The sequence below is a fragment of the Syngnathus typhle genome, linkage group LG17 (assembly GCF_033458585.1).
Source record: "Syngnathus typhle isolate RoL2023-S1 ecotype Sweden linkage group LG17, RoL_Styp_1.0, whole genome shotgun sequence".
Lineage (NCBI taxonomy): Eukaryota > Metazoa > Chordata > Actinopteri > Syngnathiformes > Syngnathidae > Syngnathus > Syngnathus typhle.
The window spans coordinates 10593299-10663813 of record NC_083754.1 but is presented as its reverse complement, the minus strand read 5'-3'; the positions used below and the strand labels follow the sequence as shown (position 1 = coordinate 10663813).

At 45.8% G+C, this 70515-nt stretch overlaps 3 protein-coding genes and 1 long non-coding RNA gene across 14 annotated transcripts; 2 read left to right on the top strand and 2 right to left on the bottom strand.

Moving 5' to 3' along the window:
* Positions 1-3237: 3237 nt before the first annotated feature.
* iqck (IQ motif containing K) lies at positions 3238-15469 on the top strand. Of its 3 annotated transcripts, none has more exons than XM_061304175.1 (9): positions 3238-3762; positions 4251-4339; positions 4816-4978; positions 5061-5158; positions 5407-5459; positions 5548-5625; positions 7052-7136; positions 14112-14223; positions 14608-15469. In XM_061304175.1, exons 1-9 carry the CDS (start codon positions 3678-3680, stop codon positions 14832-14834), a joined length of 990 nt encoding a protein of 329 aa, XP_061160159.1. In that variant the 5' UTR covers positions 3238-3677; the 3' UTR covers positions 14835-15469. The 3 variants fall into 3 exon arrangements, with proteins under 3 accessions (XP_061160159.1, XP_061160161.1, XP_061160160.1); XM_061304177.1 differs by having other exon boundaries at positions 3745-3762; positions 4811-4978; XM_061304176.1 differs by lacking the exon at positions 3238-3762 and adding an exon at positions 3850-3906.
* A 2694-nt stretch (positions 15470-18163) lies between these two features.
* On the bottom strand, positions 18164-32585 carry gprc5ba (G protein-coupled receptor, class C, group 5, member Ba). 4 transcript variants are annotated; one of them, XM_061304172.1, is made up of 7 exons: positions 32125-32585; positions 29837-29969; positions 29336-29421; positions 20687-21747; positions 19714-19832; positions 19542-19582; positions 18164-19442 (listed from the first exon to the last, which is right to left on the bottom strand). In XM_061304172.1, coding segments are annotated over exons 2-7 (1311 nt in total). In that variant the 5' UTR covers positions 29840-29969; positions 32125-32585; the 3' UTR covers positions 18164-19441. The 4 variants fall into 4 exon arrangements, with proteins under 4 accessions (XP_061160156.1, XP_061160155.1, XP_061160158.1 ...); XM_061304171.1 differs by having other exon boundaries at positions 18164-19582; XM_061304174.1 differs by lacking the exon at positions 29336-29421 and having other exon boundaries at positions 18164-19582.
* A 6712-nt stretch (positions 32586-39297) lies between these two features.
* Positions 39298-47608, bottom strand: proza (protein Z, vitamin K-dependent plasma glycoprotein a). 6 transcript variants are annotated; one of them, XM_061303411.1, is made up of 9 exons: positions 47406-47608; positions 46815-46947; positions 46502-46659; positions 46410-46434; positions 46201-46314; positions 43335-43469; positions 43138-43253; positions 40188-40305; positions 39298-40098 (listed from the first exon to the last, which is right to left on the bottom strand). In XM_061303411.1, exons 2-9 carry the CDS (start codon positions 46894-46896, stop codon positions 39560-39562), a joined length of 1287 nt encoding a protein of 428 aa, XP_061159395.1. In that variant the 5' UTR covers positions 46897-46947; positions 47406-47608; the 3' UTR covers positions 39298-39559. The 6 variants fall into 6 exon arrangements, with proteins under 6 accessions (XP_061159395.1, XP_061159390.1, XP_061159393.1 ...); XM_061303406.1 differs by having other exon boundaries at positions 47433-47590; XM_061303409.1 differs by having other exon boundaries at positions 46815-46944; positions 47433-47589.
* On the top strand, positions 40192-43143 carry LOC133170455 (uncharacterized). Its single transcript, XR_009718584.1, has 3 exons — positions 40192-40332; positions 41964-42077; positions 42963-43143. It is a non-coding gene; the product is annotated as an uncharacterized LOC133170455 (long non-coding RNA).
* Positions 47609-70515: the final 22907 nt, after the last annotated feature.

The following is a 70515-nucleotide window of genomic DNA, read 5'->3' as shown; positions in this document are numbered from 1 at the left end:
ACAGCTCTGCGGCGCGGGCTTGTAATCCGTGATGGTCTGAATGCCCTGCCAAAGGCTCCGTGCGTCCCTGCTGTCCTTGAAGTGGGCGGTAATTTTGCACGAGAACGCCCTCTTTGCATCTTTGATGCCCCGGGACAGGTCAGCCCTCAAGCCAGCCTCATCCCCCGCTCTAAAGGCTTTGTCCCTGGCCCTCAGCAGCCTGAAGACAGCCCCCGTCAGCCATGGCTTCCGGTTAGCCCGAGTGACAATGGATTTTGAGTGAGTCACATCATCAATGCACTTCCTGATGTAGAAGGAAACAGAGTCAGTATACTCCTCAATGTCTGTCCGATCGTCGCAAGTGGCAGCCCTCCTAAACATGTACCAGTCAGAAGAGCCAAAGCAGAGGCACCCTCAGGCCACACTCGTACCTGCTTGCGAACTGGCCTGGACCCTCTCACTATTTGTCTGTATGCGGGCAAAAGCATAACAGTGATATTGTCAGAAAGTCCAAGATGGGGGAGGGGGGCGGCTTTGAAAGCTCCTTTATGCAAAGAGTAGACCAGGTCCAGGAAGCTGTCGCCACGCGTAGGAAAATTAACATGCTGGTGAAGCCTCGGAAAAACAGACTTCAGGTTAGCATTAGGGGTGTAACGATTCATCGATACACATCGATTAATCGATATAATGCTCTACGATTTATTGGCATCGATGCTAATCGTAAACATCGATTTATATCGCCGTGTTTGACCTCTGACATTAGACGCGACTTTATTTTGAAATCCAGTTCATTGTTGCTCGCTTCCTCTTTCCGGGAGCAGTGCGCGCGGCGTTGTGTTGTGAGCAGAGCAGGCACGTGAAAGTGGTGTCGACAACTAGTACGCGGCTCCTGGGCTGGTGCTATGGCTAGTGTCCAAAAAGACGAGGAAATTTGCTCCCCTTTAGGCTTCAAGTCATTCGTTTGGAAGCACTTTGGATTGCAAAGAAAAGATGGCTCAACGGACAAGACGTGCAGTTTGTAAATCCTGCCTTGCGGTGATCAAATATTCAGGGACCACAAATCTCGCCGCACATTTAAAGAAAAAACACGACATCAAAGTTCAGTGTTAAAATAAGCACTTTGTATACTACAATACTCTTGTAATTTCCTAAATAAAGCGTTTGCAGTACCTTGTTGATTTTGCGTATGAATTGTTATAAATCAGGATATTGTTCTATATTTTTTATTAAACAAACAAAAAAAAAAAAAAAAAAAAAAAAAAAAAAAAAAAAAATCGATCGTAGACCACTATATCGCCATATATCGTGAATGAATCGCAGCAGGCTTTAAGATATCGGCAAATATCGTATCGTAGTTCTTTGTATCGATATGATATCGTATCGTGACAAAACCCGCGATTTACACCCCTAGTTAGCATGATTAACATCCCCAGCGAAGATGGTGAAACCGTCAGGGTGCGCTGTCTCTTGTTCACTGACAGCCTGGTACAGTTCACTAAGAGCCCCAATCCTGTCGCCTTCGATGTTGGAAGGCGGGATGTAAACCGCGACGAGCAGAATCGCGGTAAATTCCCTTGGCAGGTAAAAAGGACGGCACTTAATGATCACGAACTCCGCCAGTGGCGAGCAGTGCTTGCATACCACTACAGAGTCCCGGCACCATTCTTCACGGATGTAGACGCATATTCCACCTCCTCGAGATTTCCCCCCTTGTACAATGGCCCGGTCCGCCCGATAGCACGCTAGCCGCTCCAGATGTACAGCAGAGTCCGGAATGTTGACAGTCAACCAAGTCTCCGTGAACACGAGCACACAGCCGTCCCGCACTGTCCGGTTTGTAGATCGCAGCAAGCGAATGTAATCCATTTCGTTGTCCAGCGATCGAACATTCGCCAGAAGAATGGAAGGCACGGCCGGGCGAGCAGGGTTGGCCGCCAGCCTGGCCCGGACGCCCCCGCGTTTGCCCCTCTTCAGCCTCCTCGCACACCGCTTTCGACGCTTCCCAACCGGGGGAGGAATAGCAGACGAGCCCGGCGACGCTTCAAGACGTAGCAGGCCGAGCTCCTTTAATGTTCCCGCATCAAAATCCAGAACTCGACAAAACTCGCTTTGGCCGATGACAAGCAGAACCTGCCTGCCGTACTTGTAGTACGACTCAGTACGACGAGACGAACAAAAAAAACTGCCGGACAAACACTCATTAGACGGACAAAACACCGTTTTCAAAATTTTGGAAAAAAGGCGCGGCTTATAGTCCGGAATTTACGGTAAGTGCTTTTCATTTATCTAAATAGGTGTGTATATATATAGCTTTAATGCAGGGGTGTCAAACTCCTTTCCTCGGGGGCCGGATCCCTACATGTTTTTTAAGTTTCCCTTGTTAAACACACCTGATTCAAATGTCCAGTTCGTCCTCACTTTCAGCAGGAGCCTGATTAATTAATCAGGTGTGTTTAACGAGGGAAACTTGGAAAACAAGCCCCCGAGGACTGGATCCTGACACCCCTGCTAATGCAACGAATATGATGATGAAACTGAATTAAGTAAATATGATTTAATATGGAGCAAGTTAATAAATAAAAACTACAGTTAACTTGACTTGGACTTGACCTATTTAAGGACTTGACTTGGACTTGACCTATTTAAGGACTTGACTTGCCCAAGAAAAAAATGACTTGGGACTTACTTGAGACTTGAAGGTTAAGACTTGAGACTTACTTGAGACTTGCAGATGTGTGACTTGGTCGCATCTCTGCCATCCGGAAAACGCTCAGTGGGACGCGGGCATGAGGATAACATGCAAAGTCCACACAGGGAGGGCCGGAAGTGGAATTCAATCCGCGCACTCGTATTTGTGAGACGGACGTGCTAACCAGTGCAGCACTGTGTTACCTGGTGCCTGAAATAAGATGATTTAAATAGTCACAAAATCAAGTGGAATCACGTGTCTTTTAAAGTAAAAAGCTTTTGTATCACTTTATTTTTTCCCTACCGTTGTCCTTCCCGAATATTGCACTCCAAACTATCAATTGTCCTTGGGAGCCTCCGAGTGGTCACATGAACAAGGTGCCCCCTTCGTTCGCTCATTTCCTCGTTACAAGGCACATATTAAGACGTGCTTGAGACGTGCCCATACACGAGTGAGCATCTTTACAAAAACCTGAGACACAAGTCGATTCTAGTCTATACCTTAGCGACCGGACCTGACGGGGGAACCAAATCAAGCACAACACCGGCGGCTGCTTACCAACCGCGAGCCGACAACATTCACAAAAGTGATGTGCATTCCATTTTTTTAAGTGAACTGAATCTTTAGAATCAGTTCACTCAAAATTCACGACTCTTTTTGTGAACGGGAAGTTACGTCATTTTTTCTTCGTTTTGTTTTACGGCAGGGTGGCACCAGCTTCAATGGGCATTACCGACACCTACTGGTTGAAGTCATATGAACTGAAAAAAGAACGAATCACTTTAGGAAGTGAATTGTTCACTTTCGTTCACTGAAAGGATTCGTTCGTTTGAACGAATTGTTCACTCACGAGCCAACATTAATTCACAACAGGCTACGATGAAAGCGATGACGGGCAGGTTTGAGTTCGTGTTCCCAATTAACAACGCTCAATGGATACTTGAGTAGTGAGTTTGAAGGCTAATATATGCCAGGCCTCTGTTGCAACTGAGCAATTTGCAACGAAATCATGTTCAGCCACCAACCCGACGAGTCCCCACGAATTCCAAACCCAGCCGGTGCCAAAAGGTCCCTTTGGGAAGAGGTTTGTGCCGGTAAGATCACGCGCTTTCAATTCATTAATAACGGAGTCGTGATTGTGGCTTGCGTGCATAACCTTCAGGTTGAAACGTTGCTCTTGTTTACACTCAGCAACGACTCGACTCGAGTGAGCGTTGAAAACGTATCCGCGCAAATGTGTGAGTTGTGGCGCATTCAAATGGCGTGAACATTTTTATATGCCTTTCATAATATTGAGGTGCCTGCCTTTTGCATGATAGTGCGATTACGTGATGAGATTTTACAAAAACTTTCTCCCTTTGATCTTAATGTTCGTATCCTGGAATAGTGTGTGCACAGTTTCGTTATGTGGTGTAAGCTATAAAACAGAACAAATCAGAGTGTCTGGATTTTTTTTTCCTATTCAAATGAAGTGGATGATTCGAGGCAATGTTTAGCGCGCTAAACTAAGACTATTTTAATCAGGAAGCCACAAAAGGATTTTTCGAGATTAACGTTTTTGTCTTCATGTGTTTCTTTCCAGACTTTGAAGCAGCACTGCCATGTCCTCTTTGTCCTGTTGGGACCGGTTCAGAACCCAAAGACAGCAGCACCTCACACACCTCTGCCAATGTAAGCCAGACCAAAGCCATTTTTCTGCATCTTTTCAAATAGTTAAATACTAGTCAACATCTTACTCTGGGGGATCACCGTAAGCTTGTGCATAGCAAACACCAAACGGACATCATTTTTATATTTATTACCTAAAAGAGGAAGTCCGCGTACCACAAGTGCTACTAACTACAACAGCTAGAGGCTCAAATTTGATTGGACAAAATAAATAAAAAAGGTAACATTGGAAGAAGTTCATTCAGTTTCATGGAACACATAGCAGACTTGTGATGCCCTGTTTAAAACTGGCAGCTCCTGCTTTCCCTGAACATGAACTTTCTTAAGTGTAGATATTGATGGAGGATGACGACAAAATAAAAAAAAGGTAACATTGGAAGAAGTTCATTCAGTTTCATGGAACACATAGCAGACTTGTGATGCCCTGTTTAAAACTGGCAGCTCCTGCTTTCCCTGAACATGAACTTTCTTAAGTGTAGATATTGATGGAGGATGACGAGGAGGAGGAGAACGCGCTACTGCTCGATTTGGACCCGCTTCTGCACCACCCCGCCCACGCCGGTTTCTCCGTGTTTGGAGTGGATCCTCCTCTGAGCCACAAAAAGCGAGCCCACCCTCCGTTTTGCGCGCAATCGTTCCAACGTAAGACTGCCGCGTCATTTGTTTGCTTGAATGGAATAATTAAGGTGCTGATGGCCACGGCGGTGGTGGCGGCATGCGTCAGATCCCGTCACGCAGTACATCGAAGAGAAAGTGTTCCCTGTGCTGGTTCCCGCACTTGCGGCTGTGCTGAAAGAAGCAGAAAAGCAAGGCTGTCTGCAGGTGCGCTTTTCCGACACCAAAAGTCACACCAAACAGACACCATTGATTTGGTCTTACTTTTGATTTTGCCACTCCTCTTCCTGTTTGCAACTCTTTCGAATCAGCCACTTGCCAATGACATCACCAACTTGTTTCTCTCCATTGCCTCTCTAAGCTTACAATCTTGAAAGTCATTTTGAAATCTGTTTTGCAAATGGTTGTAGTGCTTGGGCAGCATAGCGCCGTCTTGTATCTCTGTTGCGTTTCAGAAGAAAGTCATCTCATTTAACCCCATCGACTTCCTGGTGGAGTTGCTGTATAAGTGAGTCTCATGTCTTCTCGTTTGCTATATTTTTGGGGGAGGAAGCCAGAGGTGATGCCTTTCTGTCCTTGCTCTCTCTCTCTGTCAGTCACAATCCCCGCCGACAAGGACAGCCCCCTCGTCAGTTCAACAACATCCCATTTGTCAGAGCCTGGTTCAGCATGCAGTGAGTGCAATTTATAATGAAGGCATTTGCAAAACATTAAGACGATTGCTCCTGTCTGAAGCACATTGTGCGTCTAGTGCAGGGGTGGGCAAACCTTTTGACTCGCGGGCCGAACTGGGTTCTAAATTTGGACCGGAGGGCCGAACCAGGAGCAGATGGACGTAGTGTTTGTGTGAAGTAATATAAGCGACCTGTAAAGGTCATTGCATAAAAGATTTTGGCCTTTAGTAGGTAGTAAAGCATTGATATTCCAAACAGGTTTTTTGAAAACAAATGCATTTATTACCAGCATTAAAAAAAAAAATCACTAAAAAACTGCTATCAGTGATTCTCATAAAATACGACACTGTTATTATGAATAACAGTCTCCATCACTTCAGTGCCTGCAGGTCAGATTAATGAAAGATGTTTAGCTGATGAGATCACATCAAACGGCAAACATTCTGACCAAATATATCATCTTGAAGAATCGGTGAAAGCATACATCCAAATAAAGTAATCAGAACGGCAACACGGTGAGGGGTATCTGAAAATCAGAGCAGAGTTTTAACTCCCAAACACCTGGTAACAGAAATGAGGAAACGGGAAACACTTCCTTAAAGTAAGCCTTAAGAACTTTACAGGTTAAGATTAGTCGCAAACAGGTGGTGCATCAATGTCCTTGAGCATCCTGCATTGTTTGAAAATAAGAATGGTCGCTAGTTTCAATCCCTGTACAAATCATATTCAAAATGCCTCCCCTTCATTTTCAGTGGAAACAGTGTTGTTGGTCTCCCTTTTTTGCTAGTGCGTCATAGTCTGGAGTAAAATTTGTTGTGGCAATTCTTAGGACAGATCCGAGGTGTTGGTCCGTTTACCTCGATCTGTGACGGGTTGATGTTGACGTTCATGTGGCTGAACGTCACGTCGCGTAGGTCGAGCCAAATTGGCCACTCTCTTTTAAACACTCGGCACTGTGTCCACCTTGCTTTTCCTTGGGCGACTCATTTTAATGGAAGGATTCCAGGGGAAGGTTTGTGGGTGGCTTTAGCGCAAAACTGCATCTGAAAGCTCAGCGCGCAAATTACAAGAATGCTGTCATCACAGCCCACGCTCTAAATTCGGGACTGATACAAATAGAGCGCGAGTGCGCCATGTCCGTACTACTGAGTACGTACACGCACTTGTGAGTGTGCACCGAGCTTTTAGACACAGCTTCCGGTAGTAAATGCGCAGGCGCACGGTTCCCCATCTACTGGGGAAACGCAGTCATTGCAGGCAAAATGACCAAAAAAAAAGTTGAATAATACAATTTATTCAGGGTTGGCGGGCCGGATTAAACGGTCCCGTGGGCCGGATGTGGCCCGCGGGCCGTAGTTTGCCCATCCCTGGTCTAGTGGCAAGTCATATGATACGCTTGTTTTTGTTTTTTTCCCCACGTTGCCAGTCCAAGGCCGCCCATCCCGCTCTTCCTGCAGCTGAGTGACAGGCAGGCTGCGTTGATCATCCAGTCCTTCTGGAGGGGCTACAAGGTGCGCTTGACCAAAACACATCACACAGCCGAGATTTTAAACCACATGTGCGGTACCCGTGGCTGACCAATAGAGGGCGCAATGAGTCTGGGACGGGGAGGGGGGGGGGAGGATCAAATTCAGCATCTCCTGGCTTCTGGTCGCCGCTTGGCTGCACTACGCTAGTTGAGCACACGGCCACAGTCCCAAGGTAGGCATTGCCATCTGCAAACACGCTGATGTGGCGCTAGCATCTTGGCGTCTGTTTCTTCTCTTTCCTCTTCTCGCCTGGATGTCACGTGCTCAAAAGCAAAGTCAGCTGAGCCACGCTGGCTATTGTTCTATTTCTCGTTCAACTGCTGTTTGAGCATTTCTTAGACCATGGTGAGACCTCGTTCAAGGTGCAAGTCCTGCTATGCTCGCCGCCCTCCCGATAAGACACACTAGTAGAAGGACGAATGTCTCAGCACTAACACTATGCTCTGACTTTTCTGCATGTGACGGTCCCAGTGAGGGCACGAGCTCACACATACACACGACCAGCACGACAAGTTGAAACTGCGTATCTACTCAGATGCTCAAAGCTAAGGCACGAGCAGAGCAACCCTCTTCCTCCCAAAGTGCTGCGTGTCGAGGAACAAGCAACAACCAATCACCCTAATTCCCTCCAAACGCAGCACTTGGGGCATCTTGGAGGACACAAGACCCTCATTACTTATTGAAGCTGCCCAGGATATTTTGGGCATGCGGCGACTCTGTGCCTGTTTGTGTGCGTGTCATCATTTTGGCAGTTGCGTTGTGCCTATGCAAAAGCTGCATAATGGTTTCTGGGTGGAAGCGATTATTCACTGATGAGCTCAATTGGTCTTGTGCTCACAAAATTAGGTTTACTGAGTTTTGAGCGATACCGGCGAGGAGGCATTTATCATCGAGAGCCATTCCCAAGCTTGTGCTTACTAAGGGGCGCAAAGGATTGGATTGGTCGCGCTACTAAACATTAGGGGTGTAGATCGCGGGTGTTGTAATGATACGATATCATATCGATACAAAGAACCACGATACGATATTTGCCAATATCTTAAAGCCTGCTGTGATTCATTCACGATACATCACGATATAGTGCTCTACGATCGATTATAGAACAATATCCTGATTTATAACAATTCATACGCAAAATCAACAAGGTACTGCAAACTCTTTATTTAGGAAATTACAGTGCTTCCAAACGAATGACTTGAAGCCCAAAGGGAAGCGAATTTCCTCGTCTTCTTGGACACTAGCCATAGCAGCAGCCCAGGAGCCGCGTACTAGTTGTCGACTCCCCTTTCACGTGCCTGCTCTGCTCACAACACAACAACGCCGCACACTGCTCCCGGAAAGAGGAAGCAAGCAACAATGAACTGGATTTCAAAATAAAGTCGCGTCTAATGTCCGAGGTCAAACACGGCGATATAAATCGATGTTTACGTTTAGCATCGATGCCAATAAATCGTGGAGCATTATATAGATAAAGTCAAAGTCTGCTTTATTGTCAACATCTTCACATGCCGAGACACACAAAGACATCGAAATTACGTTTTCCCTATCCCACGGTGACAAGACATATTACACGATAGACACACAAGTAAACAACGCAATACAAAAAACAAGAAGGCACAAACAATCGATGTGTATCGATGAATCGTTACACCCCTAGTTTCTAGTCATCCAAATGTTCTGCTCTTGTCAGCCCTTCGCTGCTGCTCTTCGCAACACGCGCTCACACACGCTTACACTATCATTATATAACCTGCGTGATGCATCTTTGACTGCAGTGTAACAGAAGTTGGAAAAAGAGCGTGTGTGTGTGTGTGTGTGTGTGTGTGTTTGTTATTCCGCATCCGCAACAAAACATTGTGGAGACGAGTGGGAAACAAGCTCACGTTTAATACCGTAATTTTTGGACTATAAGTCGTGGTTTCTTTCATAGTTTGAGTGGGGGGGGCGACTTATAATAAGGAGCAACTTGTATATGTGGTTTTTTTCAAAAATTGTCACAAAAAAAAAGGGTGAAACCGCGATAAACGAACCGCAATGTAGCAAGGGATTACTGTAATTTGAATTTCAAGTGACGTCCGCAGCGCGACGACGCGCCGTGACGCGGCGGTTGTTTACATAAAGGACAAAGATTGACTCGACGGAGCTCTCTTTCACTTTCGTGGATTGAAGTCGGGGGCCGGCGCTCGGCCGGGTGACTGTCCAAGGACGGTGGATGGGGCTCGGACAATGATTTTACGCACTCTCGGTCCTACTCTACTGAGCTGTCTTTCACCTTCGTGGATGGAAGTCGAGGGCCGGCGCTCGGCCGGGTGGCTGTCCGGGGACGGTGGATGGGGCTCGGTCATGGCTTTTACGGACGCCCGGTCCTATTCTATGGAGCTCTCTTCCACTTCCGTGGCTGGAAGTCCACGCCGCCACACGCCTGGAAGTTTGTTTTGTTAAATAAAGAGCCGTTTACCAAACCCACGTCTTTCCTTGAACTTTGTTAACGCTACAATATAGTTATATAGTAGATCTGTGGAATAATGACGAGGGTGACGTCAGGGCGCACGCGCGGCGTTGTTCAGAGACAAAGGACGAGGAATTTGATCGATGAATTTAATGATTTAGAGTGCACCGATGGTTTAACATTATTGCTTATATAATAGTTATTTGATATATAATTTATATATCGTTATATGGGCCTGTGGAATATTTTGAAGTGCAAGAGCCGTCAGCGGCGCGCACGCATTGTTGACAAAGGACGATTGATGGATTTAATGAATCGGAGTGACACAGAGGTTTTATTATTGTGTAATTTATGTAATAGTTTTTTTTAAAAAACTGAATGTTACGTCAGGCCCGTTCTCAGCTCCTCGTTTGTGTTTGTCACGTTAGCATACCGTATCGTTTAGCCCAGGGGTGGGCAAACTACGGGCCACATCCGGCCCACGGGACCGTTTAATCCGGCCCGCCAACCCTGAATAAATTCTATTATTGAAAAATGTTTTGGGTCATTTTGCCTGCAATGACTGCGTTTCCCCAGTAGATGGGGAACCGCTCGCCTGCGCATTTACTACCGGAAGCCGTGTCAGAAAGCTCGGTGCACACTCACAAGTGCGTGTACGTACTCAGTAGTACGGACATGGCGCACTCGCGCTCTATTTGTATCAGTCCCGAATTTAGAGCGTGGGTTGTGACGACAGCATTCTTGTAATTCGCGCGCTGAGCTTTCAGATACAGTTTTACGCTAAAGCCACCCACAAACCTTCCCCTGGAATCCTTCTATTAAAATGAGTTGCCCAAGGAAAAGCAAGGTGGACACAGCGCCGAGTGTTTGAAAAAGAGTGGGCAATTTAGCTCGACGTACGCGACGTGACGTTCAGCCACATCAACATCAACCCGTCACAGATCGAGGTAAACGGACCAACACCTCGGCTCTCTCCTAAGAATTGCCACAACAAATTTTACTCCAGACTATGACGCACTAGCAAAAAAGGGAGACCAACAACACTGTTCCCACTGAAAAGGAAGGGGAGGCTCTCAAGTTTGTTGTAAAAAAATGCATTGAATATGATTTGTACACATAGCAGGGATTGAAACTAGCGACCATTCTCATTTTCAAACAATGCAGGATTGCTCAAGGACATTGATGCACCACCTGTTTGCGACTAATCTTAACCTGTAAAGTTCTTAAGGCTTACTTTAAGGAAGTGTTTCCCGTTTCTTCACCTCTGTTACCAGGTGTTTGTGAGTTCAAACTCTGCTCTGATTTTCAGATACCCCTCACCGTGTTGCCGTTTTGATTACTTTATTTGGATGTATGCTTTCACCGATTCTTCAAGATGATATATTTGGTCAGAATGTTTGCCGTTTGATGTGATCTCATAAGATAAACATCTTTCATTAATCTGACCTGCAGGCACTGAAGTGATGGAGACTGTTATTCATAATAACAGTGTCGTATTTTATGAGAATCACTGATAGCAGTTTTTTTGTTTTTTTTTAATGTTGTTAATAAATGCATTTGTTTTCAAAAAACGTTTTTGGAATATCCATGCTTTACTACCTACTATAGGCCAAAATCTTTTATGCAATGACCTTTACAGGTCGCTTATATTACCGTATTTTGCGCCCTATTAGGCGCACCGGGGTATAAGGCCCACCTTCAATGAACGGCCCATTTTAAAACTTTGTCCATATATAAGGCGCACCGGACTATAAGGCGCATAAAATAGAAGCTTTACTGCAACAAACTGAGGTTGACTAGGGTTGCGGTATGCACCCACTAGCCAATAACCAACGAGCCCTCTGTAAACAATCGCATTTCTCAAACAATCTCCTATAAAATGATTGTGTTTTGATATGTTTCCCTTCCATACCGATTCGTAGATTTACTCGAAACATTAACAGAGCAGCCTATTTTGACATGAAATAGCCTTGCGCGTATAGCAGCTATCGTTATAGCATTAGCCATCCGCAATTTCCTATGAGCCTCAGCTCGCAATCTCCCATGAGCCTCAGCAAAGTGTAAACAATCGCGTTTCTCAAACAATCTCCTATAAAATGATCAGAACAGACTAAAGTTCGATCTAACGCAGGGGTGGGCAAACTACGGCCCGCGGGCCACATCCGGCCCACGGGACCGTTTAATCCGGCCCGCCAACCCTGAACAAATTGTATTATTAAACTTTTTTTTTTTGGTCATTTTGCCTGCAATGACTGCGTTTTCCCAGTAGATGGCGAAGCACTCGCCTGCGCATTTACTACCGGAAGCCGTGTCAGAAAGCTCGGTGCACACTCACAAGTGCGTGTACGTACTCAGTAGTACGGACTTGGTGCACTCTCGCTCTATTCGTATCAGTCCCGAATTTAGAGCGTGGGCTTTGACGACAGCATTCTTATAATTCGCGCGCTGAGCTTTCAGATGCAGTTTTGCGCTAAAGCCACCCACAAACCTTCCCCTGGAATCCTTCCATTAAAATGAGTGGCCCGAAAAAAAGAAGCGAGTGCCGAATGTTAAAAAAGAGTGGCCAATTTGGCTCGACGTACGCGACGTGACGTTCAGCCACATCAACATCAACCCGTCACAGATCAAGGTAAACGGACCAACACCTCGGATCTCGCCTAAGAATTGCCACAACAAATTTTACTCCAGACTATGACGCACTAGCAAAAACGGGAGACCAACAACACTGTTCCCACTGAAAATGAACGGGAGGCTCTCAAGTTTATTGTAAAAAAAATGCATTTTGAATATGATTTGTACACATAGCAGGGATTGAAATTAGCGACCATTCTCATTTTCAAACAATGCAGGATGCTCAAGGACATTGATGCACCACCTATTTGCGACTAATCTTAACCTGTAAAGTTCTTAAGGCTTACTTTAAGGAGGTGTTTCCCGTTTCCTCACCTCTGTTACCAGGTGTTTGCGAGTTAAATACCCCTCACCGTGTTGCTGTTTTGATGACTTTATTTGGATGTATGCTTTCACCGATTCTTCAAGATGATATATTTGGTCAGAATGTTTGCCGTTTGATGTGATCTCACAAGATAAACATATTTCATTCATCTGACCTGCAGGCACTGAAGTGATGGAGATTGTTATTCATAATAACAGTGTCGTATTTTATGAGAATCACTGATAGCAGTTTTTTAGTGAATTTTTTTTTTTTTTAATGCTGTTAATAAATGAATTTGTTTTCAAAAAAATTGTTTGGACTATCCATGCTTTACTACCTACTAAAGGCCAAGGTCTTTTATGCAATGACCTTTACAGGTCTATGACTTCACACAACGCCCACGTCCATCTGCTCCTGGTCCGGCCCTCCGGTCCAAATTTAGAACCCAGTTCGGCCCGCGAGTCAAAAAGTTTGCCCACCCCTGATCTAACGCATTGGTACTACTACCTATGTTTCCCTTCCATATCGATCCGTAGATTTACTCGAAATATTAACGGAGCAGCCTATTTTGAAATGAAATAGCCTCGCGGGTACAACAGCTATTCGGTGACGCCCCCTGACTACAGTTACCGTAATGTTGGGAAGCGATGCGACCTTGTAATTTACTAGTCGTACTAAAACGTACTAAAATATTTTGGCAGAGCACTGTGTACAACCAGTATGGATCAACAAATTCATCACTTGATCCATATATAAGGCGCACCGGACTATAAGGCGCACTGTTGACTTTTGATAAAAATTTAGGTTTTTAGGTGCGCCTTATAGGGCGGAAAATACGGTACTTCACACAAACACTACGTCCATCTGCTCCTGGTTCGGCCCTCTGGTCCAAATTTAGAACCCAGTTCGCCCCGCGAGTCAAAAAGTTTGCCCACCCCTGGTTTAGCCTGTTGTTGCTCGTTCATGACTGTTCTTGTTGTTGGATTTTGTCGAATAAATTGCCCCCCAAATTGCGGAGCGACTTATGTTTTTTTTCACTTTTTTGGGCATTTTATGGCTGATGCGACTTATACTCCGGAGCGACTTATAGTCCGAAAATTACGGTACATGCGTCTGTTGTTCCTGCTCCTGTCAAGCTCTCCCGAAGGCTGCAGGGTCTCAACGTTATTATGTAATCGTCTTTACATTGTGTGCCTCAGCACTGCTCGCTAATCCATCCATTCATGCCTGTCTCACGCGCGCGCACACGCACGCGCGCACACACACACACACACACAGCTGATGGCTAAGACTTGTTGGGGGATATCAGCTGAGCCTGAGTTGTCGCTGTGCAAGAAACAGGCGTCTCATTGAATGCCATCTTTCCGGTGTGTCCAATTTTGAAGGCATTTTGAATAGCACGTTACAGGGATACGAGCAACGTCCACTTTTGTCAGGTGAGCCAACTCGGCCGAGTGTGCCTTTGTCGGGCTGGTGTGAGCGAGCGCTGATTTTGCTTGACAGAAGGGCCAAAAGTTGCACCCGTACAACATTGGAACCATGACGATGGTATGCGCTTGTGCTTTGTGTGCAGGTCAGGGCGCAGCCTCATGTGCAGGAGCTGCGCCAGTGGCAGAAGAACCTGAGGCTAACCCGAAACATTCCCAAGGCCGTCAATGAATTTTGGGCTAGACTGGAGAAGCGAGGTGAGACTGAATGACAACTGGCAGGCTAATTGGCGTTAGCCGACGAAGACGAGCGTCTCGGAACCTGGTTGCCTCTCGGCCTTCGTTCGCCAAATTGCCTCGTGTGCGCCTTGAGATGCTGACTCAGCAGCGTGCGTGGCAACTGGGCACACGTCCCCGCCTGCCTGAATGTGCTGTCGCTTTCAGCACACACACATTCCACACCACAGCAAGGCTGCTGACCTGACATTCTATCTGATTGGGGGGCGACTGTCTGATGGCCCCCTCCCCCACAATCCCAAACCCCCCTTTCCAAAGCCCAGCAACAGATGCATCAGCATGCCAGTCAAATCAGTTTGATTCTCATTGCGCACCACCACAGGCTACCTTTTGATGTGTCCACAGTGGGTGCAAGCATCAGAGAGACGACGGAAAGCACAGAGTCTGACAACTCCGACTTGTGTGTCAACATGCTCTCTCCCCTCCCGCTGAGCACGTCTTTCCTCACGCCCCTGATCACCCCGGACGGCGGCGGTGAGCGAGCAACGGGCAGCCCACCCGGCCTGGACGAGCAGGACCGCAGGTACATGGACTCTGCGCCCAGGTCCTCGGCCACATCGTCGCCAATTTAAAAGACTCGGCGTCACAAAAAGCAGGACCTTTTCTGATACATCTTGACAGAAACTGCTTCACATACCATATTTTCCGGACTATAAGTCGCAGTTTTTTTTCATAGTTTGGCCCGGGGTGCGACTTATAATCAGGAGTGACTTTTATGTGAAATTATTAACACATTATTACTTGATCATTAACACATTACTTACTTACTAGTATAGTTGATCACTTCACATGTTATTTCCACTTTAAACCGCATGAGGTCGCACTAAGCCTGTGGAATAATTGGAACCGCAACTGACAATAAGTCTGACTCCATTCACTGACTTCCGGAGTCAGGAGTTGTTTATAACAGAGGACAGAGATTGACACACAGGACGAAGATTTCGATGGATTTAATGATTTGGAGTGACACAGATGGTTCGATAAACTTATTTATGTTATAGTTACTTGGTATATAGTTTATTTAGTGTAGCAATTTGTATATCGTTAGAGTTCAGTAGTTTCTGATTGCTTAAGGAGGCCGTGAAGGCAGCGGGGGGGAGGAGACTGGAAGAGCGATCCGGGGCGCTTTGTGAGACTGAGGCTACACACACTGTGCTCGTATGTTGTTGAGCTCTTGTTTTGTGAAATAAAGAGCCGGTTGCTTTCCTTTTTTTTTTTTTTTTTTTTCATTTATTTTTTTAGTCATTGTCTCTTGCTAGTAGTAGGGGTGGTGGGGGAGGGGATGAACAAATGAAACTGTACATTTGCATGCTGCATGATTTCAGAGTTCAGCTGTGAAAAGCAAGATCACCTCGGCCTGTCGGTCTGAAGGCAGAACACACATTAGGACAGGACAGGCAAGGACTGGGGGAGTAGAACTGACATTGACCCCCCCCCAAAACGCCATTCAAACTTGGTCACCCGCCTCCATTGAACACAGAAATGTTGTGCAAATTCACCACAATCACGACACAGAGATGAGACCTCAGGTGCCCTCTCTTGATTGGGTCCAGTGATAACGGCATTTTCTTTTCCCTTCTGATGTGGAGAAAAGCACCTGCCAAAGAACCCACTGTCAACTATGAAAATGAAGATTTATGTCACCTAAAGAACAAGTATTGAAAAGGAGGTCTTGCACAGTGCTGATGAGCATGCACACGTACTGCAGGTAGTCAACAGTGCAAACGCTACAGTCACATCTTTTGTTTGAAATACTCCACACTGAGTCAAAAAGTGGGCGGTCGGCTAATCGGATGTCAAACGCTGCGTGTTCGCTTCTATTCCGGGGGGGTGTTAATGGGACGTCAAACGCTTTGTGTGGCGGGCTCCATCTGTAATGTTTCTCTATACCATGAGAAATAACTTGACAAGACGACCAGGTTTTAGGGAAGCAGTGAGTCAATCATGTATTGATGTTCGTTTCTTTTTAGCCGCAGTCTCTCCTAGCTACAACATGCCATCCGCCCGCCATACCTCTAGCTCCACCCCCCAGTACGGGTAACCACACAGTCCAAATACATTACACCATCTAGTGTGGAAACTGAGAAGCTGAGCTCAAGCTTCTTGTGCGGGCCATATTCAATTATGTTTTCAGAATTTGCTGCGGGCCAATAAAAACTGGACCGTTAGTTTGGACACCCCTAATTTAGAGCAAAGAACTGTGTAGTCTGCCTGATGCCATTGCCTTTGGTATTTTCTGTTCCACATGTAGAGTTATGTAGCTTGTTAAGTCAACCATAATATCGGATCGGTATCGGGTATCGACCGATACGCAAAGCAACGGCATCGGTATCGGTATCGGAACTGAAAAAGTCGGATCGGTGCATCTCTACTATGACTTCTAAGAAAAGGAAAGCGGCATTTAAAAGAACATTTTTGGAGTCCTACTTAAAATATGGCTTTATCGCCACAGGTGACTCTGACGCGCTAAGCCTACTCTGCATAATATGTGGTGACAGGCTAGCTAACAAGGCAATGAAGCCTTCAAAACTGCTTCGGCACATGGAGACCAAGCATCCTGCATTAAAAGACAAACCTTAACCACTTCGGGTGTCATTGTCTCCGATTATGCCTAGATGGGACCGGCTCAGTGCTCCCACTAATTCAACGTAATGATGAGTTTTATTAATAAAATTTTATAAAAAATAAATAATAAATCATTTTAAAAAATGTTGTTTATACTTGTTTTTATGCCAGTTGTATCATTTTATTTCATTGTATTTATATATTTATTATAAATGTACTATTTATTTATATAAAGGCCGGTCTGCGAAAATATTTCTGACACGTAACCGGTCCGTGGCGCAAAAAAGGTTGGGGACCACTGCTGTACAGTATAGTATTCCATGTTAGTCCTTGTTCCTGTTGCCCACAGTCCCATTTAATACAGTGGTTGACCCAACCGCGTGAACTTTCTCCTTTTTCTTGTAGCTGTGTCGGCAACCTTGCTCCCTGCTGTGTGTCATCCCATGCACACGTTGCCTGTGTCAAGCCTCGTTTCTGCCGTTCACGAGATTAATCTGTTTCCTACATGCTGTGCCGTGAACCTAACTTCTGTAGCCATGTTGGACCCTGTTCCGGAATGTTTACTCATGTTCCTGTCGCACATTAGTTCCCGTCAAGCGACGTGGCAGGACAAGCTGAGTCTGGGCCTGTTGTGTGACGGTTCCTGTTTTGGCACAGACAAATGCACGGCAGAGGGGGTTGTGTTGCTGAGAGGGCTCCACTGCGCCTGTTTTTTTTGGGGATAAACACTGATCAGTATTGAAATCTTGTCTAGCTTACTGCATGAAGTTGTGCTCATTTTTATTCATAGCTATTTATTTACCTCAGATGCACAAAAAATGTCAAATACGGCTGCCGCGACCTAAAATTATTTTCCTTACAAAAATGTCCAAAGAAAATGTTTGTGTATGCAAAGCAACCATGTAAAAAAGACTTCAACTAAAAATAGCAGTCGACAATGTGTGCACTGAAGCCAGTGATCCCCAAATGTGATCGATTGAATCCAAGATGTATGCTAGCAATTGTATAGAATGAATGTAGGACAGTTGAGTGTTTTTGGGCAAGATGGCTGAAGCTACAATGGGTAGTGTTCCAAATGAAGCCCACAAGTAGCGAGCAGACTCAGGGCTCGAAGCTTATTTTTTGCCCAAGTTGCCCTCGGGCAAGTTGGAGAAAATTTTACTTGCCCGAAACAAAATTTTACTTGCCCGAATTTTTTTGGAGTGGATTTTTACTTGCCCGACACATTTTTGCAATAAAAAAGACAACACTATAAGTTTTGCCTTCATATGCCTTCGTATCCGCCAACCGGAAACAAGCTCTGCTGGTGCGCAGGCGCAGAAGAGCCAGGGACGGGTGACGGAGCATGCATTTAATTACGAAGCGCTTTGCCGTTATCAATGTATTGCAGACTTACACGAGAAACTAACCGCTCCCTAGAAAACAAAATGTCGGACCAGAAGCGGCAGAAGTTGCGAGAAATTATGCACAAAATCGTCTTTTTACAGCTTGAAAACATGGTATTATGGCAGGGCAAGTGAGGAAAAATTCTACTTGCCCGTCTGCCATCGCTACTTGCCCCGGGCAATCGGGCAATCGTTAGTTTCGAGCCCTGAGACTGTACGTAGTAAATGTGTTTGAAAACAAAAGCCCTGTCTGCGATTGAGCCATAGATACGGTTGTCCGTTGTACGTCGTTGCGTCCGTGACCTTGAATGTGTACTCCCTTTCATGCCACGAGGACGTTAGCTAATGAAACTGTAGAGATGACTGGCCGCAAGCCGGCCGGCTAACGTACTGACTCCTCTTCTTCAATCCACGGTCTGGATGGCATCGCTCGCTCCATCTTCAATTTCCATGCACGCTTTACAGTTGGTTCGAGTACGTTAGTAGGATGTCGCAATAGGCAAGCCGCACGTCGGATGACCCCAAACTACGGTTTGTCTTTTGCACTCTCGTCTCTTTTTTCCATTTGGTGGTGTCTTGAGAGCTTTTTCTGATGCCTATTTGCCTGACTTGGCGCGCTAAAGGTTGGGAAACACCGGTCCCTTCATTCGTGACAGAGAAAAGTCAACAAGCAGCCTGGCCTTTTTGTGTCGTCTGTATATGTACTGCATCAGTGCCACAGTTTAAAGGAGGACAGAATGAAGAAGCAGCGTGGTGCAACATCCAGACGCTAGGACCAGGAGGAAGAGAGCAAGAGGAAGCAGCTCCCACTCAGAGGAAGGATGATTTCACTGTTGTACTCTCCCTCCTTCCGTTTTCCAACCTGCACTGCAAATGGCTCGAAACCTTGTCTTGTTTTCTTGCAGAAACGCTCTTTTCCTCCCCTGTTTCAAAGAGGCCTGGTGTATGGCCTCCATTCAGTGATGCGCCAGTTAGGATGCTTCCTTCCAGTGGTTGTATGCAGGTTGTGCTTTTTCATTGTCATATTTCATGTTCATGCAAAAAATAAAATAAAACGGGGGGGGGGGGGGGCTGTTGTCATTGACGCGGTGTTGGAAGACAGAGCCAAATGAAGGATGTTCACAGTTTGAAGGATGCTTACAGTGCTGCAGTCACGCCAAAGAAAAAGCCTCGCTTTATGAGACATATAGCTCTGTCCTCCATGGCCTCCTTATTTGATTGGCACGCCATCTGTACAAAGTAAAAGCGGCATCTGTGTATCTTTTTTTTTAAGTACGCTCGCCTCCCCAGGGAAACTGCGCTGGCCCCTCGTCCGTACGATCTGCTCACCACAGCTGCCTCCCCGTGTAAGTGGGAGGGGCTGAGGGTACCTACGCGATCGGGCAAAAAAAGAACATTGAGTCTGACAAGCAACATAATGTTAAAACGGGAAACGGTTTTGAATGACAAACAGTTTCCGTAGGCGTGATTGTGCCTGGGAAGGGAGGGAAAACGTACTCACCGCCCCCCCGTTGAGGATCATGGTCATCTCGGTGGGCTGGTAGACGTTGCTGCGGAAGGGCGCGCTGGGCCTGCTGGCGCCCGTGTTGCTGTTGTGCTGCCCACCACCACTTCTCAGGCCTGCATGCAAGCACGAGTCAAAGTCAGCGAGCACCATGACCCCAACGTGCGCAAACGGCTGTTTTCTTGAAATGTGTTGTTCATAATAACAATGCTTTAAAACAACAAATTAACCAGTTCAAGAAAAAGTCATGACTATTTATTATAATTAATATTTTGGCAGATTAAATCAGCGGTTATTTGCCCCTTTTCAAATGATCAAAAACATTTTTTCCCACATTACAAAATAAGACTATAAAATTGGTGGTGAAACTGGCAAATGTTCTTCCTGCAATTTATCTTTGTTGTTGTAAACTCTAAAGGATCCAAAAGATGAATTTGCAGATACATTATCTATTTTTTCAAATTAGTCTGTGAACAGAATTCTATCCTGCCGGATATCTGAATCTGCCTTAAAAAAAAACAGTGTCACGGTCGGGTCCATAATATTCTATGCTGTCTTGATTGCGTGGCCGGAGTTTTGCGAGCTGGTATGCTTCTGTGTGAGCGCCTCGGCATGAGTTTTGCCGACAGCAGTCAGCAGTCATTTCTCTTTTTCACTGTCTGTGGCGCTTGTGACTCTTCTTTTCCACATGCGAGGGCATTACCGTACGTTTTGTCATCGCTACAATTTGCAGAAACCAAGAGAGAAAGTTCACTAATGGGCAAAATGCTTTCTTTGCAATTCTGATATGTAGGAGGCAGTCCATCGCCATAGGAATTCCAAGATGGCCGCCGCCATTAAAGCTGGTTTGCCATCCACAAAAATTGCCAAGAACGTAAGCAAGTAAGTGTGTTAGCTCACTCATTGGTGAATTGTTGGGTGGTGTGCAGGCCGTGCCTTTTGCTTTGGTCTCGACCTGACGCGAGCGTACCTGCAGCGTTGTCGTCGTTGTATCCGAAGCCTTGGTTCTCCACAAATTGCCTGTGCGAAAGCGGGACGTCATCGTCGAAGCTGGTCTCCCTCATCCGGGTGGAGTTCTGCGACGTGTCAAAGTAGTCTGGCACGGTGGGCTGCGGCGGCGGCTTCAGGCACACGTGCGCCTCGGGAATGGCGTGGAAGACCAGCAGCAGCCAACCCTGGGCCACCAGGGCCACGGCCAGCGCTGGCTCGTCCCATTCCGGCGACTTGCTCAGCCAGGCGTTGCCGTAGAGGTAGAAGCCCACCCAGGCCGCCCACAGCAGCAGGGACAGGAGGCAGGTGACCAGCAGCCAGACAGCGTTGCAGCGCCAGCGCCGCATCTTGCCGCACAGGGCCAGCGCAGCGGCAGCAGCGGCGGCCAGCAGCAGCGCTAGCACGTAGCTGCAGGCCAACGAGAAGTCCATGGGCAGGTACTCACAGGCGGCCCGGCCCTCCCTCAGCACGGTCAGGAGAAGCCACTCGGCAGCAATGATGCCCTGCACGGCACTCAGGCCCAAGGCCAGGCCCGTCAGGGCGCAGCTGCCCGGGCCGCGGTGCTCGCGCCCCACGCGGCGCAGGCGCACCCCCTGCACCAGCAGGCAGGAGAAGCAAAGGGCGAACAGGAGCCCCCACAGGGCCCGTCGCAGCACGCATAGCAACTCATCACGCTCGATCAGATAGGCGAAGCTCAGGCCGAACAAGCCCGCCACGCCCAGGAGCAGTAGCAGGATGGGCCCAACGCCACTGCGCTTCTCTGCCTCGCCGATGCGCCGCAGGCGGCACAGCAGGACCGAGGTCAACAGGACGGTCACCAGAGTTCCGCACGCCGCCACACTCGCCACCACCACGCCCCAGCCAGTGTCCAGGTCGCACAGCAGGGTGTAGGGCCGCCCTAGGCCCCAGCTGCAACCCGCGGGGAGTGCTGCCGCCGGCGAGTCCTCGCCTTCTTGACCCTCTGCCGCAGCGGTCAGCAGCAGCAGGAACAGGACCCTGGCGAATGCCATCTCCTCCGGGAAAGCAGTCAAGACCAGACGTCTACGTGAGGGAGGGAAAAAACTTCAAAGGTGTGCAGGCGGAAAGAGGGGAGCAGAATTTGCGGCGACCACTTGTTTTCAGCTCAGAATTTTTAGGACCCTTTAAAAGGCCAACATTCGCGTTTGGCAAAATATAGAAGGCACTCATGTTGACCTCACTTATTGCCATGCTGGCAAAATACGTACAAGGCCACGTTATTTTGTTCTTGTCATTAACGGCGCTCGGTCTGCTCCGTCCTGAAGCGTCGGAAGCGGTGTGCGAGGAGGCTGAAGAGGGGTGCGAGTGGGGGCGTCCGGGCCAGGCTGGCGGCCAACCCAGCTCGCCCGGCCGTGCCTTCCGTTCTTCTGGCGAACGTTCGATCGCTGGGCATCAACATGCCTGCTGAGATCTACAAACCGGCCAGTGCGTAACTGCTGTGCATCTGGAGCGGCTAGCGTGCTATCGGGCGGACCGGGCCATTGTACGAGGGGGAACATCGCGAGGAGGTGGAATGTGCGTCTTGTGGTGGGATGCAAGCACTGCTCGCCTCTGGCGAAGTTTGTGATCTCCAGGCTTTTGGGGTCCTGAACTCTCTCTCCCGTTGTTTACTTGTATGTTACTCGTGTACTGTCTCGTCACCGTGGGATGGAGGAAACGTAATTTCGATTTCTTTGTGTGTCTTGGCATGAAGGAATTGACAATAAAGCTGACTCTGACTCTGACTAGGGATGCATACCGTGGATCAGTACTTTTTGGTACCTGTACCAAATTCGGTCCGTACTGTAGCACCGTAAAAATTCTATACAAATGATACCACTAATGGTAGTGTTTATCCAGCAACCGTCAATTAATCATGACGCTGCTGCCAGAAACGTTACTTCTAACAACAAACATGTCAGCTGTGAGAGTGAAGCGTTCAAAGGTTTGGCTTAACTTTATAAATGTGACTGTTTTACGTGGAGCGGCTAACGCAAACTCGGGAAGTAGGCTTGGTATGTTTGACGTTAACTCCGCTAATATAGCTGGCCGTTAATGTTATGTTGTATTGTTTTTCGGTAAAGCCACCGCAGAAGCAAGAATCCCCATTCACTCTCGCTAAAAGAGGGAAAATAGAGACGACTACCGTATCTTCCGCACTATTAGGCGCACATAAAAACTTAAAATTTACTCAAAAACCCACAACGCGCCTTATAATGCAGAGCGCCTCATATATAGGTGAATTGATGAATTTGTTGATCCATACTGGTTGTGCACAGCGTTCTGCCAAAATGCTTTAGTACGTTTTAGTACGACTAGTAAATTACAAGGTCGCATCGCTTCCCTGCATCACGGCAACCGAGGTCAGGGGGCCTCACTGAATAGCCGTTGTACCCGCGAGGCTATTTCATTTCAAAATAGGCTGCTCCGTTAATGTTTCGAGTAAATTTACGGATTGATATGGAAGGGAAACATAAGTAAGCAGTACCAATGTGTTATATCGAATTTTAGTCAGTTCCAATCATTTTATAGGAGATAGTTTGAAAACGCGATGGTTTATAGGGGGCTGCCACAACACTTTGTGGAGGCTAATGGGAGTCTGTGAGCTGAGGCTCATGGGAGTTTGCGGGTGGCTAATGCTATAATGATATTTCATTTCGAAATAAGCTGCTCCGTTAATGTTACCTGTAAATTTACGGATCGATATGGAAGGGAAACATAAGTAAACAGTACCAATGTGGTAGATCAAACTTTAATCGGTTCCGATCACTTTTATAGGAGATAGTTTGAGAAACGCGATTGTTTACTGAGGGCTCATTGGTAATTGGCTAGTGGATGCATACCGGAACCCTAGTCAACCTCAGTTTGTTCCAGTATAGCTTCTATTTCATGTGCCTTTTAATCTGGTGCGCCCGACATATGAAATCATTTCTAAAATAAAAAATTCAATGAGGGTGCGCCTTATAATCCAGTGTGCCTTATGGAGCGAAAAATACGGTAGTTGTGCGTCTGTTGAAGTATTACATGTACAGTTGAACCAGTACATGAACCATTCATTATAAAGGTTCAGTATCTATGTCACTGAGGATAGGGTGCTGTTCGTTTGTTTTCCAGTTACACTCCAGAGCTAGTTGACTTGTTGAAAGCTTACATTGAAGGTACATGATGTTGCTTGTGTTATCCCCTTTGCAGCTATAAAATAGTTGTTAAAGATGAATGATATTTTTATCTTCTTGTTCACATCTTCAATCAAATTAGATACAAACACGGACAAGCGTATTGATAAATATCGGCATCGATAAGGAGTATCGGTATTGACATTGCCAAAGTCCTAACGATATGCGGTTGGAATCCCCATTTATGACAACATCAAACATTTTGCTTTTGTTCTTGGACTGAAAAGGAATCGTTTTGAGTGGCCATTTAAAAACAGTTGTAGACGACACGTACTCCGTATTACACATCTTTCAAATGACCTCGCGCTCTCTAAAGATGATGTCCATGATGACCTTGGAGAGAAGCGTGGGACACAATTTGAACAAATACCGAACAAGTACTGTTCCCGTAAGAAGAACAACGATGCAAGTCGATGATGACGATGACTTCATTTCACAGTGAGTGTTGCCATGTTGTTTTCAGCTCTTTTGTGTAACCCGCAGAGATTTGCACCCACTGGAATTCTTGCCCACCACTGTAGTTTCATGTTTTACTCCTGGCCCCCCAACCCCCTCACTTACATCACCTGCTGATGAGTCGCCAAAAGCCGGCCGTAGTATGGCTTAGTATAGCTTTGTGACGTGCACACCACCTTCACATTCAAGATGCACTTGAGCTCCAGCCTCGCCGGTACCCATGGTTACCTCCCCCATCTTGACGGAGACAAGCTCGTCCGTACTAAGCAGGGTAGACAGCTCCTGCTCTTGTCTCGTTTTCCTTTTGAACTTGCTACTGCTATTTGTGAGCTCTTAATGCTCGCATGGAGAACATCGTAGGCATACTCGCAACATGAGGCAGGAAGACCCTCGCCCCTCCCACCACCACCAACACCCCTCTGTCACGCTGTCACTCCCCCTTGCACAGATGGTTGCTCTGGCTGCAGGACACACGCACACATTGAAGTGCCAGTGGCAAAACGCACGCACTCACACCAATACATACACACACACATTCACATGCATCAGTCACATGCAATATGACAAAGTCGACCTTTACATGCAAGCACAAGCTAACGGACATCACACAAATCCTTTTTTTTTTGTCAGAGGCAAGCCACAAAATTGATGAACAATGTACCACAGCAAGAACAATATTGTGCTTTGTTGTTTGCACCCTAGTTTGTAAGTGTGGTATTTGACAGGTTTTGACAGTCTGAACTTCAGCGTAGTACCACAGTGTCCCACAACAGTGGAAATGACAGCACTGTGTGACACTTGCATTGAGGCCAAGATTCTTCAGCCTGCCAATGGCTTTTCACATGCTAGGTTAGCATTATGCTAAAGGACATGATCTGGTTTGGTTGAATATTTTGGAACTTTGGCCACAAGAGTTCTCGGTTCAAATGTAGAAAATGGACAGCTGAATGGATAGATGCTTTCTTTAGGAATATGTCCTTGAAAGTCACAAAACTGCTGAATTGAATTTGAGTTCAAGAAGGATAGCGTTTCATCCTGCTTCTTTTCTCTCCGCCATTTTAAAGCCTCCGCTTTTGTCTCTCAACACTTGTCCTTCCCAATTACATCCCTCCCCTCCCCCCTTCCATTTTGCCCCCCACCCAGCCCCTGCTCTTCCTTGCCTCCATTCCGTGCATCTTATGTAACGCTCGAGTCGGGTGTGCAGCTCCTGCTCCAGTTGTTGGGAGTTACTCTCGTCGCCGCATTGTGCCCTCCACAGCAACGTTGCCATTTTGTTGTGCTGTTTGGATGTCAAGAAGCAACTACGCCATCTCAGCGTTCCCCGACCTTTGAGCCAAAGCAAATCATTGACATTCGAAACAATCTTGTGGATGTGAAGGTTAAGTGGCATCGAGAGGATGAGCGTTTGATGGCTGCGCCGGCATCAATGGAGGACCTCTGGCAGTGAATGAGTTACAAACATGACAAGTGTTTCTATTTCATTTCTGCTAACCCCCAGGAGGCAGTGCTTAAAGCACTGAATGATTCCTGAGCGCATGCACAGTCAGAGTATGCATACCAAATTAGTCACCTTTGACTCCTGGATGACCCTAGACTGGTATAAAGTCCAGTGTCACCAGAGGCTCGTTCCTTCTTTTCTTCTCGCGTAGCTTGCATACCACTGCGTGTTTTCTGTTCTGAAGAAAGGTTGGATTCGTCTTTTGACATCTTTTCTCCGCCGCTGTGGAGCCTTGTGACCTTTGGTCGGAGCAGCGTATTTTTGCCCTCCCAGGCTGCAGCTGGGTTGACTTTATGGTGTTTCGGCGGAGTTGTTGCGTCCGTTCTTGGGTCCCGGCTAGAGATGCACCGATCCGATATCTGGATCGGATATCGGTCCCGATATCAACAAAATAGATGGATCGGGTATCGGAAAATACAGCCGACTGTGAGCCGATACTTTCCTTAATCTATTGGGACGCGGGCTACGTCATACGTCAGCAGCACGTGTGCCGCATGCCACGAGAGTTTTCTAAACAAACGCAAACATGGAGCGAACGTTCGCTTCTCTTCCCCGGGTTGCTAAGCGGACGTCAAACCCTGCGCGTTCGCTTCTCTTCGGGTTGCTAATGGGACGTCAAAGGCTGCGCGTTCGCTTCTCTCCCGAATGGGGGGGGGGCGGAGGCTAATCGGATGTCAAACGCTGCGTGTTCGCTTCTCTTCCGGGGGGGTGTTAATGGGACGTCAAACGCTTTGTGTGGCGGGCTCCATCTAGTGTGGAAACTGAGAAGCTGAGCTCAAGCTTCTTGTGCGGGCCATATTCAATTATGTTTTCAGAATTTGCTGCGGGCCAATAAAAACTGGACCGTTAGTTTGGACACCCCTAATTTAGAGCAAAGAACTGTGTAGTCTGCCTGATGCCATTGCCTTTGGTCTTTTCTGTTCCACATGTAGAGTTATGTAGCTTGTTAAGTCAACCATAATATCGGATCGGTATCGGGTATCGACCGATACGCAAAGCCACGGCATCGGTATCGGAACTGAAATAGTCGGATCGGTGCATCTCTAGTCCCGGCGTGGTCGCGTGCTAGCGTCCACGTCGTGGATTTTTCTCTTGTTTTGTACATTTTGCTCTTGCTGTGTGTTGGTAGTGTTTGCGCCACCTTTCCTCAGCTTGTCGCTGCTCGGGCTTTCGCCCGTGACGTGCTTGCTGTTCAGTGAGCGTTCGCGCCACCTTCCCTCGGTTTGCCACAGCTTGGACTGTCGCCCCGGGACATGCATTTGCGCTTGTTGTGTAGGTAGCGTTCGCGCCGCCTTCCCTTGGTTTGTCGCTGCTTGGGCTGTCGTCCTGCGTTGTGCATTTGCGACGTGGGTTTGCTGTGCAGGTGGCGTTTGCTCCATCTTCCCTCGACTGTCCTGCTTGAGCTTGTCGCAGGCAATATTCATGCCGTCTTCTTTAGTATTGTCCTTTTTTTCCGCAATGGAGGACTCCCATTGTTGTGTGGACTGTGGTGCCCTCTTTGTGGCCTCGGACGTAAGTGCTGAGCGCTGTCCGAGGTGCCTTGAAGCTGACGGTGTGGACATGGTGGGTACCCGCCCCTGGGATCGGCCGTCCAGACGCTCTATGCGTTGTGCTTCGCCAGCTGCTGTGATCCGTCCCTCCTCTAAGAGAGCGGCTCCAGATCAGCACCTTGCTTCTGAGGTGGGGCGCTTGCAGGCTTAGTTAGAGATTAGGTCGCTTTCGCACGTGTGCCACTGTCCTGCCTCCGCGGGTGTGGGTGGCCCGTCCACTCCTTCAATGCCAGTGCTTGCTCAGGAGGATGGCACCATTTCGGTGGCAGCCTCGGCGTCTCTTTTTAATGACGCCGGCGATGGCCCACGTCTGTGGTTTAAGAGTCGGCTCCCAGTCTTCTGCCCCGAGCTCCTGCAGCGAAGCAGGGGATGCCTTGATGCAGGCAGTCTTGCGTCGCACCTTGGAGCATCCGCATTTAGACATGTCTCTGTTGGCGCTGTCGGAGCCTGAGAGTCCTTTCTTCTGGCACAGGCAGCTCTCTTCTGCCTTCTCAGTCCCAGCATCTGAGGACTATTTGAGGGAGCTCCATGCTTGCTGGAGGGATACCGGCTTTTGGCTGACGGCCGCTATGCATGGTGCTGCCGTTGCCGGCCTGGATCCCATGCCTGCAGTGGAACCTACCATTGCTTCTTTGATTGTGTCCCCGGGGAAGACCCTTCGGCCGTCTGTTCAGGGCCCTCAACCCCAGTGTCGGGTGCCCAATGACCTTCTCGTGAGGTTCTACAACGGTAACTCCCTGGCTCACCTCATGCTCGCACTCTCTGCTTCCATCCCCCGATCCCAGCGGTCTAGGGACTGAGGCCTCGGGGCTGGCTGTCGGTTGCTTTTCCCACGAGCAGCTCAGTTACTGGGCTGCGTGTGCCTGGGACCCCTGGGTGGTTTTCATCTTGTTTCGACGCCGTCCCCCCCATTCCCTCTCGGGTCAAGGTGACCACTATCACCGACACGTCGAGGGCCTTAATACTGGACCGGGAGCTGTCCACACTCCTGGCCAGGAGGGCTATCGAGGTGATCAATCCTCTGGCGCATCCAGGCGGTTTTTATTCGGTCGACTTCCTAGTGCCAAAATAGGCCGGCGGTTACCAATCGATCCTGGACCTTTGTGGGCTCAATATTTGTTTCAAGGTCCTGCCTTTCCACATGCTGACCACGGCTGACGTCTTATGGACAGTCGCCCGGGAGGATTGGTTCACTTCTGTCGACCTGGAGGATGCCTCCTTGCACCTCCCGGTAGCGCCTCAGCACAGATGCTTCCTCCGCTTCGCCTACAGAGGCCGTAGTAGGCTGTTCCGTGTGCTCCCTCGCCCCAAGCATTTTGTGAAGGCTGCGCCGCATGACGGTGTTGCCGTACCAAGATGAGTGGCTCATTTGCGCGCTGTCGAGAGCTCAGGTGGGTTAAGACACGTCCGCCCAACTTGCCCATGTTGCCCGGCTGGGCATCCGGTTTAGTCTGCCCAAGTCTTCTCTGACGCCCACTCAGAGGACGGATTTTATTGGGGTGTCATTTGAGCCCGTGACAATCAGAGGCTGTCCCGCCTCTCGCCAGGTGCATGATGTTCTTTGCCTTCTCATGCACGTCCGGAAGGGCAAGCTGCTGCCTTGTGGTTTCTGGGCAAATTGACCTCCCTAACAGCGATGGTCCTGCTGGGCTTGCTGTTGTTGCGCCCTCTGCAGAGGTGGCTGAACAGCTTTCATTTGGACCCCAAATGGCACCGTCACCAGACTCAAGGTGTCCTACAGGTGCCTCCTCGCCTTGGCGCCCTGGAGAGACCAGACTTTTCTGATGCTTGGTGTCCCGCTCAGGGTAGCCCCGGGCTGCCGTGAGGCAGTCAAGACGGATGCCAGTCGCAAATTGAAGGATGGATTATTTCTGTGTGTAAACACCTTGCAAACAGGCTAGGTAAGGTTGAGTCATTTTTCTTTCTTTTAACTTGGCGGTCTTGACACTGACTTCTTTTGACGCCTGTGTGACAGTTGAGAGGAACCCATCATGAATGGAAGCGACACGTCTTCCACAGCCCAAGCAGCACGTTTGGCCTGTCATAAAAAAATGAGTCGTCTTTTTGTTATCCTCCCTTTCACGTCTTTGACACTTGCAAGACAGTTCAAACCTTGATGTCATGTCGCGTCCGTCATTTTACTTTATACTTGCTTAATACAACATTTCTTGTTTACGGCTATTAAGAATTTTCCAGTGTGACTTGAAAAGGTTTGATGTTGATAGCTTGACCCTGTAACGCAGGGGTCGGGAACCTTTTTGACGGACCGAGCCATAAATGCCCATTTTTTGAAAAAAAAATTCCCGTGAGAGCCATACCATTTAAAAAACAAAACGATAGGCTAAATACAATTAAATGCATGTATTTTAATTAAGACCAATGATTTTTTGAGTGTACTAATGTATTCTTTCTAATAAGGTTTTTATATTGAAGCTTAGAAAAAAAAACCTCACCATTAATGAGACTTCTGGGGCTGCATCATTTTGCTGATGGCTTTGTAGACCAGTTGATATGCGGTGAGGTTGACCTTCATGCAGGCGTTGAGTCTCTCATCAGTCATAATGGCCCGATTGTGACCGGTTCTTGCTGACAGAGGCATGTCTTTTATCCGTTTGAGTATCTTTTCTTTATCCGTGAAATCGTCAAAAAGTTCATTAGCCACATCAAGCATAAATGTTGAAATACTCGCCATCAGTGAATGGCTTTCCGTTCCTCACAATTGCTAATGCACCGGCAAAACGAGCTGAATTAAAGTCACCTTGTCTGGTCCATACACGGAGTTGCTGTTTGTCTAGTTTGGACCTTCCTCTGGAACTCTTCACACGCTAACTTTCTGCTGTCCCCAGCTGGGTATTTGATTGCAAATGTAGCATGTCATGTCTCAAAGTGGCGCTTGATATTGGAGCATTTCATTGATGCAACTTTTTCATTGCCTATGAGGCAAGTAGCAGAGCCTCCTCTCTCCACAAATGCGAATTCTTCGGTCCACTCACTCTGAAATCTTTGCTAATTGCCATCTCTCTTGCTTGCCTGGCACACACTAGCTAGCTCGCTGAAATTTTAAATAAGGCGGATGGAATTTTACCTCTCACGACCCCATAGGCCCTGTATTGTCAAATAAAAATAGTGCTTTTTTTGTCCGACCTGGCGTCACCCTTCTGTACACCGAAGGGCAACTGGGATTGGCTGATATGACCCAACCGTGGATTTCAGCGGTAGAAAACAGATGGGATGGACTGCAAACGTGATCATAATTTATATTTTAAAAGCTAATTTAACATTTTGATTTCAGTACGTCTATTTTTTACTTGGATAATATAACAAAATTATTTATGACTTCAATTGTGTAAATGTCACATTTGTTTGCGAGCCAGACGCAGTCACCAAAATAGCCATATCTGGCTGACTTGTTCTAGTGTATAACAATGTAGAATGGCGTGTCAATTCATTGAAACGGAAGGGGGTGGGGTCTTTGCAGTTGACCTTGGAGGCTCCGATGTTTTATGAAGTAAAATGTCTGTAATCTTTGGTGCCAAAAATAGAGTTTATTGCTTCTTCTCCTACTTGAGCAAGAATAACTTTGAGCGAATGACATAAAGTCCACTTAGTCACGGAGCTGCTGACAGGACACATGCTTGTTGTGAGGGACTTTTACGCATAACGGCACTGTTGTTAGTCTTGTCGTTGTGCTAATATTTTGCGGTCCCCTCTTGGGCAGCTAGTGAGCAGGCAGACGCTTATGTTGGGGTGGGGTGGGGGTGGCGTCAAAATGCAAGCCGGAGTACTGTCTCCCTGGGGGAACAATTCACTTCCTAGTTCAATAATATCATGCATCCATCTGTCTCAATGTTGTCAGCGAGCCTTTTCATCTTCAACAATGATGGACGGCAGTAAACGAGTCCAAAGTCAGTGATGAAATCTTTGGGCTGGAGAAAATGAACCGGAGTCTGCGTGACTGCCGAGAGGCAGCATGCAGGTTTGCTGGCGTCCCCTATCGCCTTAATTAGGTCTCATTAGCATGGGACTGGGTTTACGGCAGGATCATATGCTAATTGACTTGGCAATTAACAGTAGTAGTGATTCAGCATAAACACACAATGTGGCTGGTCAGACAGGGGGGGCACTCTTGCTTTTAGCTGACCTAAGGAGCAGGTAAATCTAAAGATACACATGCTCTTTTTGCAGTGGCTCAGCAGCCCCATCCTCCTCTTGACAATGTTGGGCACATGCATGTAAGGCAGGCTCTCCATGCAGGGCATTCCAGAAGAGTGTTTGATTGAGGCGGCATTGTTCTAAATGCGTGTGTGCCTGGAAGAATGAATGACACCTTACACCTTACTTCTTGGCACTCCCCAAAATATCCTAGTGAGCGCTTGCGTGCCCGCGTGAGCATGTGGGTATTGGGGGGGATGAAAATGGAGGACGCTAGAGTTTCACCAGCAGCATGGGGGGCGGGGGGGTCAAATGATGCTGAGTCCATAACTAGTAAACAAACATCCAAAACAAAGCAAAACAAAACAGAAAAACCCGTTTGGGCTTTGTGCAATCGTTCATTAATTTTCATGACCCCCCCCCCCCCACACACACACCAACCCAACCACCCACCCACCCACACGCACACACCCACACACACACACACACACACACACACGCACACACACACACATACTTCCACACCGCCCCCTCTACCTTACTGCATCCGAAATTTGCTATTTATGGTGCCATGATAAACACGACCGACCTTTTTTGAATCGATGCAAATAGATCCGCTTGCTGGTATGGAGGTGCGGTGGGCAGTGTCGATCAGACTGCGTGCTTCAAATATCACATTTCGAAAAGAGCCGCGTCGTCGTCCTCAACTCTCCGCATCCACACTCGCGTCGCCGGCCCAATTGCTTTCGAATGACTTGCTTTCGGAACCGACGCTGGTCGCAGAACCCAAATGGCATACGAAGAGCGGATCAGATGACCCCTCGGGGATGTGTTTTCGACAAGTCCGACAGAGAAAAGCGTGATTTCCCCCCCTCGTTCCCCCCACCACTTAAATCCTTTGTTTGAGCATCTTGCGAAATAAAAAGCCCACCGCAGACGGTAGCCGATCAGTACCGATCCGCTAAAGTCCAGTTTGACGCTCGCTGCTGTTCACTAAAAAATTGCGCTCTGCATAACGCGCGTACAGACTACCCATAGCCAGCGCACCCCTCCCTCCCTCCCTCCAACGGCGCCTCCCCCTCTTCGCCTCTGCGCATGTTCACACTCGCGTCCACGCACAGAGAACACAAATCCACTCCGCGCTCTTGTAAATGAATCGCCGTCTGAATAGCTGACTAACAATAATCGCAGCTCTCCATCCACCTCATTTTATGGGATTGCATAAAAAATGCCAGGGAGGTTTTTTAAGATGATTTTTTGTGAACAATTTCCTTGCACCCCCCCCCCCCCCACCCCCCAACACACACGCACGTACGCACGCGCGCGCACACCCACACACGCGCGTTGTGCTTGAGGGCGTTCTTTCGCATTATGCTGCGTTACAGGCGTGTGGGGGGGGGGGGGGGCGTCTCATGTGGAGTGGCAGCTGGCAACTCGAGGCCAACGTGACACGTGCTGCATGGCAAAATGAGGTGCACGGATTAAGGCAGTCTCCATTTGTCAACTTGCTCAATATATCGTCACTTGGGAGACGCGCGTACGTTGCATTGTCGATTAGCTGTAAAATGACTGCCGATAGTGTGTTTGATGACGCGGCCTGTGTAGTGACTCTCACGCTTGGAGGGACATCAGAAAGCTTCGAAAATGTCGCTCATATGGGGGGAGCATTTTGGCGACAAAGCTGAAGGCTTTTCATTGGTTGATGTTTCCTGAAATAGTTAGCAAGTACCTCAGGCATTGATATCTGCGCTTTCCATCTTTAATTGAGGGCCACCTACGACAACCCAGTGAAAGACTTGGGCTCCATTCTGCACTCATGTGACCCACTCAGATGTTTACTGTAAAGCCGATTTAGGATTTTAGTAACAATAGTTTGGGTTTCCAAGCCAGGATGTTTTCACTATGACAGGACGCAGGTGTCCAAAATTAGCAGGACGAGAGTGTAATTCTAAACAGACACACACACGCACACACACATACGTACATACACACGCACACACACAAACTTAGTTTCCAGACACTCATATTTCAAACAGGCTCTTCTCTTACAGGGCAATGATTTGTTTCATTTCTGTCGAGTTTCCTGGCAGTTATCACTGTACTTTTTCTGATTTGTTGGGAAGCGCGAGGCCTCTGTTCTGAGTTGCCAATGATAACTATTTTTGTGTTTTGTTGCCAAATGTGCCCGATGAAGTCTGCCAACCGACGTGCAAACCTGACGCAGTTGTGAACAGATTTCACAGCAATTCTGCTCGCTAGCTCAGGAAAATAATTGAGGAATTTATTTTCAATGTACCAAACTAGAAATTTACAGCACTCGCCCATCATGTTTGTTTGTTAGTTTGGTTTTTATTTCAAACATTAAAAGTAATACTAGAAAAAAGTAAAAATGCAGAAAATTATAACTCCATAGTAGAATAGAGCATAAAAAAATGATATTGCATTATAATTTTCCCCTTGGGATGTCGGATGTTTATGCGCTGGAATGTGCGGGCAGTGCGCGATTGCGCACGCGCGCAGCTTAGAGGGAACATTGTATGGGAGTATGAAGGAGCAGTACAAGGAATATGATGACTGATTTATAAGGTCTTCTACTTTATATAATACTGCTAATGATTTTGAAATTTTATTATTGATTTACATTATATGTGGTTTCCAATTTAATTTAATATCTATAAGCACTCCAAGAAATTTTATTTCATTTACTCTTTCTATTTCTATATTATCTATTGTAAGAATTTTATCTGTGGTAGTTGGACGGTTTCCAAATATACCGTATTTTTCGGACTATAAGTCGCAGTTTTTTTCATTGTTTGGGTGGGGGGGCGACTTATACTGAGGAGCGACTTATATGTGAATTTTTTCATAAATAAAAAAAATAATAAAAAAGTGAAACCGCGATAAACGAACCACAATGTAGCAAGGGATTACTGTCATTTGAATTCAAGTGACGTCAGCAGTGCGGCGGTTGTTTACAAAAGGGACAAAGATTTGATCACGGGATGACGAAGATGACGAAGGGCCCCACGTACTACCGGCATCATTAGCGGCTTTGTTTGTAAGTGACACGGAGGACGGAGAGTTTGAAGGATTTAATGATTTGGAGTGACACAGAAGGTTTGAAAAACTATTATGGCTTTTACGCACGCCCGGTGCTACTCAACAGAGCTGTCTTTCACCTCCGTGGATGGAAGTCGGGGGCCGGTGCTCGGCCAGGTGGCTGTCCGGTGACGGTGGATAGGGCTCGGACATGGCTTTTACGCACGCCCGGTCCTACTCTACGGAGCTCTCTTTCACTTCCGTGGATGGAAGTCGGGGGCCGGTGCTGGGCCGGGTGGCTGTCCGGGCAGGGTGGATGGGGCTCGGACATGGCTTTTACGCACGCCCGGTCCTATTCTATGGAGCTCTCTTCCACCTCCGTGGCTGGAAGTGCCACCTTCGGGGATGGAAGTCCACGCCGCCACACGCCTGAAGTCCACGCTTGGGGCCGTGTGGCGGTGAACTATTTGTTATAGTTATTTGATATATTTTATTTCGTGTAGCAACTTGTATATGTTCTTATCGTTACAGTTCAGTAGTTGTTGGCTTGTTGAACTCTTGTTTTGTTAAATAAAAAAACGTTTACCAAACCCACGTCTTTCCTTGTATTTTGTTAAAGCTACAATATAGTTACGTATATACTAGATTTGTGGAATAACGACGAGGCTGACGTCAGGGCGCACGCGCGGCGTTGTTGACAAAGGACGAGAAATTTGATCGATGGATTTGGAGTGACACAGATGGTTTGATAATATTATTGCTTACATACGGTAATAGTTATTTGATATATAATTTATATATCGTTATATGGGCCTGTGGAATATTTTGAAGTGCAAGTGCCGTCAGCGGCGCGCACCCATTGTTGACATAAAGGACGATCGATGGATTTAATGAATTGGAGTGACACAGATGGTTTCATAAACATGTTATTTATGTAATAGTTATTTGAATAACTGTAATAATAAATGTTACGTCAGGCCCGTTCTCAGCTCTTCGTTTGTGTTTATGTCACGTTAGCATACCTATTGTTTAGCCTGTTGTTGCTCGTTCATGTCTGTTCTTGGTGTTGGCTTTTTCGAATAAATTTCCCCCAAAATGCGACTTATACTCCGGAGCGACTTATATATGTTTTTTTATTTATGTTATTTTGCATTCTATGGCTAATGCGACCTACATCCCGGAGCGACTTTAGGTCCGAAAAATACGGTACTTTGTTTTACTTAAATTAAGTTAATCGTGTCAAACCAAAGCTGTAATTTTTTCATTTCAATACCCACAGTATCCAGTAGTTGATCCAGGTCGTCCCCACTGCAAAGGCAGGTTTGTGTCATCTGCAAAAACTCCAGCCTTGAATAACCTGGAGACCTTGCACATATCATTGACATACAAAATAAATAACAAGGGGCCTAATATTGAGCCCTGAGGGACCCCACACTTTACCTGATTTTGTTTTGATTTGCAGTCCGTAAGTTGCACATATTGGTTCCTGTTGGGTAAATAACTGTTTAACCAAGTGAGTGAAATACCTCGTATCCCATATCTTTCAAGTTTTGTTAACAATATTTCATAATTTAGTAATTTAGTTTGTGTGGAATATCTGCAGTTTGCCTCTCTATCCGGATCGCACCAGGCCTTGACCTCTGGCTCGACCCTCCTTGCACAACCACCTAGTCGAGTGGAAGCTGGCACGGGGTACACATTGAGTATTTTTCAAGGGGGAGCGGCGTGGGATAATCACACTGTTAGCCCCTGTGTGGAATCAGACACCACACAAACAGATAATCCCCAAGAAATTGTCTGTTTTGAGGCTACGTGCATACGTGTTGTGCATATATAGCATGGAGGATTTGGGGCCACTGCATGGGGGTGGATTACTGATTTAGTAGGATTTAGTAGGACTGGCACACTTTCAAATCCATCCATGTCTTTATCAGTTCCAATATAGTGGAATGGGCAAAATGTGGTCCAGCGCTGCCATGACCATGATTGCAAATTGCATTTCTATTTGTCTGCATAACAAATCTAATTCCTTCATTGAAAAGAACGGACAGATGTATTGCATCAGGTGTCAGTTAGTCAGTCAAGGCGTGAGCTTGAGTGGCCTTCAGCACCTTTGGAAGAAAACAAATTTCTCTTTGACACCTTTCCTTTGGGGAATACGATCTTGAAAGTCAAGGGAGCAGATTGAGTTCCATTCTGGAGGTTTTCTCTGTGGAGGCGTTGGCTTGGCAACGGTGGAAGTCAGCAGGGAGTGTTCCAAATTGTCCAGTATTTCTAAATTCTGGTTTGTTTTTTTAATCATTGCTCGAGCCACCTTAAGTATGAATGGAGCCAGGGGCGTGGCTAGACATTTTCCAGCAAGGTGGCTGTCAGGTTTAATTCGCTGACTGAATAACTATTAAGAGAAGAGCAACAGCAAACAAACCACAAGTGAGACAGAATATTAATTATTTTCTCGCGAGGAGTGCAGTACAGATGGCTTACAACAATCTCACTACACTAAATATCTGTATGCACTCCTGCTCTTTTTATTTGGATTTGCCCAACCCACAAAGTGAGACAAAAGCCTCTAAGGAGGAGGGGGAAAGCACGTGGGCTTTGCCTCGTAAGCAAAAAATCACAAGGTGTTACATACTGATATGGAACAGTGGGAGGAGGAGTTTGAGTGATCAGCAACGTTTCTTTGTGTCTGTGATAAAATCAGGAAACATGATGGTTACTTTTAGGTTCATCGGGGGTGCGAGATAGCGATGAGGCATGTTGTTGATCAAAAGGGTCTTTGTTAAAAAGGAACTGTCTTGGTAGATGTCTTCATTTTGCTGAGTTGTCAGCGGCGTCCTGTCTGACCCAGCTGTAACCTCTCTCTTCTGTGGTACATCATAAAAACAGCAAGGCCAAACAGCAAGCATATATTGCAGTAATATTGCGGTAAAGCATTGATTAGAGAACGCAAAATAACATATACATATATATATATACATTTTTCTAACAGTGGCCAGGCGCTAATGTTAGCCTAAGACTTAAAGTGGCGACACCTGTGCCACTTGAATGTCGTATCGCACAGTACATGTTTGACGACCATATTGATGGGGCTCACAAGGGAGGAAGGAGCTTTTCCCATAAATCTGCAGTCAAACCAGACCATGAAGGAGCAGCACCATGTTTGGGCGTAAGGAGCCATCTCCTAAGTGAGAACCATGGCAACAGCCACCGAGGGCTCCCAGCATTCTGCAGCATTCTGCAGCATTCTGCAGCATTCTGCAGCATTCTGCAGCATTCTGCAGCATTCTGCAGCATTCTGCAGCATTCTGCAGCATTCTGCAGCATTCTGCAGCATTCTGCAGCATTCTGCAGCATTCTGCAGCATTCTGCAGCATTCAGTGCTGTCCTTTTCAAAAGTGGCAGGCAGGCCAGCGAGGGCTTTTGGCTGCTTTTTTTTTTTTCACTCGAGTGTCTTTTAGTTTTTTACACCACAAAAATATTTAGCATTTAAAAGATTGGAGTTCTGTATACAATGGAGCCTCGGTTTTCAACCACAATCTGTTCCAGAAGGCTGTTCGAGAAGTGAATCTTTCAAATTCCAAATACGTTTTCCCATTACAAATAATGAAAAAAAAATTAATTTGCTTTTTTAAAGCATTTTTTCCATTATTTTACACCAAAAACTGCATAAATAAGTGAGTACTGAGTAGGTAATGTACAAATAAATATAAATAATTAACTAATAGAGTAGGCTAGGCTGGGGAATGTATTGGCGTATCTGTAGCAACTCGCTTGTGTTTCATTCTAATAGTAAAAGATAGCTTTTTAAATTGTGAGGGGAAAAACATCAGATCAAAACTTTTTACCAATTTTTTTCCAGGTCCTCAAAAAGATGTCTCGCTTTGGCACAAATGGTGCCCTCAGTAACAGTATCCCCCACTAACTGTTGCGCATTATTTTTCAACTTCTTCCAGGACCAGTGGCCGTTGTTTGGTAAGCACAGTCGCCCCTCTCACAACATCACTTCCTTTAAGAGCGTCTTTGTTTTTCAGGATCGAGCTTATTGTCGATTTTGCCATGCAAAACTCACCGCGCCAACTCTGACACACGCACACCAGACTCATATTTTGCAAATTAATTATTTTTTAAATCAAACCGTTTTACGCACTACTGTCCTCTTTTCGCCATAATCAGCTTTACTGGTCCCACTTTCTTCCTTTTTAGAGGCATGATTAGAGTTGATGCAATTCTCAGAGTAACGAGAATGTAATAACGAACAGAGTCAGTTGGCATGCGGGTCCTCCCGGCTCATCTCGCGAGGTTCGACAACCGAAATTTCGTCCGACATCCGAAGCAAAGAAATCTCGGAGTTTTTGTTTGAATACCGATTTGTTCGATAACTGGGACGTTCGAAAACAGAGTCCCAAGTCTGATTTATAAGACTGAAATTAAACATAATGTATTGATGATTTAAAAAGTAATTTTAGACATTGTATTTTTTATGGTATCAGGAACTTTACAGGCCATTGTGACCGCAACATACTGGAAGCTGTTTGTACCACTTCAGTATTTTCTACGTATGAAAGACTGATGAGTTGGATGTAATCAAAGTTAACTGTCAACAGGGATGGAACGACCTTTTAAAAACAAATTCATATGCATGATGTGGATGTATGATGATATGTAGACACACAATTTACATGCTGAACGCTTTCAAAAATATTCACGCAAAAGACTGGAGAATGGATCACGTAGTTTATTGTAATTGTGATGACATGCAGGCCAAGAAGTAGCTGGCAGTCAAACGTCTAACTTTCAGTGTTTACAAATTTCATGCGGCATATAGCTGTGGCATTAGGTCAACTTTTACGCCACCTTGTGGATAAACGGGGAAGTAAATCTACATGTGGACGATACTGTGGTAAATGATGAACACACGCTCAACCACACACACTTAGCAGTTGACTTATTCTAAAGATGGAGTCCAGTCACAGGTGATTCCACTACAGCGAGTTGATTAGCGAGCGAAGCCAACCGAGATGGCGGGATACTTTTTGGTAGACGAAGCCTTTGCTGCACTCAGCACCCGGCGGCTGGCTGACCACGCCGGTGAGGAAGAACACCCCCCTGTACAAGGTGAGCAGGGGGCTCCCGGAACTCATACTGCAGTCGGTGTTGGCCCGGGTGGCCATGCAGCCCATCTTGTTGCTGATCACATGGGGATGAATCTCCAGGCACTCGGGTAGACCTTTGTATGCCAGCCCGCTGAGAGCCAGCTGGCCCCGAAAAGACGAGGCTCCTGCCTCGGGGTCTTTCCAGCCCGTCACCACAGCGGGGAGCTCGCCAGATGTCAGGACGCTGTCGGCAAAGTCCTTCTCTGGGAGGCAGGCGGCCGTCACCTCCTTCTTGAAGACGATGCGGTCACGCAGCTCCACCACGGCCAGGTCGTTGTCGGGGCGGCCCGCTATGTAGCGCGGGTGCGTGTGGGCTGTTTTCACGTAAAGAGTCTGCTCGCCGTCCTCGTAGCTCATCTTCCGCTTGCCTGGAGCAGCAAAAAGATAAGCTTGTTTTGTGCTCCGCCCAAGCTCGCCGGCTGCTTTTGCTCAAAACATCTGCTTTGTGTGTACTGACCCACGGCCACTTGGAAGGAGCTGTACTTGGTGGCGCACTTCGCCGAGGTCAGCACCAGGTTCTCCTTGAGAATGACGGCGCTACAGAAACCTTCAGAGTCTGCGCTCTTGAGAAGGCCCTGCAAACCGCGTCAAAACAGCCCACAGTAAGTTTACGTTCACAGTAATTAGGGGTGTAACGATACATCGATACACATCGATTAATCGATATAATGCTCTACGATTTATTGGCATCGATGCTAAACGTAAACATTAGGGGTGTAAATCGCGGGTTTTGTCACGATACGATATAATATCGATAAAGAACTGCGATACGATATTTGCCGATATCTTAAAGCCTGCTGCGATTCATTCACGATATGTGGCGATATAGTGGTCTACGATCGATTTTTTTTTTTTTTTTAAATAAAAAAATATAGAACAATATCCTGATTTATAACAATTCATACGCAAAATCAACAAGGTACTGCAAACTCTTTATTTAGAAAATTACAAGAGTATTGTAGTATACAAATTGCTTACTTTAACACTGAACTTTGATGTCGTGTTTTTTCTTTAAATGTGCGGCGAGATTTGTGCTCCCTGAATATTTGATCACCGCATGGCAGGATTTACAAACTGCACGTGTCTTGTCCGTTGAGCCATCTTTTCTTTGGAATCCAAAGCGCTTCCAAAACGAATGACTTGAAGCCTAAAGGGGAGCAAATTTCCTCGTCTTTTTGGACACTAGCCATAGCACCAGCCCAGGAGCCGCGTACTAGTTGTCGACTCCCCTTTCACGTGCCTGCTCTGCTCACAACACAATGGCGCCTTGCACTGCTCCCGGAAAGAGGAAGCAAGCAACAATGAACTGGATTTCAAAATAAAGTCGCGTCTAATGTCCGAGGTCAAACACGGCGATATAAATCGATGTTTACTTTTAGCATCGATGCCAATAAATCGTAGAGCATTATATCGATTAATCGATGTGTATCGATGTATCGTTACACCCCTAGTAAACATCGATTTATATCGCCGTGTTTGACCTCGGACATTAGACGCGACTTTATTTTGAAATCCAGTTCATTGTTGCTTGCTTCCTCTTTCCGGGAGCAGTGCGCCCGGCGTTGTTGTGTTGTGAGCAGAGCAGGCACGTGAAATGGGAGTCGACAACTAGTACGCTGCTCCTGGGCTGGTGCTATGGCTAGTGTCCAAAAAGACGAGGAAATTTGCTCCCCTTTAGGCTTCAAGTCATTCGTTTGGAAGCACTTTGGATTCCAAAGAAAAGATGGCTCAACCGACGAGACACGTGCAGTTTGTAAATCCTGCCATGCGGTGATCAAATATTCAGGGAGCACAAATCTCGCCGCAGATTTAAAGAAAAAACACGACATCAAAGTTCAGTGTTAAAATAAGCACTTTGTATACTGCAATACTCTTGTAATTTCCTAAATAAAGAGTTTGCAGTACCTTGTTGATTTTGCATATGAATTGTTATAAATCAGGATATTGTTCTATATTTTTTATTAAAAAAAAAAAAAAAAAAATATCGATCATGGAGCACTATATCGCGATATATCGTGATTGAATCGCAGCAGGCTTTCAGATATCGGCAAATATCGTATCGGAGTTTTTTGTATCGATATTATATCGTATCGTGACAAAACCCGCGATTTACACCCCTAGTAATTAGGCAACGGGCAAAGAGATACGCTCGTTTCGTGCTCTGCCCAAGCTCGTTGGCTGCTTTTGCACAAAATGTCTTCTTTGTGCGTACTGACCCACGGCCACTTGGAAGGAGCTGTACTTGGTGGCGCACTGCACCGGGGTCAGCACCAGGCTCTCTTTCGAATGACAGCGCTACAGAAACCTTCAGAGTTGGAGCTCTTGAGAAGCGTCGAAACGGCCCACGGTAAGTTTACACTCACGGTAATTAGGCAACAGGCCCCGTTACCGCTTTCACAAAATCAAGGAAGCAATATGATGGCCCGTCACTAGGGGTGTAACGATACATCGATACACATCAATTAATCGATATAATGCTCTACGATTTATTGGCATCGAAGCTAAAGGTAAACATCGATTTATATCGCCGTGTTTGACCTTGGACATTAGACGCGACTTTATTTTGAAATCCAGTTCATTGTTGCTTGCTTCCTCTTTCCGGGAGCAGGGAGCAGTGCAAGGCGTTGTTGTGTTGTGAGCAGAGCACGCACGTGAAAGGGGAGGCGACAACGAGTACGCGGCTCCTGGGCTGGTGCTATGGCTAGTGTCCAAAAAAGACGAGGAAATTTGCTCCCCTTTAGGCTTCTAGTCATTCGTTTGGATGCACTTTGGATTCCAAAGAAAAGATGGCTCAACGGACAAGACACGTGCAGTTTGTAAATCCTGCCATGCGGTGATCAAATATTCAGGGAGCACAAATCTCGCCGCACATTTAAAGAAAAAACACGACATCAAAGTTCAGTGTTAAAGTAAGCAATTTGTATACTACAATACTCTTGTAATTTCCTAAATAAAGAGTTTGCAGTACCTTGTTGATTTTGCGTATGAATTGTTATAAATCAGGATATTGTTCTATATTTTTTTATTTTAAAAAAAAAAATAAAAAAAAATAAAAAATCGATCGTAGAGCACTATATCGCGATATATCGTGAATGAATCGCAGCAGGCTTTAAGATATCGGCAAATATCGTATCGTAGTTCTTTATATCGATATTATATCGTATCGTGACAAAACCAGCGATTTACACCCCTACCCGTCATCTGTCACAAGCTCTTTTGCTTTTTCTTTTAGGGGACTTGCCAGAATCTGCCACTTACAGTCGTGTCTATTTGAAGTGAATTGCTTCACTTGCTTCACAACTGTCAAAGATGGCGGCCAGCGACAGAGTGGGACTAATGAAGCCAAGCTTGGGTACAAGAGCCCTATCTGCACAAAATCCACCATGAGATTTGGAGCGTGTGGCTACCTGCCAGGGACATTCTCCAGAAGCGCAGGCAAGTCCTTGAAAGTCGTCGCGGACCATGGCAGACTGACGGGCCTCCCACTGGCTCAGACTGTTCACCTTCCCGCATGGATAGCGCACTGACCGGGATGAGAAGAAAAGCAAAGTGTGGCGGGATTCTCCTCTTTGCGGCGCCATCATCGCGACCGAGGTGACGATACCTGCCGGCTCGCACTTGTTCCTGTCTGTCCGATGGAACTTCCACCCTCTTGCGCAGGAGCACTCGTAGGAGGTGTAGCCCGGCTTGCAGAACTGGGAGCAGCCCTGGTCTTTTTCCAGGACACACAAGGTTTGGTCTGAAGTGATGACACACAGTGTAGCTGGGATTGTTGTCGTCCACATTTTTGTACAGAGTTGCTACAAAAACAGATTGCACATTCCCAACGTGGGTGGCAATTTGGCCCCGATAGCTCACGACATTTGCCATTCATTCATTGAGTGTTTCCACGATTTTTGTGTTGTGACGTATTAGTTTACAAAAGCGAAATCTGCCATGCATAACATAGTTAGCCATTTGTCCTCATGTTGATCAATGGAGTTCCTACGTTAGCATTTTTTTTTTTTTTGTTGAAACTTATTTTTTTAAATCAAATTACCGTTTTTTTCCATGTATAATGCGCCCCCATGTATATAATACGCACCCTAAAAATGGCATGTCGATGCTGGAAAAAAGCCTGTACCCATGTATAATACGCACCTAAATTTATTTATTTATTTTTCTAAGTCCCAATGATCGTCACACACGCATCTGGGTGTGGTGAAATTTGTCCTCTGCATTTGACCCATCCCCGTGTGATTTTGATCCATCCCCTGGGGGAGAGGGGAGCAGTGAGCAGCAGCGGCGGCGCGCTCGGGATTCATTTGGTGATCTAACCCCCCAATTCCAACCCTTAATGCTGAGTGCCAAGCAGGGAGGCAATGAGTCCCATTTTTATAGTCTTTGGTATCGTCTTAACTAGGCTGGATGTGTTTTTTTGTTGGCGTTGATTTCTCCGACTGGCCATAAAGGCACCACCGCAATCAGTTAGGTTAAAATGAAAAGAGGGAAGTAACGTGCTGACATGTGAAAAAGGCGGCTCTGTATGTGAGAGAAGTTGAAGAGGAATAAAAACACCCTTGGAAACCAAAACTTGCCCCTCGTCGTGACTCGGAGCCGCAACAAATGTTTCAGATTTGTGTAGGGTACATTGTGACCGCAAACGAGCTGTCTTTTTGTTCCACGTGTTTGTCGGTCAGTCCTGTTGTTGGTTTTGTTAGAGAGTTATGTTTACCAAGTCTGTTTTGAGTTCCTCCAATGAACCCTGGTCCAAGCTGCACTTGGTTGCCCTGCTCCTTGCCACACTCCATCCGCGACAAGATTTTTTTCAAAAATTGTTGTACCATGATTTTCTTCAAAAAATAAAAATAAAATTTAAAAAAAATATCTTTTTTTACCCATGTATAATGCGCACCCCAGATTTTAGGACAATAAATTAGTTAAATTTTGCGCATTATACATGGAAAAAAACAGTAAGTAGATACCGTTTTTTTCCGTGTATAATGCGCCCCCATGTATAATACGCACCCTAAAAATGGCATGTTGATGCTGGAAAAAAGCCTGTACCCATGTATAATACGCACCCAATTAAAACATTTTTTTTTTTTTTTAAGTCTCAATGATCGTCACACACGCAGGGAGGCAATGGGTCCCATTTTTATAGTCTTTGGTATGGTCTTAACTAGGCTGGATCTATTTTTTTTGTTGGCGTTGACTTCTCCGACTGCCCATGAAGGCACCACCGCGATCCGTGCGCACATGTGAAAAAGGCGTGCGGACGTGAAAAAGGTGGCTCTGTATGGGAGAGACGTTGAAGGGGAATAAAAACACCCTTGGAAACCAAAACTTGCCCCTCATCGTGACTCGGAGCCGCAACAAATGTTTCGGATTTGTGTAGGTACATTGTGAAAGCAAACGAGCAGGTGATTGAGCAAGCTTCTGATACGAGAGCATTGCGATCGTATGGAGCGTGTTTGAAGTGAACAGCAGAGACGAAAGGAACAAGGCAAAGTGTTGTGAAATAAAATATTACCTGTAATACGCATTTTGTTATTTGCTGATTGTATTAAACTATCACATTCATCGCTCATTAGTAAATAGCTGACGTGTCTTGCGCATCCGTTCTGCGCAGCTGACCCATAGTGCGCATGCGCAGTTATACTGCCTTAGAATGACGTCCGTCCGCGATGGAGATTAAAAAACAAACAATATTTGACAATAACACACCATCAAGGATTGCACCTTCGCATCAAACGATGTGTCGTCAATTATGAATTTTACTGACTAAGTGTGTTGGGCAGGATGGCTGAATGCTATGCGCGATTGACAACAAACAAGAAGAAAGGTGATTTCAAGTTTTATTTCGAGGGAGATTTGTCATGTCTCGTCCCCAGTTTTGCTATGTGTCTAGGTTGCCATAGTTTCTGTTCGCGTCGCCCCTCCCTTCCTGTGTCACCTCAATCAATGTAACGTGTTTTGTATTTAAGTCCTGTCTGCCCCTCGCTCACCGTCGGATGATGTCATGATGTCTGTTTGGTTTCTGTTCCTGTCTTTGGTAATGTCACCCTGTCTTTTTGTTCCACGTCTTTGTTGGTCAGTCCTGTTGTTGGTTTTGTTGTACCATGATTTTCTTTAAAAAAAAAAAAAATTTAAAAAGAATTGTACCCATGTATAATCCGCACCCCAGCTTTTAGGACAATAAATTAGCTAAATTTCACGCATTATACAAGGAAAAAAACAGTACATATAAAACTTCTGACCCTCTGACAATTCGCTTGTTATATCCAGCGGCTTTTACGAGGAATCGAGTTCATAATTCAAGCAGCAGTGCTCTGACGAAAAAACAAACAGTAGAAACTTTTTTCATGTCACTGTGTTTTGCTTTCCCCCCCACCAGCAAAATCTATTTTTAAAAATCACGAGATTTAATTTTAAGGCTGTACGACCTGGACCCTGAGCGAGGTGAACTAGAAATGCAGTGCACAACTCACCGGTTTCGCAGTGGACCCCTGAGAAGCCCGCCTTGCAGACGCAGTCGTAGCCTCCCACACTGTCGGAGCACAGGGCGCCGTTCTTGCAGGGCTTCTCTGCGCACTGGTCTCCATCTGAAGGCACGTGACAAGGACTAGCGCCACTCGCGGGCTTGCAAAGTTGCTGCACAGTTGCAAATGGCAACGCTGGGAATGAGCACAGCACTTACCGATGTAGACGGACCAGAAAATGTCCTGGAATGGAAACAAAAGTGAAGATGATAACTGAGCACATGAAGTAACGCGCCGATGCGGACCTCACCGTGCGGTACGAGTCCTGGAAGTGCTTGCGGGCCTCCTCGTAGGTGCACACCCTCTCCATGCAGGCCTGCTCCAAGGTGGACAGCCGCTGGCCAGCGCCCTCCACGCTCCTCTTCTGACGGGTAATCACCGAAGTGGCTTGCTGCTTGTCCAAGAAGACTGGAGGAGGGTTACGTTGGTTTGGAGCATACGTGAAGGCAAAGTACGTCCAGTTTGAGTCAATTAGGCCATTCATCAGTGGAATGACGGATTGGACAAATCCAACTGCGCATTTGCTGCGACGTGAGTGCGTCTCTTGTTGCCGCTATTCTCACCAGTTTGCGGGGGGCTTTGCAAGGCCGCTACGGCCCCCGCCAGCAGACACACAAGCGCGCCGATGGTCGTTGACGAGCACATGCTGACTGAGGATCTGAGTCCAGTCGCCGCACTGCGGGGATCAGTGATCTCCTCAAATACAAGATGACAAGAAATCAAACACAAAATGGCAAGAAATCACGCACGAGAGCGGCAAAAAAGTGCCAAACATCAACAACACAAACGAGGCGTAACAAGTCACAAGTGAGGTTGCAGAGAAAAGCAATTATCGGCTGCATCAATATCACTTGAGGCAGATGACTTCCAATTCGAGCATGAGTCGTAAATGCGTTTCAAGCTGCATTAATACCACGGGAGGCAGAAGACTTCCAATTCAAGCATGAGTCGAAAATGCGCTTCAACCGTTATAGGCCCGTTTGTTGACCGTACACAAAGTCCTCGAGCGATGCGTGCATCCACACAACGCCGAAATAAGTTAACGATCAAATTTGGAGTCATGTTGGGTCATCGTGTTGCCGCTTAGCCTTTAGCACTAGCCCGTGCGAACAAAGATGAGCGGTCACAAACAAACGAGAGGAAAAAAAACTCACCAATGATTCGGGCGAGTCTTCGCTCACCTTGTCTAAACAAAAGACACCCCGGGTCAAGTTTTGTAGGCTGTCGGATCCGAAACACACGGCACCGGGCCAGAAGAGTGGGGCCTGCCAATGACGTCGAATATAACAACACGAATAATAAGTGACGTGATGTCGCTGCCTGACCACCCGCAGGACCGCTTTATTTTGGGGTCTGTAATGTCAAAATATGACCAATAGAGGGCACTGTAGGACAATACTCAGGCCGGAAGATAAGTGCCTACCAATGACGTCGAATACGAATGATGTAATGCCGCCGCCGCCGCCGCCGCCACCACCACACGTGAAGATCCGCTTTATTTTTGGCGCTGTGATGTCTAACACTGTTGGACGAAAGTCAAGACAAGAAGGCAGCAACCACGGCTTAACTTCAACCGCACTGCCGCTCCGCTATCGCTTGAGTGAAAAGTAGAAACAAGTGTAGACAAACAAACTAACCTGGAACAGCAGCAGAGCTATGCGAGAATGCTCTTTGTGGAATAGAGCTCGGCTTTCAATACGATCATCCCAGACGTTCTGGTCACAAAATTGGACACTCTGGGCACCCTCTCACATGCGTCTGGATTAAAGGGTACCTTTAGTCATTAGCAATATTAACATTTCTACGAATTCTACGAATATGGCATAATCAGATCCCTGAAGTTTATTAAAAAAGCAACCCATGTAGGAAATAAATGGTTTTTAGTAAGTGTGACATGGAAATACTGGGAGCATCCATGTTGCTTAGTTTGTGGCCCGGATCAGGCAGCTGCGTGACGTCAGCAAGTTGATAGTAGCTTGGCTGGCTCCAATCTCATCCCCAGCGTTTAGGAATCTAAATTTGTAAATATTAACATTATATAGAAAGTTGTAGGGAGGAGGTCCAGAAGCTCACAAACCGGTGCTCCACAAATAACCTGGCTCTGAACACCAAGAAAACAAAGGAGATCATTGTGGACTTCAGAAGGAAAAAAAGAGATCCCCCTCCCCTCTACATCAACTGCGAGAGTGTGGAAAGGGTCCACGACATCAGATTCCTGGGAGTCCAGATTTCTGATGACCTCTCCTGGACACGCAACACCTCAGCTGTCATCAAGAAGGCTCAGCAGCGTCTACACTTCGTAAGCGTCCTCAGGAAGAACAGTATAGATCGGAAGCTTCAGCTGGCCTTCTACCGCTCCTGCTGACGTACTGCCTGACTACCTGGTATGGGAGCTGCACTGCTGCAGAGAGAGGGAGGCTACAGAGAGAGGGAGGCTACAGAGGACAGTCAAAGCAGCGCAGGGGATCGTTGGCTGCCCTCTCCCCTCCCTGACGGACATATACAACACCCGGTGCGTGAGCAGAGCTCACATCATCAAAGACAACACACATCCCGCCTCCCAGCTGTTTGAGCTGCTTCCTTCTGGGAGGCGGCACAGATACATTCATACAAGGACTACCAGACTGAAAAACAAGAGCCATCACCACACTGAACTCTGAGAGGAAACAACACCAGGTATAATACAACACCAATGCACCTTTATACACACACTGTCACTGCTGCTGTTAACACTACGTGCAATAGGTTAAAATTACGTGCAATAACTATTATTTACTTTCTGTACATACCTCATTCATGTTAATATAAACACCCATATTGTACATACTGTAAATAAGATCTTTCACTTTATTCTTAGACTTCCTTTATACTTTTTAATATGTTTGTAATGTTTTGCACTGGAAAGTGTGTAAGTTGTAAAATGTCAATAAAGGGTATTCTATTCTATTCTATTCTATTCTATTCTATTCTATTCTATTCTATTCTATTCTATTCTATTCTATTCTATTCTATTCTATTCTATATTCTAAAATACAGAGTCGTAACACTTGTAGCCTTTATCTATTCTTTCTCTACATCAGCGTTGATGGTAAATTTTAAATGTATTTATTTCTGTATCTGTACAGAACAAGAAAAGTGAAATACTCATACGCAGTAGTGAGTCATGTTTCTTCATCTTGCAAATACAGATTCTCTTGTAATAAAAATACAAATTATAGTAAAATTGATAAAACCTCAACTGAAATAAAACCATTAAAAAAACTAACGAGGACTAACAAATGCACTCTTAAAACTCATTAAAACTAACTGATTTAAAAAAAAGTCAAAATCAAATACAAAGTAACTAGGGGTGTAACGATTCATCGATACATAACAAAAGAGTTCTAAAAACGTATTAACAGTATGTACACTTGTACGTTGTTATTGTAGTATATTTTTATTCAGGTATCATGCGATGTATATTCCACTGATAAGCCTAAGTGTGACCAACGTCATGTTCAGGTCATGTTCGTGTGAGATTGTTTGGGGTTTGGTCCAGTTATGTAGACTTACTGACACCAGACACTTCTGGTTTCCATTAGTAACTGACAATGTATGTATACACTATGTAGAGTTGGGGAGGCAGACTGGGGGGTCATAGGTGATCCAGCAGCCCTCGTGTGCGCGCACCCGAGAGAAGGGAAGCGCGGGGGTATAAGTTTGCAGGCGAGAGAAGACAAGGGGACTCGACATTTTGCTAGGGCGCGAGACACTTCACTCTGACATCGGCTGAATAAAACCTTTCCCCAATCAGCCGTGTGTCAATGAAGTTTTCCTTTCCCGAGCCAGCCCCTTTTTTACCGGTCTCTTTGAAGATCAGCTGACCACCAAAGAGAATTTACCACATTTTTGGCGTCACGAACAGTTCTCGGGTTCTCCAGGATCCCTCATCCGCCTGTGTGCGAGCATCTAGCGCAGGGATGGGCAAACTACGGCCCGCGGGCCACATCCGGCCCACGGGACCGTTTAATCCGGCCCGCCAAGCCTGAATAAATTGTATTATTAAATATTTTTTTGGTCATTTCGCCTGCAATGACTGCGTTTCCCCAGTAGATGGGGAACTGCTCGCCTGTGCATTTACTATCGGAAGCCGTGTCAGAAAGCTCGGTGCACACTCACAAGTGCGTGTACGTGCTTAGTAGTACGGACATGGCGCACTCGCGCTCTATTTGTATCAGTCCCGAATTTAGAGCGTGGGCTGTGACGACAGCATTCTTGTAATTCGCGCGCTGAGCTTTCAGATACAGTTTTACGCTAAAGCCACCCACAAACCTTCCCCTGGAATCCTTCTATTAAAATGAGTCGCCCAAGGAAAAGCAAGGTGGACACAGTGCCGAGTGTTTAAAAAAAGAGTGGCCAATTTGGCTCGACGTACGCGACGTGACGTTCAGCCACATCAACATCAACCCGTCACAGATCAAGGTAAACGGACCAACACCTCGGATCTCTCCTAAGAATTGCCACAACAAATTTTACTCCAGACTATGACGCACTAGCAAAAAAGGGAGACCAACAACACTGTTCCCACTGAAAATGAAGGGGAGGCTCTCAAGTTTGTTGTAAAAAGATGCATTTTGAATATGATTTGTACACATTGAAACTAGCAACCATTCTCATTTTAAAACAATGCAGGATGCTCAAGGACATTGATGCATCACCTGTTTGCGACTAATCTTAACCTGTAAAGTTCTTAAGGCTTATTTTAAGGAAGCGTTTCCCGTTTCTTCACCTCTGTTACCAGGTGTTTGCGAGTTAAAACTCTGCTCTGATTTTCAGATACCCCTTACCGCGTTGCCGTTTTGATTACTTTATTTGGATGTATGCTTTCACCGATTCTTCAAGATGATATATTTTGTCAGAATGTTTGCCGTTTGATGTGATCTCATAAGATAAACATCTTTCATTAGTCTGACCTGCAGGCACTGAAGTGATGGAGACTGTTATTCATAATAACAGTGTCGTATTTCATGAGAATCACTGATAGCAGTTTTTTAGTGTTTTTTTTTTTTTTTTTACTGCTGTTAATAAATGCATTTGTTTTCAAAAAACTTGTTTGGAATATCCATGCTTTACTACCTACTATAGGCCAAAATCTTTTATGCAATGACCTTTACAGGTCGCTTATATTACCGTATTTTGCGCCCTATTAGGCGCACCGGGGTATAAGGCGCACCTTCAATGAACGGCCCATTTTAAAACTTTGTCCATATATAAGGCGCACCGGACTATAAGGCGCATAAAATAGAAGCTTAGGCCAAAATCTTTTATGCAATGACCTTTACAGGTCGCTTATATTACTTCACACAAACACTACGTCCATCTGCTCCTGGTTCGGCCCTCCGGTCCAAATATAGAACCCAGTTCGGCCCGCGAGTCAAAAAGTTTGCCCACCCCTGATCTAGCGTGTGGCCGGCAAACTGAGATTAAGGTGAGAAGCTTTCACTCACAGTTATCGCGGTATTCAAAGTCAAAGTCAAAGTCAGCTTTATTGTCAATCTCTCCACATGTCACAACATACAAAGAGACCGAAATTACGTTTTTCTCTATCCCACGGTGACGAGACACATAACACGATAGACATACATGTACGCGACACAATATAAAAACAAGAAGGCAAAAATTCAAACAATCAATAGTAAGAGTGATGAATAAATAATAAATAAACAGATAACACAATAAATAACGGAGCCAGCAAGCATAGCGCAAAAGTAAAAAACATCATAAACAAAAAGGCACAAACAATAAATAAGAGTAATAACAAATAATAAATAATAAGAGCCAGTGTGCATTCAGACAGTTCAGACAGTAAAAGTACAGGACGCTACGCAGAGCGAGTTCAGGATCCTAACAGCCTGGAGTATGAAGCTGTTTGAGAGTCTGGAGGTGCGGGAGCGCAGGCTTCTGTACCTCTTCCCAGAGGGCAGAAGCTCGAACAAAGAGTGAGCGGGGTGACTCGCATCACTCACAATCGTGGTCGCCTTGCGGGTGAGATGGGAGGTGTAAATGTCCTTTAAGGAGGGGAGCGAAGCACCAGCAATCTTGCCAGCAGTGTTCACTATGCGCTGCAGGGCCTTCAAGTTGTAGTCAGTGCAGCCGCCACCCCAAACAGCAATACAGCTGGAGAGGACGCTCTCAATGGTGCCGCGGTAAAATGCAGTCATGACGGCCGGAGGAGCGCTCGCTCGCCTGAGTTTCCGCAGGAAGTACAGGCGGCGCTGGGCTTTCTTTGCCAGTGATGCGGTGTTGGTGGACCAGGAGAGATCCTCACTGATGTGCACCCCCAGGAACTTGGCGCTGCTCACTCGCTCCACCACAGTGCCTAGTGTGTGTGTGGGGGGAGAGGGGCTCCTGAGGGGATAGTTAATGGACCTGGTGTGCCTGTGGCTGGCATGAGGGGGGGCGATTTGTCTCCCCTAGTCAAGTGTCCTCAAAATATAAATTTTGAAAGGGGGGAGTGGATCCTAGATAAAAATGAAAAAGTTCAATAAAAATAGAAAAAATAAAAATAGAAAAATAACATAAAACTTAATGGGGAATGTGCACAGTGAGTGACATGTCTGGTGTGAATGAGGAAATGATGGAATGAGACAGAAGTAATGTCCAGAGAGAGTGGGCACGTGAAACAGGATAGGATGTCTGGGACATCGCTGATTACGACAGAAGAATAATAGAAAAGTCCCATAAAAGGTGGACTTTTGTTTGGTGACAGATCCGGATGAGGATGTACATTTTAGCCGTGTGAATGAGGCGGAAGCACACTACGATTGGACACTGCTTGCGACTAGAGACGTGTGGGTAACCAAGCCTCCCGGTGGAGAATTCCCGGGGTGAGCGGTGATGTTGTGATCAAATAGAGAGGCTTGTTGTAGACCGCGTTTGACAAATAGGGGAAGTGCGCAGCCCTGGCATCCGTAGCTGTATGAATGAATGACGAAGAGATACTGGCCAGGTCTGGGACCGAGGAGTGCCGAAGAGAAGGAAGCGCGTAAGCCACGTTATTTGGGCACTGATCAGATTAGCGGTGTGTGGGGGTCACAAGGCCTCCTGGCGAACAGCTGGTGCGTTAGCCTCTTTAGGCTAAATTACCGGGGTGGGCTGGTGCATTGCGGTCGTACCCATGTCGACACGGTCCGATCCCATTGTCGAGACGCACTGTGATAGCATGCATGCCTGTCAAAGTCTGATGAAATTTACGGCTTCCAGCAGACCGCAATTGGCAGAAGGAGTACCGTAATTTCTGGACTATAAATCGCACCGGAGTATAAATCGCACCAGCCATAAAATGCCCAAAAAAGTGAAAAAAACCCATATATATGTATATAAGTCACCCCCCCACCCAAACTATGAAAAGAAACTGCGACTTATAGTCCGAAAATTACGGTAGTGCGCAGCCGGTAGAAAATGGAAAACATGGAAAAAGAGGCCTCAGGGGTTTAATATTGGTATATCATGTAAGAAAAGTAATTTGTGTGCACCCTGAAGTTATAAATCCACAGTATAAGGGGGAAATACAAAGCGCCTTAAGAGAAACAAAGACAAGAAGTGCAAAGGGCATGTTTGTAAGTGCGCCTACGCACGGTAAGCAGCCGACAAATTGACCAAACCGCATAGAAGCGGCTAGTAAGAAGCTAAATGGGAATGGATTTGAATCCCTTTCAGAGGTCTTCTGTGTTCGTGCGTAATCTCTGTGAAGTTTGTGTCAGTCTGTTATCGTTCATCTGAGCTTGTGTGTGCGAGCGTGCAGGAGTGAGTGAAGGGGATCCCCAAGGGCGCGCTCTGTGTGCACGCTCTGTGTATGCGTGTGTGCATGCGTACGTGAGGGTGAGTGTGTGTGCGTTTGTGTGCGCGCCCAGTATGTGTGTGCGTTTTTGTCAAAGTCAAAGTCAGCTTTATTGTCAATCTCTTCACATGCCAAGACACACAAAGAAACCGAAATTACGTTTTCTCTATCCCACGGTGATGAGACATATTAGACGATAGACATACAAGTAAACAACACAATATAAAAACAAGAAGGCACAAACAATAAATAATAAGAGTGATGAATAAATAATAAATAAACAGATAACACAATAAATAAGAGGAGCAAAACGGAGCCAGTGTGCATACAGCAGACAGTGAGCATAGCGCAAAAGTACAGGACGCTACGCAGAAAGGGGAAGCGAGTTCAGGATCCTAACAGCCTGGAGTATGAAGCTGTTGGTGAGTCTGGTGGTGCGGGAGCGCAGGCTCCTATACCTCTTCCCAGAGGGCAGAAGATCAAACAAAGAGTGAGCGGGGTGACTCACATCACTCACAATTGTGGTCGCCTTGCGGGTGAGATGGGAGATGTAAATGTCTTTCAAGGAGGGGAGTGAAGCACCAATAATCTTACCAGCCGTGTTCACTATGCGCTGCAGGGCCTTCAAGTCGTAGTCAGTGCAGCTGCCACCCCAAACAGCAATACAGCTGGAGAGGACGCTCTCAATGGTGCCACGGTTAAATGTAGTCATGACGGCCGGAGGAGCGCTCGCTCGCCTGAGTTTCCGCAGGAAGTACACTGGGCCTTCTTCGCCAGTGATGCGGTGTTGGTGGACCAGGAGAGATCCTCACTGATGTGCACCCCCAGGAACCTGGCACTGCTCACTCTCTCCACCACAGCACCGTCGATGGTCAGCAGCAGGTGTTGGGTGTGACCCTTCCGGAAGTCAACAACAATCTCCTGGTCTTGTCGACGTTCAGCAGGAGGTTGTTGTCCCTGCACCACGTGGTCAGAAGGTCAACCTCCAGCCTGTATTGAGTCTCGTCTCCCTTGGTGATGAGACCCACCAGAATCGTGTCGTCAGCAAACTTCACTATGCGGTTGTCGCTGTAGGTTGCAGTGCAGTCATGCGTCAGGAGGGTGAAGAGCAGCGGACTGAGCACGCAGCTTTGGGGGGCCCCTGTGCTCAGCGTGATGCTGGCGGAGATTTTGTCGCCAACACGTACCACCTGTGGCCTCTGACAGAGGAAGTCCAGTAGCCAGTTGCAGAGGTAGGTACTGAGGCCCAGCTTGTCAAGTTTGCTGATGAGACGTTGTGGCACAATGGTGTAACAAAACACCGTTCGGGTGGGACAGAGAGAGGTCGCTGCGTATGCACGCGCCGCCATATGCATATGTTATGTGCACGCTCTGTGTGTGTGAGGAGGAAGAAAATGAACATGGAGGATGTTTGAGAGAGAAGGGGGACCAGTAGGCTCCGTGGAGCGTGGGTCCTTTGCGCGTGACAGTTTGCTACTTTGGCCTTTGCGCGTGACAGTTTGCTACTTTGGCGAGGGGTGGAGTTGCAGGGTGCTACGGTTCTGGCCAAACCATGGTGCCAACATTGATACGCTAGACCCCCCCTCGTTCAGGGGTGCTGTGTACGAGGCGGGGAAATACCCCCCCCCCCCAGCGCGTTGAAGAGGCGGGGCTGGTTTCCCCTGAGAAAGGGCGAAAGTCAACTGAATTGAGACAAGATGATGGGAGACCAAATGCTGATGGGCATGATCAACATTGAATGCAAAGAATGCATGAACAACATTGAATGTGCACTATTGAAAGTGCAACGACAGAGGACAGACTGTTTAACAGTTTGCTAACAGGTTGGAGAGGAGCATTCCTGCACTAATCATTGCAATACTATTATGTGTGTACTTGGGTACTTTATGGCAGGATGCCACAAATGCAGCCCGAGACAGATAGAAAAAGGGAGTAAGTGAAGAAAGGGGGGCTAACTCGTAAATGATGAGGGACCCTGTCAGGGGCGGCGAGCGCCCCACTAGGCCATCTGGCAACTATGAGGGAGATGAGAAATTACATTTGTAGAAGAGTTCCAATAATTAAATAGACATAGAGACAGATGCGTTAAAGAAATTAAACCAGTCAGGAATTGATTACGACAAAATAAGTGAGAAGGAAGGAGTATTTGTTGATTGGGATTAAATTAAGGGTTACAGTAGGTCAATAGTTTGTGATCAACAATGCATTACATAGAAAAAGAGCGGAGGAGATTTCAATGAGGAGATATTGGGAGAAATCTGTTTTTTTTAATACCCTTTAAATGGTTTCCTGGCGTAGATAGGTTAGCAACACGAGAGATTTAGAGGTTCAAAAGAAAGAGATTTAAAAGAAAATAACATTTTGATTCAGACAATTACAGGCTAACAGGAGCATGAGAAAGAACAGCTGAGAAGCGGCATCCAATGGGATCGAGGAGATTGGAAATTCACATTAAGTCACATTTTTGAGCAACCATGACACAGGTAATAACGTTTGAGAGGTCGAGACAGTAGATCAGGGCTAGATGTGGAACGCAGACTTCAATTAGTTAATTTTGAATAATGATACTGAAGACAAAACCTACTGTCTCATTAAATTAAAACAATAGACAAAACGTAGCTCAAAAACAGGATGAGTCTGCAGGACTTAAAATATACAAACGAGATCAATGTTACTAGGAGAATTTGAAGTTTGATAAACACACGTTACTAGCGAATTGATGGCAGCAGCTACATTTGGAGATAATCTTACAAATTTGATGTCCCACTCTGTCGCGCTCAGTGCCAGGAGCCCGGAAACTCGATCCAGAGACTCCACCTGCAGCCGTGGACGACAAGAAAATGGTGCCTGGTTTTGAGGCACCTTTGACCTTTGGCAAGAACAAAGAAGGGCTGTTTTTGTGCTTGGAGGAGGCAAGCACGGCTCTCCGGGGGAAAGACGACATCATCGGAGACGAGATTAGACATTGAAAAGTTAAAGTTAAAGTCCCAATGATCGTCACACACACATCTCGGTGTGGTGAAATTTGTCCTCTGCATTTAACCCATCCCTATGTGATTTTAATCCATCCCCTGGGGGAGAGGGGAGCAGTGAGCAGCAGCGGTGCCGCGCTCGGGAACCATTTGGTGATCTAACCCCCCAATTCCAACCCTTAATGCTGAGTGCCAAGCAGGGAGGCAATGAGTCCCATTTTTATAGTCTTTGGTATGACCCGGCCGGGGTTTGAACCCACAACCTTCCAGTCTCAGGGCGGACACTCTACCACTAGGCCACTGAGCTGATTTCACAATGCTGAAAATGGACTCATTTGAAAAACTTGAGAAGGTGAGGTGCTGCAAAAGACACATGAGACATGAAGGGTCCAACAACCAAACCGCACTCCTGGCTGAGGCGTTATCAAAGTTCGTGGAGCTTGGGTCAAAGTGGATGAGAGCTTCCTTGGGCACTGAGTTTGACATAACTGAGGAGATTTGATAAAAATTGAATAATGTGTAGGGCTACGGAGAAAAGCATCATAATCAGAGATTGAACAGACTTGGATAAAACAGTAGGAAACAAGAGCGAGATCCGATATTTTAGCTCGTCAGGCTTAGGAAATAGAAATCTAGTTATTTAAATTTTAGAATAGGACATTTGGACTAAAGTGATTTCAGTCAAGCAGAAGCTAGGTTCCTCAATGTACCTACCCAATACGATAGAAGTTAGTTACCACACAGTGGAGGTTGGGTGGTCAGGAAGTTGAATACGTTAAAGAAGGAACAACCGTAGGAACTTTTGACTTTCACACAATCATGCATAAGAGTCACAGAAGGCGACAGTTAACAAGATAATGAATGCGATAGGGTTCAATTACAGCTGCACCGACATGGCAAAAAGGAAGCAACAGAGCTAAGTGAGGGATTATGCTAAACAGTCCGCTATAGGGTTACCAAAAGGCAATACTATCAAAAACAGTTCTAAGAGGTGGATGTGAAGATACTAGGAGGACGTAGATTTTCGAAAGTTTGATAAGGGCGGACTCCATTGTCAAAGATAGGATTAGAGTGAGTGTGAATGGGGACATTTGGGCATTTTGACAGGGATTTGGCATTAGGGAAATTTGAGGATAGAAGGTCTGTACAGCAATGACGTACGTTACATTAAGAACTGCTCATTTAAAGTTAAAGTTGAAGTCCCAATGATCCTCACACACACATCTGGGTGTGGTGAAATTTGTCCTCTGCATTTAACCCATCCCCATGTGATTTTAATCCATCTCCTGGGGGAGAGGGGAGCAGTGAGCAGCAGAGGCGCCGCGCTCGGGAATGATTTGGTTATCTAACCCCCCAATTCCAACCCTTAATGCTGAGTGCCAAGCAGGGAGGCAATGGGTCCCATTTTTATAGTCTTTGGTATGACCCGGCCGGGGTTTGAACCCACAACCTTCCAGTCTCGGGGCAGACACTCTACCACTAGGCCACTGAGCTTGAGGGAGAAGACTTGGCACTCCCTGTGTGGAGCTGCACCTTTGCAGAGGAAGGCAAGACCGTGCGAGTGATTGGATGAAAGGAGTGGTAATAGGCGATGACAAAAAGAAGCGGGGAAAGGTGCTAGATGCTGTGACAGAGGGAGGATTTGTTCTTTTAAGGTAAAAAAAGGGGGGGAGTGAGACTTGCCAAAAAGAGCAATGAAGAGAAGCGAACTGAGAAACAAATTTGAGCTAGACAACAGGTGAAAGGGGGGAGCCAAACAATGAAGTAAAAAGCTAGAGGGAGTAATCTGACTATTCTTTCTCAAAATTTAATTAGGATGAGTACCGTTTTTTTCCATGTATAATGCGCAAAATTTAATTACCGTATTTTGCGCCCTATTAGGCGCACCGGGTTATAAGGCGCACCTTCAATGAACGGCCCATTTTAAAACTTTGTCCATATATAAGGCGCACCGGACTATAAGGCGCATAAAATAGAAGCTTAACTGCAACAAACTGAGGTTGACTAGGGTTGCGGTATGCACCCACTAGCCAATAACCAACGAGCCCTCTGTAAACAATCGCGTTTCTCAAACGATCTCCTATAAAAGGATTGGAACTGACTAAAGTTTGATCTAATGCATTGGTACTACTTACCTATGTTTCCCTTCCATATCGATCCGTAGATTTACTCGAAACATTAACGGAGCAGCCTATTTTGACATGAAATAGCCTCGCGCGTATAGCCGCTATCGTTATAGCATTAGCCATCCGCAATTTCCTATGAGCCTCAGCTCGCAATCTCCCATGAGCCTCAGCAAAGTGTAAACAATCGCGTTTCTCAAACAATCTCATATAAAATGATCAGAACTGACTAAAGTTCGATCCAACGCATTGGTACTACTTACCTATGTTTCCCTTCCATATCGATCCGTAGGTTTACCCGAAACATTAACAGAGCAGCCTATTTTGACATGAAATAGCCTCGCGCGTATAGCAGCTATCGTTATAGCATTAGCTATCCGCAATTTCCTGTGAGCCTCAGCTCGCAATCTCCCATGAGCCTCAGCAAAGTGTAAACAATCGCGTTTCTCAAACGATCTCCTATAAAATGATCAGAACTGACTAAAGTTCGATCTAACGCATTGGTACTACTTACCTATGTTTCCCTTCCATATCGATCTGTAGATTTACTCGAAACATTAACAGAGCAGCCTATTTTGACATGAAATAGCCTCGCGCGTATAGCAGCTATCGCTATAGCATTAGCCATCTGCAATTTCCTATGAGCCTCAGCTCGCAATCTCCCATGAGCCTCAGCAAAGTGTAAACAATCGCGTTTCTCAAATGATCTCCTATAAAATGATCAGAACTGACTAAAGTTTGATCTAACGCATTGGTACTACTTACCTATGTTTTCCTTCCATATCGATCCGTAGATTTACTCGAAACATTAACAGAGCAGCCTATTTTGACATGAAATAGCCTCGCGCGTATAGCAGCTATCGTTATAGCATTAGCCATCCGCAATTTCCTATGAGCCTCAGCTCGCATTCTCCCATGAGCCTCAGCAAAGTGTAAACAATCGCGTTTCTCAAACGATCTCCTATAAAATGATCAGAACTGACTAAAGTTCGATCTAACGCATTGGTACTACTTACCTATGTTTCCCTTCCATATCGATCCGTAGATTTACTCGAAACATTAACGGAGCAGCCTATTTTGAAATGAAATAGCCTCGCGGGTACAGCTATTCGGTGCCACCCCCTGACTACAGTTACCATAATGTTGGGAAGCGATGCGACCTTGTAATTTACTAGTCGTACTAAAACGTACTAAGACATTTTGGCAGAGCACTGTGTACAATCAGTATGGATCAACAAATTCATCACTTGATCCATATATAAGGCGCACCGGACTATAAGGCGCACTGTCAACTTTTGATAAAAATTTAAGTTTTTAGGTCCGCCTTATAGGGCGGAAAATACGGTAATTTATTGTCCTAAAACAGGGGTCCCCAAACTTTTTCCTGTGAGGGCCACATAACCTTTCCCTTCTCTGATGGGGGGCCGGTGTCAGTTTGTAACAGAAAAAGTGTGACGATCGTAGGGGAGCTTAAAAATTGTATTGTTTTCCAGAAAGCCACACATAACCAAATAACGGTTATTTAATAACCCTTTCCAGGTTTTTTACAGAAAAAAAGTCAAGAAACAAATACCGTAAATTCCGGACTATTAGCCGCACCGGATTATAAACCGCACCAGCTAAAATTGGGGGATATTTTAGTTTATTTCTTATATAAACCGCACCGGACTATAAGCCGCACGTGCACACGCGTTTTTTACAAAGAAAGACCGTTCACAGAAAGCCTTTTTAAAGTTTTAATAACATACTTTAACATGTCTTTCTAAACATTGCCTGTGACGCAGCAGTAGTACCGCAGCAACACGGAAGTGTGCACGCGAGTTATTAACAAAGAAAGACTGGACACAGAAAGCTATATAAAGTTTTAATAACATACCTTAACATTTCTTTCCAACGCGAGTTATTAACAACGAAAGACTGGACACAGAAAGCTTTTTTAAAGTTTTAATAACATACCTTAACATTTCTTTCCAAACACTGCCCGTGCCGCGTCAGTAAGGACTGTGAGGAGTGCAGTACAGATAGCTTAATACAATCTCTACACACTGAATATCTGTAGGCACTCCCGCTCTTTTTATTTGGATTTGCCCTACCCACAGTGTGAGATATAACCACTAAAGGGGGGAGGAAAGCATGTGGGCTTTGTCTCGTAAGGAAAAATCACTAGGTGTTTACATACTGATAAGAAAATTTGGGAAGAGGAGTTTGAGTGGACTGGATACAGGAGAAAAAACCTTCGACCTCTAGTTAAAACATAGCAAGGGAAGTTTTACGACATTGTGTAGGATGCAACAAGCTAAGTTATTTATTACTGGTTATATACATTCCAACCTAATCCTACGATCAAGATAGTTGGGAAACCCTGACTTTAATGGTCACTTGGAGGTTCATCTGGGGTGCAGGACAGCAATGAGGCATGTTGTCTAACAAAGTGGTCTTTGTTAGAAAGGAACTGTCCTTCTGTGGTACATCATAAAAACAGCAAGGCCAAACAGCAAGCATATATTGCAGTAATATTGCAGTAAGGCATTGATTAGAGAACGCATGATAACATATATATACATTTTTCTAACAATTCCCTCCTGTTTATCATAAGTTCTCAGAGACCATCTTATCACCTAAAAGCGGCCATTTCAAAAAGATTTTCAGCCGTAGGATCACAATTCATAAGAACAAATTTAAACCCGGGAGGAGATCGAACCTTAATAATCAATGTCAGAGTCGGGAAACAAATCGGACAGGTTTACCACAGGAGCTTCACAGATGGGGCCATCGCCAGAGCGACAACCCTCGTCAGTCGCAAAGTCTTCCCCTTGGAGCAACGGAAAAGTCTCAGCTGCTGGAGAGATAGCAGTTGTAATTAACCTGTTAATTAGAGACCGTAGACACGGAATACAACAACATCCACACAAGGTCAAAACAGCAGAAAAAACGGCAAGGGAGACTAGGACCGAGGACACCAGGGTACGGTACTTTCCGAACACGTTTAGCCAGTCGTTCCAAACCTCCGTGTTCACTCCACTGTGTTCCTTCATTTTCCCATTCAAGGTCCTCAGGCCCTCAAGGGCCTGGGACAGGCTTCCATCAGCGGCAGTACCATTTGGAATAAATGTGCAGCATTGCTCACCAAACATGGCGCAGACACCACCCTCTTTTGAGAGTAGCATGTCAAGGGCCATTCGGTTCTGGAAAGCCATGAGGGAAGTCGCGGCCAGTTGGGAGTGGACCGCCCTGAAACCCGCCTCGGTCCAATTTCCAAGCCTCTGCACGTTGTAATGGATGTAGTTGATCCTGTCGACATTTTTGTTAAGAGTACACCACCAACACAGGGTGGATTCAAAACCAGCTATCTGATTCACCAGCTTACACTTATCCGGCACTCCTCCGGGAACACCAATTGCATCAATCTCGGTCAGATCATCATCGGCTGTCAAATACAAAGATATTTTGGTTTTTACCAGCTTTTTTTCTTCTTTTCTTTTTTCAGATCTTGGGATGTTGATACATATACAATTTAGCTTGACTACATTCTCTGAAAGCAATGGCTTCTTTCTTCTTTCTTCAATGGATATTACTATATAGAATGCTCTGTCACACATCTTACAATCCAATCGACGTGATAGACTTCACACGATCTTTGGTCAATGGTGACGGTAGAACATAAAGCAATGGTCGCAAACCCATAAACATGACTTATTCAATTGTCTTTACAGCTTGTTTTGCCATTAGCAATCAATTGTTTCGTTTAGCAGTTCATTCTTATACTAGTTACCTGAAACAAATTATCCACATTCACTTTAGATATATTCATCCCATTCGTTAACATCTACAGCGGTTGTTGACAAAGTATACATATAAACATCATACTCTCATGGGAGTCCAGATCTGACACAGCAGATCATCCTGCAAAGGTCAAATTGATCTTTTAAATTGCTACAATGCAGCATAATTAAAAATTTTTTTGGAGTGATCAATATAAGTTGTTCACTCATCTCTCCCCTACTCATTATGACTTAGTTCCCACAAATACCATATTGCTGAAGTTAACAAAGTGGCAACAAAGATAGCCACCTTACATGCAATAACGTCATTGTTCCATTTTCTTGTTCCCGGCATTTCTCTAAGAGGTAAGGCTCCCTTTGGGTCACTTTTTCCCGATTGAACGTTACCTCAAAAGAAATTACCCTTTTTTAATTTGCTAGGACCACCTCAACTGGCCTTTCTGCTATTTTAATGGCAGTTGACGTAATTATCAATATTCAATGTGGCCCTTCCCCCTTGGAAGAACACCAGTGTTTTGTTTTCACTGCTCTTAATGAGAACGTGCTTTGTTCTTTTTGCCTTTAAAATATTAATTGTAAATATAAAATGTAAATGCCAAATTTAAATCATCCTTAGTTTCCCACTTGGTTTTAAAACATGGTAATCTATATTGTCGCCCAAACAATTTTTCATACGGGGTTAAACCCACAGTACTTGTAATATTTATGTACAGTTTGACCAGATCTAAACATTTTGTCCATAATCTTCCATTTTTCCCATGCACATTTTCACACTTTATACCAGTTCTGTCACGAGAATTAATTTTCAAAATCCCATATCTCGATATTATTATTATTATTATTATTTTTTTTACATAACGTTTTTGCCACTGTTAAGGCATTCAGTGTTTTTGTTTAAACCAAATCAAACCATTTTGAGAATGCATCTATTATGACCAGGCATTATAACCCTGTGGATTGTGTTTAGCACATCTTAAACAAGCTCTACAATCTTTTATTTTTTTTATTTTTTTTATTTATTTATTTTTGAAAATGTTTTGAATATGAATCAAATCCGTATGTTGTATAAAGCTGACTGACCTGCCCCACTATCCCTCCTCTTGAGCCATGTGACATGCAACCATGGCTCAATATTGCCGCCCATTTGTATAGGTTTTTTGTAGGATAGGTCAGTCTTCTGGTCATTTATAGACACCATTCTCCACTCATGCCCAACTTTTCGTCCATAATTGAGTTTCAGTCTATGGACTTTGTCGCTGCACATCTTCAAACAAAAAAAAAATTCCAGTAATTCAATCCGCTTCTTGTGTGTATAAAATTTGAAGCGTCTTTTGCACCGCAGCTATGCGGTTCCGTCTGCAAGCTTGACACCTTATCAGTCTCGTGCGTGCCCTGCACACGTGCATATAGCCATTTGTCGTGGCAATTGGACTGCTTCCACAACTAGCTTAGTTGTAGTTTCTTGTAGTTTCTTCTCAATCAGTTTCTCATCGTTTATCACAAGAATCTTAGTAATTTGAACAAAAGTCAAAAAGTATGTTTTATTTTACTCAATTGTACGATTTAGAGAATCCATATGTAGTAAAGCGTTGTATTACTACATATGATTTCATCTTCATTTAATTTTGACACACCTTTCAAAATGCTTCTCAGTGTCCCAGTGCACACATGTTTTGCGTGTGTAACTGGCTGTCTCAACCCGTGTTCCACATCCTAATCTTTCCTCCCTCCAGGTGTCAAACCAATCAAGATAAAGATAAAAAACAACAAAATAACCGCCAGTAAATTAATATAATAGTCAATTGTTGTTGTTTCTTAACTTTAACTAACTCAATCACTCTCTTATCCTCAAATGTAAAAACTTGTGTAGTCTTTACACAACCAATCGACTATTTCTTCTAAATTTAGCTTTGAAATGTTGTTATTTAATAATTTTGCTTCATCCAATTCCAGAAAGCAAGTTCTTTCCATCTCTCAAATTTGGTTTCATCAGGGATAGGCATTAATGCAGTGTGGACCAGTTCCTGCCCACAAAAAAATTGCTCGCCTTTCTTCTCTTCTTATTCGTTTCAAAATTGCTTTTGTTTTGCGGTGCAAATCAATTCTTTTGTGCACCTACATTAGCCAATTTCATCCTTTTGACACATAACACTGACAGCACACAGACAACACAAAAACTTACAGCAGAGACACAGCTCACAAACAATACAAACAAACAAACAACGCTGCGCAAACGTCATCCTCTATTTTGACGTTTTGGTTATACTTTTGTTTTCTCATCAGTGCCTTTTATCCTTCATGCAAATATTGTCACATCTTCCTTAAGCATCACTCTCTGAGAAAATCACACTGTCCCTGCTTCGCCTGCAGCCACAGCACCCCTCGTGCGAGGGGTGGGGGCGCAGCATCAATGTTGATTGGTCACAGGCTGGCCATTTCCTGCAACAACCATGATGCCGGCCCACCGCTCACACGAGCATAGCAATGGCCCCGCGACAACGCGCGAGCGCAGGCACGCTTATCAGTTTCACCTTCTCAAAGGGCAGGCCAACTTTGCTGTTGCCCTCCCCCATCATGTTCACCTTCAACATCTTTCAGTCTTCTACACAACATTTGCCGTCTCTTATTCTCGTCCTATCAAGCCACCATTCTAGTCACTTCCTGCCACGCACGTCTTATTTTCTCTACTTCCACACACTGCTCATCTTAGTTTCTCCAACCAACCTAAACACATCATCGTCCACTTCTCAATTTCCCTATTATTGCTCAACAGCCTCCAGAACATTCTCCATTACTGATTTCTTCCATAGGACACACATCTCACTCGCACTCATACACCCATTCATGAGGATCCTCTGCGCGCACACGCACACACACACCAGCACAAAAGGATGACGCACAGCATATAGAACTCACATCGATCCCACTAACACACCTTTTTGTTCGTGTTACTTTTCTGATTTATTCTCTATTTCACTTTTAGAAGCTATTTGTAATTCTTTTCTATTTATTTAGCAAATTTTAACTTCAATGTTTCTTTATCTTACTTTATCCTTTTAACATAAATATCTCCTTATATTTAAGCTAATTTCCCCTTAATTTTGGCAGCCAGGTTCCCACTTCATTACATGGAAACCTGATCTGATTTGATTTTGGCCTAGTCATAGTGTTTCTGTTAATTTGTGCAGTCACGTGCCATGTGACCGTTTTCTCCGCAATTCCAGCATTTTATTGGAGGTTGCACAACTCCTCTTCCTCGGCCTCTAAAGCCTCCTTTAGACATTGCTTGCCCTCTCTGGCCTTTCTGTCCTCTGCCTGCATTTTGGTAAAAAGTGTCACTATCCTGGTCTACCAGAAAAGTGTGTTTTGAAGCTTTCATTTGTTTTCGTTTTTGTTTGTCTATTACTACCTTTTCCGCATGGAGGGCATGATTTATGTATTCCTCCAAAGTTCCGGTGTTCATTCCTATATGATTATTGATAACCCTAATTTGTATTGCAGGCTTGGACCCTACATGGATGGCATTTTTTAATTGTTGCTGATAAGCACCTTGAGGCGCATTATCTATCACCAGTCCACTGTGTGTTTTAAACACTTTTGTCATGCGCACTCGATACTCATCAAAGGTTTCATTATCATTTTGCTTTGTTCTGCCTATTTCTGTATAATTTGCTCTGATTTCCTTTGACCAATCCATTTCTAGCGGGCTTTTCTGCCTAGTGGCTCTGTCCGTCATCCCATAAGGAGGAGGTGATTCCTCAATTTTGTGTGTGTCATGCATTTGCGGATACAACTTCGCAATGATCTTTAGTTTTGAATTTGTAGCATGTGTTTTCTCTTCTTGCTCTTGTACTGCTTCTAGTTCTCCCTCAAATTTATATTTTTTAACCCATTTATCGAAATCTTTTTTTAATCGGTTGGGATCCTGCCTTTCAATTATTTTCCAATCTTTGCATTTTAGTTCATGTCGGGGTAGGGACTTTCGCTTATTATTTAAGTTTCCCATGGTTTATTTTTCTAAATTTTGGAGTTGGTAGTTTGAATGGCACCTACAGTGTTCTAAAACCAACTTTATTCACAGGACAGTGGTTAAAAATTCAATGTGTGGTAAGTCTCCTTTCACCTCCCCCGAAAGAGTTGATGTCTCTGCACCCACACAAAGCCACCGTTTACAATCCTGTGTGTTTATATAGAGGAGCGCTCAAATGAGATCACTCTCAGTCAAACCGTTCACAAGCATACCACGCGCGTTTTTTTAAGAACAGAGGAGTCCGCCCCTCCTGCTGCGGAATTTAACTAACATAAAACGTTAGGGGGCTCCACATCCGCCCCTGCAGAATTTAACTGTTTCTAGTTGTACTTGATAGGGTCTAGAATTCTCAAGGTTTTTTTGTTCTGTTTTTTTTAATAACAGAGGAGTCCGCCCCTCCTGCTGCGGAATTTAACTAGCTTGAAAGCTAGGGGGCTCCACATCCGCCCCTGCGGAATTTAACTGTTTCTATTTAGTAGAATTAATATTCCTACTCACGGTCTGCTGATTCTCTTCCTCGGAAGATCTCGTCAACCCTCCCGGTGTCCAGCCGGACTGATCGAGACAGTCCCGTCAAAGGGCTTTTGTTTACCTCGGCCGAGGATTGTCACCTGCGTCGAAGAGCCCGCTGGAACCGTTCAGGGCGTGTTGAGATCCCGGACGAGCCCCCAATTTCTGTCAGGTTTATTTCGCTGACTGAATAACTATTAAGAAGAGCAACAGCAAACAAACCACAAGTGAGACAGAATATTAAGTCTTTTCTCGCGAGGAGTGCAGTACAGATAGCTTAATACAATCTCTACACACTGAATATCTGTAGGCACTCCCGCTCTTTTTATTTGGATTTGCCCTACCCACAGTGTGAGACATAACCACTAAAGGGGGGAGGAAAGCATGTGGGCTTTGTCTCGTAAGCAAAAATCACTAGGTGTTTACATACTGATAAGAACATCTGGGAAGAGGAGTTTGAGTGGACTGGATACAGGAGAAAAAACCTTTGACCTCTAGTTAAAACATAGCAAGGGAAGTTTTATGACATTGTGTAGGATGCAACAAGCTAAGTTATTTATTACTGGTTATATACATTCCAACCTAATCCTACGATCAAGATAGTTGGGAAACCCTGACTTTAATGGTCACTTGGAGGTTCATCTGGGGTGCAGGACAGCAATGAGGCATGTTGTCTAACAAAGTGGTCTTTGTTAGAAAGGAACTGTCCTTCTGTGGTACATCATAAAAACAGCAAGGCCAAACAGCAAGCATATATTGCAGTAATATTGCAGTAAGGCATTGATTAGAGAACGCATGATAACATATATATACATTTTTCTAACAGTCTGTCAGCGAGACATATACTCGGGTTGGGAGCTTAAGATCAGGGGATGCTTTGAGAATAATTGTCAATTTCTGTCTATGTGAAGCCCTTTGAGACTGCTTGTGATTTAGGGCTATACAAATAAACTTGACTTGACTTGACCCTTCCGGAAGTCAACAACAATTTCTTTGGTCTTGTCGACGTTCAGCAGGAGGTTGTTGGCCCTGCACCACGTGGTCAGAAGGTCAACCTCCAACCTGTAATGAGTCTCGTCTCCCTTGGTGATGAGACCCACCAGGGTCGTGTCGTCAGCAAACTTCACAATGCGGTTGTCGCTGTAGGTTGCAGTGCAGTCATGCGTCAGCAGGGTGAAGAGCAGCGGACTGAGCACGCAGCCTTGGGGGGCCCCTGTGCCTGTATTGAGGCCCAGCTTGTCGAGTTTGCTGATGAGACGTTGTAGCACAATGGTGTTGAAGGCAGAACTGCAGTCCACAAACAGCAATCTCACATACGAGTCCCTTCTCTCCAGGTGGGTGAAGGCCGAGTGGAGGGCAGAGCGGATGGCATCCTCAGAGGACCGTTTGGCACGGTACGCAAACTGGAAGGGGTCTATGGTGGTGGTGGGGGGGAGAACGGATCAGATGTGCTCCATGACAAGCCGCTCAAAGCACTTCATGATGATGGGCGTAAGTGCCACGGGGCGGTAGTCATTGAAGCAGGACGGAGCAGGTTTCTTCGGCACAGGTACGATGGTGGCAGCCTTGAAACACGACGGGACGACGGCCTGCTGCAGGGAAATGTTAAAGATGTCCGTGAAGACACCCGTCAGCTCCCCAGCGCAGTCCTTCAGCACTCGACCCGGGATGTTGTCAGGGTCCGCCGCCTTACGGATGTTGATAGCGACAAGCACCCTCCTCACGCTGTCGGCAGAGAGGCACAGGGGCAGCTCGTGTGAAGGGGGAGTGGCCTTCAGCGGGCAAGTGCTGTTCTGAGCGTCGAAGTGAGCAAAGAAGCGGTTAAGGTCATTGAGCAGACAGATGTCGCCTTCACAGCTCCGCGGCGCGGGCTTGTAGTCCGTGATGGTCTGAATGCCCTGCCAAAGGCTCCGTGCGTCCCTGCTGTCCTTGAAGTGGGCGGTAATTTTGCAAGAGAACGCCCTCTTCGCTTCCTTGATGCCCCGGGACAGGTCGGCCCTCGCAGTCCTCAAGCCAGCCTCATCTCCCGCTCTAAAGGCTTTGTCCCTGGCCCTCAGCAGCCTGAAGACAGCCCCTGTCAGCCATGGCTTCCGGTTAGCCTGAGTGACGATGGATTTTGAGTGAGTCACATCATCAATGCATTTCATGATGTAGGAGGAAACAGAGTCAGTATACTCCTCAATGTCTGTCCGATCGTCGCAAGTGGCAGCCCTCCTAAACATGTCCAAGTCAGTAGTGCCAAAGCAGTCACGAAGTGCATCAGAAGCACCCTCAGGCCACACCCGTACCCGCTTGCGAACCGGTCTGGATGCTCTCACCTTTTGTCTGTATGCGGGCAAAAGCATAACAGTGATATGGTCAGAAAGTCCAAGATGGGGGAGGGGGGCGGCTTTGAAGGCTCCTTTATGCGACGAGTAGACCAGGTCTAGGAAGCTGTCGCCACGTGTCGGAAAATTAACATGCTGGTGAAGCCTCGGAAAAACAGACTTCAGGTTAGCATAATTAAAATACCCAGCGAAGATGGTGAAACCGTCAGGGTGCGCTGTCTGTTGTTCACTGACAGCCTGGTACAGTTCACTAAGAGCCGCAATCCTGTCGCCTTCGATGTTGGAAAGCGGGATTTAAACCGCGACCAGCAGAATCGCGGTAAATTCCCTTGGCAGGTAAAAAGGACGGCACTTAATGATCACAAACTCCGCCAGTGGCGAGCAGTGCTTGCATACCACTACAGAGTCCCGACACCATTCGTCACGCATGTCGACGCTTATCCCACCTCCTCGAGATTTTCCCCCTTGTACAATGGCCCGGTCCGCCCGATAGCACGCTAGCCGCTCCAGATCCGGAATATGACAATTTGCAAAGAATCTGATTGGCGAGTTTATGGAAAATTTAATTGAAGATTTTACAAAAGATCTGATTGACGAGTATGTTCAAAATGAGAAGGGTTACTTTTAGAAGTCAATGTTGGCCTGCTCAATAACATACTAATTTTGCTTAGTGTGGGATGAGTGCGGAGTGATAATGGCGA

Bases quoted from the DNA above. Each gene is read 5' to 3' on its own strand.
- gprc5ba (XM_061304171.1), bottom strand. The intron at 21,748-29,335 runs GTCAGTGTCAAG...TCCCTCACGTAG, and splicing joins TCACACAGGCGTCAAAAGAA to ACGTCTGGTCTTGACTGCTT. The intron at 19,833-20,686 runs GTACGCTCGCGT...GCTTGCATGCAG, and splicing joins CAACGACGACAACGCTGCAG to GCCTGAGAAGTGGTGGTGGG.
- iqck (XM_061304175.1), top strand. From the start codon at position 3,678: ATGTTCAGCCACCAACCCGACGAGTCCCCACGAATTCCAAACCCAGCC. The intron at 5,460-5,547 runs GTGAGTCTCATG...TCTCTCTGTCAG, and splicing joins CTGGTGGAGTTGCTGTATAA to TCACAATCCCCGCCGACAAG. The intron at 14,224-14,607 runs GTGAGACTGAAT...ATGTGTCCACAG, and splicing joins GGCTAGACTGGAGAAGCGAG to TGGGTGCAAGCATCAGAGAG.
- proza (XM_061303411.1), bottom strand. From the start codon at position 46,896: ATGTGCTCGTCAACGACCATCGGCGCGCTTGTGTGTCTGCTGGCGGGG. The intron at 46,315-46,409 runs GTAAGTGCTGTG...ACGTGCCTTCAG, and splicing joins TTTCTGGTCCGTCTACATCG to ATGGAGACCAGTGCGCAGAG. The intron at 40,306-43,137 runs GTAGCCACACGC...CGCGGTTTGCAG, and splicing joins CTGGAGAATGTCCCTGGCAG to GGCCTTCTCAAGAGCGCAGA.